Source organism: Corylus avellana, chromosome ca1 (assembly GCF_901000735.1).
Source record: "Corylus avellana chromosome ca1, CavTom2PMs-1.0".
NCBI classification, from domain to species: Eukaryota; Viridiplantae; Streptophyta; class Magnoliopsida; order Fagales; family Betulaceae; genus Corylus; species Corylus avellana.
The window spans coordinates 26905029-26977117 of NC_081541.1; the positions used below are offsets into that span (position 1 = coordinate 26905029).

Genomic DNA, 72089 nt, shown 5'->3' on the forward strand with positions numbered 1-72089 from the left:
TCATTTTTGGATTTATCTTTGTGTAACTTTGTATAAATTTTTCACAACTGTAAATTAATTATTTTTATGTTTGTTTCTCTAGAAAGTTTCATTGTATTAAAATATAATATGTATCACATCAATAAGATTTTATGTTTTAATTCATTTGAATATTTTCTTAGATTTTTTTTTTTTTTTTTTTTTACTCGAATTTTCTAGCATTTTTTGGAAGTATTGAAAGAAATTTATTTGATTGCATTAAATATTGAGTGAAATGTGTGTTTTATTTTGTATTAAAAAGAATACAGAAGATTTTGTTTATTTTACTCTGTATTTTTTCTGAAATTATTAGAACTTTGTGGGTTTTATTTGTGTTACAATTTAATAAGTACCACATCAACAATATCAGAGTTTCCTACTAATTTTCTATTAATATTTTGATCATCAGAATTCAAGTGTCATTCTTGCTATTTTTTTTTTTTTTTCTTTTATAGTTTTCATTAAGTAGATGTTTGGTACATTTCAAAAAAAAAATACATGTTCAGTAATTTACTGGTGTATAACCTTTAGTATGTATTTTCACACACCTATTTTAACTTATAATGAAAAGTAAGATCAGATGCGTTTAAGTTTTGAAATTAAATTATAATGAAGAATCTCGCGCATAGCGCAGGTTATGTGTTAGTTTAGTATAATCAAGGTGAACAATCTAGGAAAATTGAAGATAATATGCAAAAGAATGAGGCGAATGTCGTCCCAATTTTTTTTACCTCGTTTTGGCTTTCTTTTATAGCTGATTTTGTCCTAGCTGCTAGCCATGTGGCATACGTTTATATGAGGCTCTTTTGTGATTGTGTTCCTTAGGCCAGGTGACTCCTATAAATGATCACATCAGAATGGGATCTTGTGCTGAAAGGGGGGATCTAGTGTAGTGCTTAGCGGCTGTACTCGGGTTAATTGGTCATAGGGTCGGGTTTCGGGCTACCACTACTAGGCCTAATACTTAAGTTAGGATAACCGAGTTGAATAATCCAGGAAAATAGAAGATAATATACAAGAGAATGACACAAAATTTCCTATTTTTACGTAGTGTTTGTTGCTTTTTATAGTTGATTTGTCATAGCCGTCAAGCATGTGGTATAGGTTTATCGGAGGCTTTTCTATTGCTGCAGCCCCATGATTGCTTCAAACGGTTACATCATATTGGAATCACGAGGACCAATGTTGATTCTGAAAGAGGGGATCCAATGTGACACTTTGTGGCTATACTTGGCTTGATTGATCATAAGTTGGGTATCGGGACTAATAGTTAAGTCAGTATAACCGAGATATATAATCTAGAAAAATAGAAGATAACGTGCAAGATAAGATGACGAACTTGGTGTTTGCTATCGTAGTTTATATTCTTTTTCCTCTCTTCTTTATTAAATCTTTATTTTTTATTTTTTATATTTTATTTTTTGGTGAAAATAGATTTGATTTGCTTACGAGTGGAATTTTATCAATGAAACACAATATCACTCACTAACACAAATTATCAAAGATTCCTTCAATTGTTGAAAAAAACAGATGTGTTTATAGGATGGCAATAGCATTCAGCTAAAGGAGCTCAATCCACAATGAAACTTCCTTCACTTCAAATGAAATTTAAGCATTTCCAAAGACAAACTCTCTAGCTAATGGGTCTGACAGTGTGCAGAAATGGATTTGAGTACCAAAACAAAGAAAATGATTGACACTACTTTCTGTGCTTAAGGGGTCCAGTTTTGTACCCAGACTAACAAGGCTTGCCCCAAGGAATGCGCAAACACTTTCCATGACTCCCACTACTCCTGCTCTTACCCTCGCCTCCACCATGTGGATGATCTACTCAATTCATAGCCACTCCTTGAACTTTTCGTCTTATACCCAACCAATGGCTCTGCACAGCTTATTAAAGTAATAATTAAGTGATTAAATTTACCTCTTCTTATCAGTTTAAGCTTTAGGGACAACTGATGATTTAACATAGTATCAGATCCAAATGTCCTGAAAAAAACGTAAAAATAAAAATTATGCCCTTGACTTGTAGTAAGAAGAGAGATGGTATTACTGACTTAAGTCAATACATCATGGCCTCCTCTAACAACATTCCACTACATGAGGGTTCCTTTGAATCAAGAACTATTTCAAAGATTTTGGAACAGTTGAGGGAATTAATGGAATATTTGGTTAAAAGAATAGTCAAACGAGCCTTAGATAGACGAGCAATGAACCCTAGGTTAAACAAAAATTGAGAGTCACCGAAAGCTCAATTATGAATGGAGCCAGAGTATAAAGGTCTACATATGAAATTCGAATTCTCACACTAAGACGATGGAGACCTATCGTGATGGATATCAAGAACGGAGCATTTCTTCAAATATCACCACACACCTACTAATTCAAATATGGAAATAGCATCAATCAGTCTTGACAGAGATGTCATATAGTGGTTTGATTGGTTGGTGGCTTGTAACGGAGAACGAACATGGGATGATTTTGTGAAATGACTCCTTCTCCGATTTGGTTCTTCATCATATGACAATGTGGACGGAGAACTAGTGAAGATTCAACAAACATCTAATATGAGTGAATATCAAAGCCGCTTTCTCATGCACTACAACACCCAAGTGGACTCTTTTACTCATTTTTACTAGTTTTACTCTCTCAACTAGGGCTTTTACTAACTTGGGTGTTGGAGTGCCTCCGTTCACCAGACCGACACCTTCTAACAACGCCTCCCTTTTTTTGTTGGTGGAACTCCTCCCTACATGGTGGCCTGAAGTTACTATAGATGTTATTCACATAAACAAATGTTATTTAATAAATTGTTATACGATTATCATACAACTAAGGTAACATGCCAGTGAAGATCAGCCTTTAGATCAACACTTGTTAAAAAACAAATTCACTATCACGACATCCAAAATGTGTGGCAGTTGTATATTTTCCAAAGTTTTTTTTAGCAACCAAACATCAAATACACTTTAAAAAAATACTATAAAAAAAAATGATAAAGGTGTGAAGAAGAAAAAGTAGCTATTGAGAGATTACAATGAGCAACGTAGTTAAGATTGGTATTAAGATTGAGCTTGAGCTCATTGAAGAAGCTCAATGAAGTTCACCGAAGAGCCATTGACCCAAAGTCTTCCAAATGATCATTTCTAAGGGCCTGTTTAGTTCGCGGAATAGACCCTTGGAATAAAATGGCTATTCCTGTGAAATAGTCATTCTTTTGTTTGGTAAGGGTCTATTCCTTCGAATAGTGATTTTCATGTGAATCATTAATCTCTTACACACAGGAATAACCATTTCTCCCAAAAAAATAAAAGGAATGGTTATTCCTGAGGGCAAGGACAAGATTTCTAAAAAAACCATTTTTTTTTCCTTCTCTCAAACTTTAAAAAATAATAATAATAATAACAATAATAATAAAATAAAAATCAATGGGTGGTCGGCCACCCACAAAAGGCCCCGGGGGCGGCGCGGCCACCCCCGATGGCCCTGGAGGTGGCCAAGACCACCCCCGGTGAGATTCTAGGGTTCCATAGTCATGGTTTAACAAACAAGCTCAGGTTAGGCCACCTTTTAAACAAGCTCAGGTTAGGCCACCTTTTAATGCCCCGGCCCATCAAGCCGGCATGAAATTTTTTCTTAATGTTATTTATGTTTTCTTGTGAAAAAATATGTTGCATTAACTTAATTTATTAACTTTTAGGGAAAAATACAAAAATCCCTCCAAACTGACAACTGTTTTTTAAAAAGTCTCACGATGTTCAAAATGTGTTAAAGTAGCCTATCAAATTACCAAAGTGTGTCAAAAAAGCCATATAATACCGTTATTCTTTTAAAAACTAAAATATAAAATAAATAACTAAAAAATTAATTTGTCAAAATAAAAAAGGAAGGGGGTGGCTGCCAATTGAGTCAACCACAATGTTTGATTTTGCATTTATCCATATTTTTTTATACCGCACAAGCTCTTTGTAATTTAAGCCAACAATAATAACTAATTTTTTATTCATTCCAAAAAAAAAAAAAATTATTTATTCACCCCTTGTTTTTTTTTTTCTTCTTTTTTCTTTAATCTATTTTTCGTTTAAAAAATAGTTTAGTTTATTTTTTATTTTATTAATTTTTTTTTTTTTTTAGTTTTTAAAAGATTATAGGTACTATAGGAATATAAAAAAAGATGTGGCCTTTTTGACACACTTTAGTATTTTGATAGGCTACTTTAATACCTTTTGAACATTATAGGGCTATCGCAAACGGCTGTTGTGACGACTCGCTTGATAAAAATATGACTAAAATTTTAGTTTTTTTAAAAAGTATTACCCACAACAAAACAGATTGTCACAGTGGCATGACGATAACGCAGTATGCTATGAAGCATTACTCTGATTGACAGTATAATATGCCACACAGAGCTACATGCATCATCAATGATTCATCAGAGTTCATATCTTTGCAGCGAAAATATAAATAACATTAGACATACATAACACATTAGAGCTGACTAATACATCTAAGTGATTAACGCTTACATACAAAAGGATGGCTATACAAAAGTGTTACATGCGACATGAGCCATATACAAAATATCAACATCAAGCATATCCATGAATGCTTATACAAAAGGGGACTATCATTTAGTCCAACAAAATAACATCTGACGCATCTATGCCTCAGACCTCATAGTAACCCAGATAGGGTCATCACCAAAAGTCCCTGCACCTACATCAACATTAACCACATCGTCTGCACCATGGGAATCACCACCACCCATGATACATGCAGAATTGTGAGCCTGCCGTCTTTATAAAATAGAGACGCTCAGCAATATAGTACTCACTAGTTTTATCCAAATTAAATTATCTAACTTTATTGACACTTACATTTCATATAGCTTAACAATAAAACATATTGAAAGTCATCATGTATCATCTAGCCATAATGGTATACATATATGTCTGTCCCATACTAGTCACATATGCATACTGATACGTCTAGCGTAAAAACCATCATACAATCATATGCTATGTATGCTCATGCTCATTATTTTGTGCCATTTCCATTGTGAGGCCAACCTTGCGGTAGGAAACTTGTCATCACTACCAGGAGCTGTCATCCTGTTTTTCTTATACATATGAGGCCAACCTTGCAGTAGGAGACTTGTCATCACTACCAGGAGCTGTCAACCAGTTTCTATTTGTACATATGAGGCCAGCCCTGCGGTAGGGGATTTGTCATCACTACCGGGAGTCGTTACCCGGTTTCTCGTTATACATAGGACAGTTCTACGGTAGGAGACTTGTCATCACTATCAGAGTTGAACCCCATTCCCGTTACATTGCTTATGACATGTTCATACTCATGTTAACAAACCTTGAACTCATATACTATCATAACTCATATCATAGAATCATGTCATAAACCTTGTGAACCATCCAATGCTCAAAACAACATAATCATTACATTATCTTGCAAACCTATAAAAGCTCATAGAAACATTATATCAAACATTTATCTAACAAATCTCATGAAACATCATTATATAGACATAGTATCACAAAACACCTTACATCAATCATTCCACCAAAACATCTTTTATACTTTAAAAATAATATTTTTTTGTCCAGTAAGTAAAATACTTACATCGATCTGCTTAGGTTCTCTTAGCAACCTTGACCCACTTGCGAATACCTATGCATTTACATGATAAACATATAATTAAACTCTATTACAGGCTCTAACAACTCAACTTCACTAAGATACTTGAATCCCACCAGCATTTCTCACAACAAGGGAACCCATAGAATTCTAGGGTTTCCATTTGACATCATTTTCTAACACTAACCTATAGAGAATCTAAAGGGTTAGACACTTCTAAAATACTCAAATCAACACTTAGCAAAAACTAGGGTTTTGGGTCTTACCTTAATCTTTGATGAAGTTCGAAGTTCCAAGCCATGAAACTCCGACCCAACACTCAAGGAATGTTTAGAAGTCTTCTAAACACAAGAACCCCAAAGAAATTCGAGAGATTGAGCAAAACCCCCCAAAATCCAAGTCAAACTAAGAAAACTAAGGATTTATGAATTTACCTCAAATCAATCGGTGGAAACAACGATCTAACCTCAAGGAACACATTCCCGAGGTTGGATTAGTCTTAGGAGACTTCAAATAATCACTACCTAAGGTTTGGGTACAAACTCTAGGAGAGAGAACATAGAAAATCGTGTGGAAGAGGAAGACAGGGGAAGAAAATGAGCTGAAATCGCGATTTAGTCCCTTTTATAGTTATGAGGTTCACCGGTTGACCGGCGGTTGAACGAAGGTCGAACGTTAAGTGGAGCGGTCGACCAACAGTCGAACAGACAACACTGTCCTGACAAGTCGAAACAACTTTACATTTTTATATGTCCATTTACTTTAAGTTTACATTGTAAATAAGGAAATACCTCACATTTGAACTCAAATAAAAATACTAGAAAATCAAAATCCCACTAGATCAAAATTTAAAAATCTAGTTTTTGTACAAAATGTGATTTTCGGTAGCTCATGACAAATGGTCCATCGATGTTCATCAATGTAAACCCTTTCGTAAAATCCCATAAAATCACAATTGACTATATAGTGTATGAGGAGTAAAAAAGGGTAAAAATTATCATGAAAATATCCATAAATGAAAATTTTCAAACTTAGCCAAATTTAGAGTGGACAGTTTTTCCATCTAATTTTCCTTGGCGTTACAACTGTTAGTTTGGAGGGCTTGTTTATAGTTTTCCCTAACTTTTACAATTTAATTTTCTATTTGAAAAGTAGGTATGAAGTTCAAATTTTGCCTACCTGCTTCTTCCCCCAAAAAATAAAAGAACAACTTCATTAAGGTTATGGCACAAACCCACCCCTTTGTGCCCACCAATCAAGAAGTGATACCTAAGCATGAAACACATTAAGAAAAACAAACACAACCGCCTGATTATATTAGCGGCGGCAAGCCACCCCCACCTCCCTTTGGAGTGGCTTGCTGACCACCCCCTCTCCCACTTGGGGTGGCCGCCAGCCACCCCTTCTATTTTTTATTTTTTGTTAAAAAAAAATTAATTAGTTTTTTAAGTTTTTTTTTTGCTCATATTTGGTATGATGAGGTTGTGTTTTTATGATAAGCTTAGGTTTAGTATGATGGGCTTTGGTGTCACCTCATGATTGGTGAGCACAAAGGGGAGGGCTCGTGCCACAACAGTATAGAAGTTGCTCTCCTCCCCCATATCATTTGACATTTAGAGGCTAGTAAGAAATTAATAGCTTTACAGCTCACTTAATTAATATATATATATATATATATATATATATATATTGGGTTTGTATGTTTAAATATTATATGTTTATGTTTATTAGGTTTGTTATTTTGGGGGCACCCGACACTCGACATTGTTTATGATCTTGGTTTTGTTTATGATTTGATTATGTTTATGATCTTGGGTTTGTTTATGATCTTGGGGGCACTTGGCCTATGACCTTGTATCCTAAAATGAAATTGACATGTCTACTCCCAATAGAAAACCAAGATATAATTTTGGAGGCAATTTCTTTTAAAAATATAAGTTGATAATTAATATTTGTAGTGAATAAGAGAGTATGTGTGATTATGTTTAATCATTAAATTCATGATTTGTGCATGCACAATGCAATGGGACTTCATTTGATCCACCATGAGACTCCTGTTGTTGCTTCATCTGCTCCTGCGGTTGCCTCATCACCAAACATGAACATTCTTGGAGGTTCTTTTCATGCTTGTGTTGCTCAATCCAATTTCATGGCCTTAACTGATGTATGCATTTCTTTTAGTTTAATTATGTCAACTTTCCCTTGCTTTGTATTATGTATATTGTATGTGTGTTTTTGTTCGTGCTTGTGATGTTTGCCTTTTTAAGGTTTCAAGTCTAAGCATGTTGTGTCTTGTCTTCAAAGTGGCACATCCACATTGTCAATTGTCATATTATGTCAGTCACATCATCAAACAACAATCGTATAATAGTTTAATAAATTATTTATTCAGAACCTTTGTCGTTCTTTTAATCGCTTCTCTAGTTTAATTATGTCAACTTTCCCTTGCTTTGTATCCTTTTTTTTGTTCCTGCTTTGATGTTTGCCTTTTAAGGTTTAAGTCTAAGCATGTCGTGTATTGTCTTCAAAGTGGCGCATCAACATCGTCATATTATGTGGCTAATCTTCATGGTCACATCATCAAACAACAGTCGTATAAATTATTTATTCAGAACCTTGGTCAGTCGTGGTATCTAGTGGTCATATTTCTTACCAAAATAAATACTAAATTATAAATTATTTTGCAGTGAAGTGACATCAACAGGTGCCAAATGCCAGCTCTACATGGAGGGATTGCCTTGAAGTCTTGAAGTTGATTATGCCAGAATCTAATTTTATGTATGTATATATGTATTTATGTATTGCTTTATCTTTTTAGTTATTCTTTATGTTCCTCTAAATGGTTGGTCCTCAATATTCTCAGGTCCAACTTTTACTAAGTGATGTTCTCAAAAATAATTTCCAAGTTGTTTGGTGGACATTACTTGCAATTTCTTTTTGGGATTCTATGAATTCTGGTAAATATTATATGTTTAAATGTTTTTTTATTTTTTTCTCTCTATAGTTGTTGAGCTTAATCAACTTGGTTATACAAGATGGTGTGTTAAATTCTAATTGTCGAAACTAAGATGTCGAAATCCAACCATCAAGTTGAATCGAGCGCGGGTCTTTTTCATTTCAGTTGGTCGGGTCGGGTTTCCAGGTTTTTTTATTCCTGAGCACACACATTACATAAAGGGGCTTGTTTTCCGTATATTTGAGCCTTAATCTCAGCTATTCGGCCTTTTTTGTGTCCAAATTTGACGAGCTATTGGGCCGTTATTTGATTGGCTTTTGTTTTCCTTTCTTTTGGGAACCCTTCAATCTGTGCTCTAGCCTCTTCCAGTAAAATTATGGCCTATTTGGTCATTTTCCCATAAATTTGGTTTTTTTTTAAAAAAAAAAAAAAAAAATTGTTTCCTTGTCCTTTTTTGAACTTTTTGAATTTGTTTAGGCCAATTATGGCTCGATCAAATAAACATGTATGTTCCTCTCTTTTTACCCCTATATTTGGCAGGCTATTTGGCCAATCTCTACTTGCTTAGTTGCTAAACAATCAATTCTGAACATTTTGACCTATTACTCTCTTTTTTTCATTATTATACGTTCCACTTGGCTCAATTCACTTTTGGGACCTCCCTAAGGAAGGTTGTGTAAACTACCACCTCGCCTGACTCGACTAAAGGTTCCGACAAAACTGACGAAATATTAGGTGTTTGGGCACTTTAAAGAAGTTTGGTATTTCCACAATCAATCGCCTCCAAATATGGCGACAGTGCGAGATATCACACCTCTATGCCCAATTGAAGCCATGTTTGGTTGCGAGGATGTAAAATCTGACACCTCCAATTCTAATGGCCACTAGATCTTTTGGAGATCTGGACGCGAGTGCAATATCTTGTACCTCTGCCGCTACACTACTAACACCAACCAATAGACCCGAAACTAAATTGACAATTGACAGTCTCAGCTCAATTTATCACCCCTTGAAGCATCTATTTGGTTTTTGATACAAAATCTCTTTTCTAATTTTATTCAGTTAAAAGTTGGATGGGTGGAATTTTTGACTTGTTTAGGCCAACGCCCACACCTACTCTCAAGTTTTGCTTTTAAAAAAAAATTAGACATATCGTTTTAATTTAAACATGTAATTGTTACAACTCTAAGCACCTTGTAATCTTTTTTCCTTCTCTAGTACTCTCTTTTAACCAAACTAAGAGAGTAGACTCTCTTTTCCTTGTTTGTTTTTCTGTATTTTTTTATTCTTTCATATTCATATTGATGATTTTTTTATGAACACATCAAACGGTTTTTATAATTTTTATTTTCTTCCGACACATTTTATATTTTTGTACAAATACTTTTATTTATTTTTTTCATTATTCTTTTAATGGTGGCCAAGTTGCCAGCAAATCCTTATAATAGGACTAGAGAAGGGAGCTACATAAGATATAAAATGCTCGCTGTACTAGGACAGTAATGATCAATTTATATATATATATATAAAATTTATTGTTAAATCAAATAAACTAACACATTATAGTTATGTCTACTAATTTATTAGGATTGAGTCTTTGCAATTTGTAAATGTGACAAATATATTCATATGACAATATTTTGAAGAACTGCCATGCTTTTCAATTGTGATATATTCATGACTTAGTTATTACGTTTGTGGTTTAGATCTTATATGCTTGATTCATGTTGAACTTATTTCTCTTCTATATTAACACTTGTAATATAATTGTGTGTGCATGTGTTTCGAACAATATTTGTAGTTTTTTTTTTTTTTGCTCTATATTACCTTATCTCACAAGTAATAATTTGAAAGTGTAAGTTTTAAGTGTTGGCTAAATGTTCGGTGAGCAAAATGGATTCAAAGTTCCAAATCACTATGGGCGTCCGAACGAGATTCATAGCCGTCCGGACGAGATTTAAAAGCTGCACAGTTAATTTTATCCCGAGAGCCTCGTCTGCAAGCCCGTCTGCAACGGCGTCCGAACGACCACTTACGAGAACAATATTTCCCGTGTTTTAATAGCCCCGTCCGGACAAGCCCATTTACCGTCCGGACGGCCCGTAGTCTGCTAGGTTTAATTTAAATGTAATTGAGTCCTAATTAGACTAGGGGTCTTTGTATTATATATATAGATCTTTACAGATCTGTATTACTACGAATTTCTGCATCTAGAATTCGCCGTCGTGTGCTAAGAGAGTCTATGACATAGAGAGTTTGTTCTCTCTCTTAGAGTGATCGTTTGTTGATTGTTGAAGTGAAGTCAACCGAAGTTCCGGTAAAGGGAGATTACGTAGAAGGATTGTGCCAGCTATCTCTGGAAAGGGCTAATGCGGTAGAAGGCAAGTGGGTCGCTTGTCTTATACAAGATTGTGTCAATTGCAAAGGTTTTGTAAGTGTGAACGTCTTGTAATCCTTTATTCTTTTACTGAGTTAATTGATTTCCTGGGTTTGGCTGCGTTGGAGAGGTTTTACTTTTAGGGAGTTCTCTAATTGGTTTCCTCTTCGTAACCAAAATATTTGTGTTGTTTATTGTTTATTGTTTCATATATTTTTGGTTGTTTATTAATTGTTAGGTCATATCTATTTTCGCATAACATTGTGTGAAACACCTATACATTCAGAATAGGTGTCGTTTGGAGTCGTATATAGAATTTTCAGAAAGGTTTCAAGCTGAATAATGAGAAAAAATAAGATGAATCATGCCTATTTTATTTTTATTTTTAGGAAACATTTGAGCCCAATTATGACAACACTGCTTGGCCAACTATCCCAAAGAAAGTTCAAGAGTGGAGCTACCTCCAAAGGAAGACGCACCATGCTAAGAAAGAAGACCAAAGAAATGGGAAATTATTGAAAAATTCATGCAAGTCTTCTCCGGCGCTCAAGAGAACCAATAAGAGGGTTTTTCCCCTAAATCTTAACCAAGAACAAGGAAGTGGCCATCTTACTCCACTTGGATCCAAGTGCAAATGGAAAAAGCCAGATTTTGGATGGACAAAATTAAACATTGATGGATCTATAACTCCGAAAAGATCCGGGTTTGGTGGATTGCTTCAAGATCATATGGGTGACCCGATATGTGCTTTTGCCTCTAATGCACATGGAGATGACATATTCTTAGTCGAATTATGTGCTATAGAAAGTGGTCTTCATCTTGCTTTGGATATGAGTATTAAGGTAATATGGGCCAAGTCTGATTCGCTGAGTGCTGTGAAGACCACTAACAACGACCAACCGTTTAGTCAAAAGGCTGCTAGTTGTTTGGGGAGCTTTTAAATAAGTTTGAAAAGTACAAGGTTTCTCATGCATGGCGTGAAACGAATAGAGCAGCTGATCATCTTGCAAAGATGGTTCTTTTCGAAAGTGATTATAAGGTTTTATTTCCTCGTGATTTTCCCAATTGCCTTTGCAAGATCATCAAGGACGATACAGAAGGTAAAATTTTGTAGAGGATCCAATGATGTTTTGTGGTGGAAACCAAAGTTTTGATTGCTCAAAACACTCGGTTTGGACACAGGTAATCTTCTTGACTTATAGTAATTGTTTATGATTTAACTTTTTTGGGGTTTTTTTTTTTATTAAAAAAAAAGGTTTATTTTTTGATTTTTTTTGTGAAAAATGACTTTTAGATGTTTTTTTTAATTTTTAGAAAACCCATTTATATTTTTATCAAATTTTGGATGGGACACAAAATTTTTTTATATTTTTCTTCATACTTTTAGAGATTAAAAATGATTTTTCGATTTTTAATGGGGTTGTTGGGGACCCACTCAATTTGCCTTTACATGGAAGCTAACTAGGTAATCAAAGGAAAATAATGTGAAATTCTTTTCCCATGGAAACTACATACACATAGCTATTTGTGTGATACACTAGGTAAATTGCACTCTACAAGAAAATTCGCACCTTATTGGGATCCATGCTTCTTACTACATTGGGCAAGGAACCTCTCGCATAAAAATGAATATATCCCTCAGGTACAAATCATATACTTATTCTCTGCTTTTCATGATCTTTATATAGTTTTTTAATAAAAACTTTTACTGACTTAAGCATCGGAGTGTCCTTGGTCCTCCCAAGGACCGGTGGACTTCAGGTGACTATTTTCTCTATTTTGCAAGTGACCCATCACCAGTCTGGCCATCCAAAAATCTACATCAACAAGGGTCATGGGGTTTTACTTAAATTTTGGGATAAACAAATTTATTATTATTATTATTATTTTTTTTTTTTTTTTTTTGTGTGTAAGTAGATAGTTGTAAATAGTAGCACTTCATATTGTAAATTCTTATCACTTCACTTGTCTCCAATATTTATAACTGTATAGTAGCATTTTGTGTTGGAATGTAAAGTGATAAATTTGTTTCCTAAATAAAATTTATTAGTCTTTTTACGCCAAAAAAGTAGGCTTTTATAGCATATCAAATAGGGTATGGATGGTGTAAATAAATGTTATCAAATCTTATTTGTATATATTTACTGCTTTAGAGCAATGCTCATTTACTAGTACTTCGGTTTTTTATTTGTACATGTACACCAAGCTCTTGAGAAGCTGGCCTTGTTGAAGTTGGCATATATCTTTTTCCATTGTAAACCTATTTTTTGGGCCCAAAATTATAGAAGAATTGTAATAAAATGAGGAATATTGATCTTATTGTTTTTTTAAAAAAATGTTTTAATCTATATAAAGATCGCCTCTACCACAAGTTATAATTCTTCAGCAACTAATTAAATCAATTTATTTTCTCCAAAAGGTCTTAAAAGGGAGAGAGCTACCCATTTTATCTTTCTTTCTGTTTTTTATGGTGCTGCGTTTGCTATGGTTCATGCACTGGTTCATTTTGAAATTGGGTTTAAGGTAAATTACCTGATGAGTAATCAGTAATGCTTGAGTTTCATGTCACATACCAAGACTACTAAGAAAACCCAAAGAGACCTAAAATGATACATATATGTCTAAGCCCACACTAGACCCAAGACCAACAGCTGGGTGCACCCTCTTTTCCCCAGGATGAGCTAGAGGCAATCCCCTTTCCTGGTCTAGAATTCCAGGCACTCTCCTATATATATCTCACTTACTACCACGCCCAATGAACTCTCTTACCCCTTTTTACTAGATTTATTCTCTCAACTAGGGTTTTCTCTGGCTTGGGCACCGAAGGGCCCTTAGCCTCTGAACAGGCGACATTCTGACAACCCCCTCCCTTCTTTTATAAGTGGAGCTCCTCCCTGCAAGGCGAACTGAGGTAACTATAGATGTTCCTTACGTCAATAAACACTATTTAATAAACTGTTATACTATTATCATACAACTGAAGTGGTGTGACTATGAAGATCAACCATTGAATCAACACTAGTAAAAAAAATAATTAACTGCCATGACATCCCAAATATATAACAATCGTATAACAGTCTATTAAATAACTTTTTTTTTTTTTTTGATAAGAATTAAATAACATTATTTTTACGTGATACTCTATCTTCCCCGCATCCCTCGTATGTACAAGTACTACATCCACACAATATCTATGCAAAATGGGGAAGGGTACAGGGGCGCAGGTTAATGGGAAAAGGGCTTCAATTGAAAGTTGGAGGGTGGGCAAATACATTGTGATATCTATCTATCTTCTGATTCTTGCCTAATAACGTTTGCTTTCATAATAGCAACTGGGAAAAGAACTTAAAGATTAAAAAAATTATTCCAAAACTATAGAGCATAGTATATATATATGACAACTATTTTTTTTTTTTTTATAACATTTCATATGCATACAGATAATCAACCTTATAACTTTTTCTCTTTTTTTTTTCTAATAAGTTACATGTTGCCAAAAGAAAAGAAAAAAAAAGGGCTCTATAGATCAGATAAACTATTTTTGTCTTAAAATTTCTCACTATTACACAATATGCCAACTCATACTTGGAAGCTATAATGGCAATGTTTGGCAGATACGAACTGGAATTATACTAATAACATAAGTACCTCAAAAGTGGATACAAGCAACACACTGTAACTTCAAGGCTTCCCGATGACCATCATACATGGCGGCGTCTTTTGACATTGTCCTCTGAGAACCCCTCCCAATAATTATGATTAAGGGAGCTAAGGTCCTCAAGTTCTGCAATGGCCAGCAAGTATTGGGTAAGCTTCACAAGCTCCTGATCGTTGTCTCGATTTGAATGAGCCTTCCTGAATGGCTTGATTGTCAAACCATTTTGTGGGTTCATCACAAAATTTCTTCGCAAATCATCAAACATTATAGTGTTCTTTGAACTGTAGAACTGAAATGGAACAGAAACAACCAATTTGTCAACTAGGTCATAATTGGAACCCACAGAAAAAGCAACTACTCCACATTCAACATAGTATTTAATACAAAGCAGTGGTTTTATGTTCTATTATTATTGATTATAAGTGAATGCTTTTTTTTCCCAATTACATTTGGTAGCATGCATAAAATATTTTAAGGATTTCATAAAGATTAAAATGTTATATCAGTTCTCTTTTCCCTGCTATATCGTGAATATCAATCTCCTAGGGTTTGGTTTGATAAGTTCAATCCAGTGGTAACAGGTTATGGGATAGAGAAGGACAGTTTCCAATCATTCATAGGTGCTTCTAGGGTGTTTTGTTCTTGTTGTTATCTTTGTAGATAACTTTGTAATTTTTTTTTTAAATAAGTAATTCAATCTTATTAGAGAGCGCAAAGAGCACAACTCAAGTACACAAAGAGCATACAAGAAAGACACCTGCTTAGGAGAGGAGAAAGAAAACAAATCTAAAAATTCCAAAAATTTAGAAAACTGAGAACTACTTGTAGCAATTATCCACCCATAAAAGGGTTTTGAAAGTAAAATCTTTTAACTTTGCCACTGTTCTCACACAATCTTCAAAGTTTCGGGAGTTATGTTTTTTCTAGATGCATCACATCACACAAAGGGGTTCCAGGCTTCTAAATTGTGGTGACTACCAAACTACCCTCTCCAACTCACCAAAAACTTCACCACCCGTTGTGGGATTACCCACTCTATCCCAAAAAAAGGAAAAAATCAAAGTGCACAAGTCCTTAGGTATTTCGCAATGGAACAACAGATGATCAATGGATTCCCCACTTTTCTTACACATGCAATACCAGTCTATTACTATGACTTGTCTTTTTCTTAGATTATCCAGGGCCAAGATTCTCCTTAACGCAGCTGTCAAAACAAAGAAAGCCACCCTTGAAGGTGCCTTGCTTCTCCAAGGAAAAGAAAAGCCAACGGGGTAACTAAACGCCTGATAAAAAGATCTAACCTTGAATATCCGCACTTTGGAGGGGGTCCAACAAATCCTATCGTCGTCTTATCGTCTTAGCCTAATAGAGTACAAAAGGTCAAAGAAAGAGGTAACCAACTCCATCTCCCAATCATGCACGGCTTTGATGAATGTAACGTTCCACTAACAAGTGTCATTCGAAAACTACAAATGGATTAAAACCAAGGCCTCCTTAGAGCATGCTATGCTAAGCAACACTAGGAAGGCTTCCTTCAAGGTCTTATCTCCAATCCACACGTCATGCCAAAATTGAACCCTAAACCGGTCTCCCACCTCAAATCTCACTAATTTGGAGAAATCCCCTCTCCTCCCTCCTAATGTTTTTCCATACCCCCACCCTATGGGACCCATGCATTGCGTTGGAGCACCACCCACCACACAAGCTCTCATATTTCGCTTCCACCACTGCTCTCCACAATGCCTCCCTCTCTCCCCATAAAGATTGAGCTTAGGTACCCTTTCCCTCATCTGCTATTCTCACCCTAAGGGAGTTACCCCAAGCTTGATGATGAATCCAAAGGATTTCGCTTCTACTAAGAAGAACCTCCCCATGCACCTTCAACACACTCCCAGACCCAATAAAGTCTAACCCACGCAAACACTACAGACCTCACCAACAACCTCAACCCATGCCATCCAATCAACCATACAAAACCAGGAACGAGGATTTCCCAAAACGTGTTTGACAAAGTGAAGAAAAATAAAAAAATGGTGCCATCCTTCACAATGATGAAACTGAAATTATTTAAGGAGACAAACAACATCGTTACTCCTTTGACTCCACTAAAAAGCCTGATAAGGGCCCCCATACATCATGGCAGCCAACATTCTACACAATCCCTCAATGACAACAGCAAACAAGAAACTGGGCATAATGGATCCTCTTGTTTCAGTTCCATAGGAACTATTCAAGAAGCCAGATGAAGTACCAGTAATCAATACAGAGAAGCGCACCATAGATATGCACTGAGCTGTCCAAACTCGCAATCTAGTGCAGAAGTAGAGTACTTTGGAACATGACCCATACAATAGGTGATATCTTTCTTGGAGGCTTTTCTAATAACAAGCCCATGAAGATGTTTTGTGATAATAAAGCAGCAATTAATATAGTAACCAAGAGAGATCCAAACATTGAAATTGATCATCATTTTGTATGATACATAATAATGAGAAAGCAATTGCTACACCCTATATTATGTCATTTGATCGGTTGAGAGAGGTTCCACAAAAGTATTAAGCAAGAATCATTTTTCAAATCTCGACAACAAGCTGGGCATGATGGACATCTGCGCTCCAGTTTCAGAGGCAGTGTTAAGAGAGTTGAGTATTTTTCAGGGGTAATTTCCTAGTGTGTATGTATGCAAGCAACTTTCCATGGAAACTCTTCTCATTCTCTTCATCTTTCTCTTGTGATACAATTTTATGAAAGTCCCAATAACCTTTAAATGATATAGAAAAGGACGCAAATGCGAATAATTAAAAGTATTATCTGATGCCTATACCTCAGGGAATTGAGCCCAAATCAAGCCCAGTGGCTTGCAATCAAAGATTCCGCGGGTATCTGATTGCACTGTGATCATTGCTAAGTGGTCCAGAAGAGCTGTGATTTTGTAGTTAGGATTGCTGAGTACCCCGAGCTGTCCCATTTTTAATTCAACCCACTTGATGCTGTAGAAAGGATATATATATATATATATTTAGCAATAGTTTCATCTACCAAATTGCCTAAGAAAATAACTCAATACATTTAATTTCACGTATAATCATGACAACTTTCAAAAATTTAATAAGAAAGCCTCCTAATCTTAGGCACTTTCAGCAGTAATATCTTTCTACATTAAGGCCAGGAAAAAGACAATTCCAGATACCAAATCCTTTAAGTAGAAAGAGATTGCAAAAATCAGTTATGAGAGATTGATCTTTGCTCCTTCGATGGCATTATCTTAATACAAGAATTTTGGGGGCCAGGGGGGTGCCAAGTGAAAGTCTGACCTGGTTGCTGACCATATCATGATATCGTACTCTGCATAAACAGCTGTAAGAAACTCATGCAGATCTGTACACAAAAATGTCAGAATTAACTTGCAGTTAAAGACGCAAATAAAAATTAAAAACATGCAAAGAACAGACCACTTACAAGGCCGCATAAGTTCAAGTGGGTTCTCTGCTGTTGATCGGTGATCAAATAAAGTATAATCAATATCTAGAACAAGCAGCTTTTTTCCTTCACGACATGGATTCTTTAGTTCAATCTACAATAGAATGCATGAGCAAGTAACATCATCAACGAGGTTTGCCAAAGAAGTGTCAAGCAGGCCTGTCTTCTCTACATGTCTTTTACTATGTTTAAATATGCATGCAATGTAGAGTATCAACAATAGTCAGTTATAAACATGCCTCCCTCTCTACCAACACAAAAAATGCATGTAGTCCATTACATGCTACAGTATCCTATGAGAGGACTACTACAGGTGGTAAAATATGGATATGAGAATTGCTCGTGAAAACGTTGTTAATGACAATGCATAATAGTCAACAAAAGAAATCACATCGTTTCAATTTTTCATATGGAAACACTCGGAGCAATATGCCAATACTCAAATTACTCAGTATCATTCTTCTTTTATTCAATCTTACTTGCATACTCTTTGGCTGGGGCTTATGTCTTTTGTAATTAACCTATTTATGGAATAATTAAACGAGGAAGAGCAAGGCATCCTTAAACAACGCAAAAGATCATCCCTACTTCATAATGACCCAGAGATGAGTAAATGCTCTCTCATTCATCATGCAGCTTATTTCCCCAGTAATACCTTCAAAATACAGGATCTAAGATACATGATTGAAGAGGAGAATTTTGAGTCTCTTCCCAAGGAACCAATAAAGCCAAGCCATTTGCAACCTACTGTGGTTCCAGCTTGCTCTCGAATTGAATGAACTGAGTTCGAAACTAGAGTTCAGGCTCATTTGTTGACTAAGCAAAGCCCAAAAAATTTTAGCTTGAGCCTAGAGTTCAGGTCCATCTTGTGATACCAGGCACCTCTGGTTTCTCTGATTTCTGCCTAACTTTTGAAAGTCTAAAACTTAGGGGGAAAAAAAAAAGAGCTTTTTAGTTAGAGTGGAGTTCATGACCCAGGGTTAAGCTGCTAATGAGCTTGTCATCCAGCTGCAAGCCAAGCTGGAACAGTGATTCCTTGCTAAGTCAAACTCATGGCAAAGCTAGAGCACACCTCTAGATCGCCTACCTAAGCTTAAGTATCCTGATATTTGGCTAGGCCTGTTTGCAGTCCTAATCTACACCTTTGCTTAACTCTCCCCTCCAATTATTTTTGCATTTTTTTCCTCTTCAAAAATTACATAAAGTAGCAAAATAAAATCTAACAATTTGTTATAATAGGTTCCCTAGATGAGATTTAACTAATAAAAATGATTAGTTTGATACATTTTCGGATAAGTAATTCAATCTCATTAAAAAAGCGCAAAGAGGAGTAACCCTAGTAAAGTATACAAGAGAAACTCCTATTAAGGAAAAAAAGAACAAAAGTCCTAAAAATATGAAATCTGGAAAAAAAAAAAAAAAAAGGAAATTATCATGCCCTGCTATCCACATGTAAAAGAAACGGAACATAACAATCTTTTTCAGTTCTACCACCGAAGTACCTCAATCTTCAAAGCTCCTTGCATGCCACTCTCTCAGAATACACCACATTAAACACAATGGGGCCAACCGCCAAACTTCCAAAATGTTACGATGTCCCACCTGCCCTCCCCAACTCACTGATAGGCGACAACTCACTCACCCTTCTAGGAATAACCCAAACACCAAACAAATTTAAAAGCAAATTCCATAAATTTCTTGCTACTTCACAATGAAGAAAAAGGTGATCAATGAACTCCTCACTCTTCTTGCACATACAACAACACTCTACCACAATAACATTCATCTTCCTCAGGTTATTCAAAGTCAATATTTTTCCTAATGCTGGCGACCATATAAAGAACGCCACTCTCGAATGAGCCTTAACTCTCCAAATATCTCTAAATGGAAAAGGAAAACCAATAGGTATGGTTAACACTTGATAATATGACCTCACTTCAAACTTGCTCTTCTTAGAAGGGATCCAACATATTTTGTCTACATCTCCTTGTCTTACTTTGAGAGAATACATCTCAAAGAAAGAGGAGACCAAATCCACCTCCCAATCAAGTATGGGTCTGGTAAAAAACATATTCCATTGAATATTCCCATTTCTAAGCAGCATATGCTCAGCTACCCACACATCCTCAGAACGTGCAATGCTAAACAATTCCAGATAAGATATCTTCAAAGGTTGTTCCCCATACCAAAACCTGACTTTTGACCCATCACCCACCTTGTATCCAACAAATATTGAAAACAATTCCCACATTGAATCCCCGTCTCAATCCACAAGAATTACTAAAGAATCCAAACAGTGAACTATTAATAACTATGGAAAGCCACAACATAGAAATACAATGCCCTATCCAATCCCTCAATTTCTCCACAAAACCACACCTGATTAGTTTGATATATATATATATATATATATATATATAAAGAATTTGGAAAAATTTGTAGAGAACTTTGCTAGGCACTCACCATAAACAACTGAATGATCTTGAAAATTTTAGATTACCCTCTATATGTTACCCAAACAAAGAGAAGAAATACACAGAGTACCAGAGGCAATGGGCCCCAAGCAACCTGATGTGGTTGTCTACCTAACCAGTTAAGGCTAAAGAAAATAAAAGACAACAAGTCACAATATCCAGTAATAGAATTGGCAGTCTAGGCATGATGGTGCGTAAGAGGCTTATCTCGGTAGTTAGGATGAGTGGCTATAAAGCATTAGTGATGCCAGCAGTTTAAGGCTGGTTGAAAACTAACAACCAAAACTTGATTACCAATTCCATCTATGGCCCAATAGTTTCTGTTAATGGTTAATGTAAATGCGGGATGGCACCTTTAAGCTCTTAGTAATAGCAACACTGTCAGCATATACATCATGGCTCCCCTCCAAGCACGTACTTGGTTGATCAATGAAAGGATCCCAGTGAGAAATGTTCTTAGTTAACCAAGAAAGACAAGATGCCTACAGCTGATCAATAGAGTGAGGGAGGCTCATTTACAAATGGTAGGGAACTTCAGAAGAGAGCTGTATAGGATATAAAAACAGAACTATTTGAAACCCAGTTCAGCTCAATGACAGGGGGTATAACATAGAGCCTTTTTTTTCATATTTCATACCGCACTCTTAGAAGGTTATTTAAGAAAAATTTACTTAATAATACAGCATAATTCAAGGGTACAAGGAATCAAAGATGGCTACAGAATTAGATGACATGTTCCCAATGTCATCTGTTTTGCCTACTCAATGTCTTTTATATCATTCGTTCTTTAGGTGTTGTTTGGGGGGACATAAGTCAACTATTAGATGATTCTTTACACAAGAAGCACCACTGCCACACCCCCAGGAGGTACATATGTCAACAACGACTGTTTACACAAGAAGCTCCATTGCCTCAAACACCCCCCCTCCCCCCCAAAAAAACAGAAAAGAAAACAATACAACCCAATAGAAAAAAAGAAGGTAATTAAACCACCAATCATGCATGGTAAAGGACAGAAGTCAATAATGACTCTTTAGCAGCAAGTATCTCCGATTAAACTATTGGTCCAGGAATGATCCTTTATCATGGAAGTCTTGATTCTTCTTTGATAAATAATGCACAAACATTAATGAGCCCTTGTCAATATGATGTTACAACTGCACACTGTGATAGCAAATGCATGCAAGGGAACTAGTTTTATCCTCGTATTTGCTAAAAGCTAACAATCAAATTCTACATTTCAACTCAAGCATCATGATATGTCATATAGAAAAGCATGTAAGCAAAGTCAATTGTTCAAAGTAGCACTTATTCCTTCGGTTTCAGGATTTTGTTGCATGTGGCCTACAAGTTCGAATAGCTCAAAAAAATTCTAAAACTTCCACAATTACATAAAAGACCAAAAAAATAAGTAAAAATAACTGACCTTGTATTGATCTATACGTCTCCTCAATTTTTGCTTATTCACTTCTTTATCTTTAATGTGAATGCTAACAGCTTCATCATTCCTAAGTTCAAAATCATCAATAACCTCAGGAGAGTCCGTTTCCTCTACAATTAGATCATCTTCAACAGTACTGGAGATTCAATTGAGCTCAGTATCAATTCAAAGTAATAAGTTCAAAAATTCAAAAGACACGGTAAATCTCAGTATCCAGCACTTGAATGAACAGCTCATCAACAACAATTATACATGTTATTACTTTATTTCCCATTTCAAATTTAGTGGCACCTTAATTTTGAACTACTATTCAGGAAATCAACAAGGAGAAATTTTGACAGACGAAAAAAAAAATGTTATCTTCTAATATAGTGTCGGAAACAAAAACAAAAAATATGCACCAATCAAGCATCACAGCCCCACCACTTTCATGAAGTCTACCAAATTCATCTGCACATGACATGAGTCTACAAGAACATTACCTGAGGCAGAAGATGTAGCACCCTTGAGTTAGTAGCTCTCGCATAAAAACTTGAACGGGTGTTATATTCACAACCATTAAACATAAAAATACCTAGAAAACAAAACGCTTTTAGTCAAATTTCCTTGAGTTGCACCCCTTTATCCACTAAAAGCCTCTTGCAACGGAGATTCAATTTTGACAGAAAACAATTTTAAGTATGAGTGCGTGTGAGAATATGGTCGGCTTAAATCTTCCTGCAGAAACGTACTTCAACTTTCATTTTTTAGGAAGTGTTACAAAAAGGGTGAAATTCCTCAGTCCAATGAAGAGAAAAACCTAAATCAAAGTGTGATGACTATAATCATATCCCGAATACCATAACAAAGTACAAATTTTAGTAACCCATATAATGGTCCTCCACTTCCCCTTAACATAAAACTGTAAGTTGCCCAATTCTAATAGCAAACAAATCCCATTAAAAATGCCAGCTAAATTAACCATGAGTGTGCTTGAAGAGGGCCAGTAAAAGAAACCCATTATCAAACACTTTTCTGTTTTCAATTTTTGTTCAGCATCTACAAAATTTCGACTTGAAATTTATCAACAACAACAAAATAGAGTAAACAAACCAAATTAACAAGAACACAAACAAAACGCACACAAATAGAGATTGTAATACCCAATCATGGTCATCTTGAGGGAGGCCTTGAGCGGGAGTTGAGAGAGCAAGACGGAGTCATCGGCGAGTTTGGATCCAAGGACTTTGGGGTACAGAAGCTTCTGCCGCTTTGGCAACACGGTGGTGACCTCGCAGATTCGACGCTTCAACTCACCCACCGAGTCGTCCCCACACAGTCGCACCGTGTACTCCTTCCCGCTCCACTTCACTATGAGCGTCAGCTCCTCCTCTGACAGAGACGATGTTGTGGAAGCCGACGCAGCCATTGATAGAGCCTAACCTCTCCCTCTGTCTCCCTCTCACTTCTCTCTCTGGCCGAAGCTCTCACTAGCTTCGCCTCTGTTTCTGTAGGGATTATTTTATTAACAATATATATATTTCTTTCTTTTCTTCGTTTCTATTTTGAAGATATTCGATTTTTATTACCTTTTTTTCTTTTAGGTCTGTTTGGTTATGAGATTTCAAAAAATGTAATTTAAAAACGTAATTTTTAAAGACTCGGTTAAGCATTTGACAAAATAATAATTTGGTATTTAAAATTGTAGTTTAGTATTAAAAATTATGCATTTAATTCTTTTTTTTTTAATAAGAGATTATTCATTCTGATACTGATTAGAATTCCCTACATTTTTTTAAAAAATTATAGATTCTCAAATTTTAAAATTTAGGCGTTTTTAAGCATCAAAACGCTTGAAAAATGCCACATATTAAAAAAGTTGCATGTTATCGAGGCATACGTAAAGAATTTTCCTTCCAAAAAAATTCTTCACTTTTGAAGAAATGCTTATTCTTCTTAAAATCAAAAGTCAGTTTTTTCCTCAAATTTTTTTACAACATAGAGAGTAAGAAGCTAATGAAAATATAGTCAATTATTAACAGTAATATGCCATATTTTTAATAAATAATATTTTTTAAATATTTTGATACTTAAAAATAGCTTAAATTTTATAATTTAGAAATTTACAAGAAATTGTTAGTTCACATTTTAGAAAAGTTTATATATTCATCTCAAACTGCTATCTAATTAATAATATTTTCACAAATTATAAAAAATTATCGATTTCCTAGACAAAAATACCCATGATAAAAAAATCTTTTTAAAAAATTTAAAAAAAAAAATAGTGGCCGGTGAGAGGGGCCGACGAAACCATCCTAATGGCCTTGGGTGTGGTTTGGTTGAAGAGTTGCTTGGGCACCCCTAAGATTTTTTTTTTTAAAAAAAAAAAATATAGTTTTTAATTATAGATTTTATTTCTCTTCTTTTTTTTCTTTTTTTTTTTTGTACTTTTTCCAAATGTATTGGGTGCTTTTGTCTTATTGAAAATTTTGTAAGGTTATTTTTGTTTTTTCGTTGGTTTTAGGGAGAAATTAACAAGTTTATAGAGACATTATCATAATTTAAAATTTAAAAGAGGATATTGTCAGTTAAATGATTAGGGATATTAGACTTTTCTCCTTTTTTTTTTTCTTTTTTTTTTTTATGTTAACTATACATGTAGATTTTTTTTTTTTTTTTTCTTACCGGTAGATCCAATCTTGGTGTGCAATTTGGATTTTAGAATTCCTTGGCTTTATGATGCTATAAGATTTTGAAGAATTTTCATGTATTTTTTAAATAGTTACTATAGTGTGTGTGCGCACGCCTTCGATTATGTATATGCAGCGTAATTGAGTAATGTTAGAAGTTACTCTTATATTTTTTCTTGTGTCACTTAGAAAATGATGTGACTTTTATAATTATTATTAAGTTTGTGACTAGTCACTATTTTTTTTTTTTTTTTTGACATGTCCGCATAAGAGGGGGAAGGGGATTCGAACTAGTGACCTCCACTTCATTATGTGTGGTCCCAACCGATTGGGCTACCTCTTGGGGACGTGACTAATCACTATTAAATTTTAATCAAATGATGATTTTAAAAGTCACATTTTTTTTTTGTCTCCAAAAAGTAGTTCAATCGGCTAGGACCACACTTAATGAAGTGGAGATTACTAGTTCGAATCTTCCTCCCCCCTCTTGTACGGACATGTCAAAAAAAAAAAAAAAAAAAAAAAGTTACCTTATTTTTTTAGGAACATTTAAAAAAAAAAAAAAAAAAAAGAACTGAGTAATTACTCAGTGTAATGATCCTATTGAAATTCTCGCGGGCATTTTTATGGGTATGTCGTGAAAGAGAAAGGAAGAGGGAGAGGGAGACAGAAAACATTTTTATGAATAAAAAAAGGCAAGAGAGACATAAAGAGATTTTGGTGTTAAAAACTATTAAAAAAAAAAAAAAAAAAATCTTAGGAATGTGGGGAGAGAATGCTCTCGTGGCATATAAGATTTGGCAGCCCCATGGTCCCTTTGCAGGAGGAGGAATGATACCGCCTTAACTTGAGGTTAACTTTTTTATTTTATTTTTTAATTTAAAAAAATAACAAAATTTAAAATTTAAAAAGTTTTTGAAGCAATAATTTTTATTTTGGTCCTTCTTTTATTTGGTATTTTTTTAAAAAAAAAAAATACCAAATAAAAGAAGGACCAAAATAAAAACTATTGCTTCTGAAACTTTTTTTATTTTTTAAATTAAAAAATAAGGAAAAGGTTTCTGAAGCAAAATAAATTTTTATTTTTTAAAAAATACCAAAAAAAAAATTAACAAAAATAAAAACTATTACTTCAGAAACTTTTTTTATTTTTTATTTTGTTATTTTTTAAAGTAAAAAATAAGGCAAAAGTTGGCCCTAAGATGAGCAAAATAATTAGGCCTTTGGCATTTTCCTTGCATGAGATTGCCTTGTTGGAGAATAGAGATGGTACTTTTTCTTTAGAGTGCTCCCACCAATTTGTTTTATGCGTCCAATTGTAGTTCAAAAATCCATAGAACACTAACTACTACATTAGCCTCCTTCCAAAGTTGCAATTTTTTTATCTGTTTTTTTTTTTTTTTTTAATCCAACAATGTTGAATTGGCATCAAATAGACCTTAACTATACATAATATTTGAAAGGTTAAGAGGGGGAAAGGGGGTACAAAGAAATGGCAAATAATTCAATTACTATAAAACTACCCAGTTTGAACGGTACAAGTTTGCTTCAAATTTAATTTATAAAAATGACATTTGTCCTTTGAGCGTTTGAAAAACACATGATTTTTTTAATAATAAAGACAAAATTATTATTTTTTTTTTACTAAAAACACGTGTACTTCTTACATGTTAAGAAACGTGTGTCAATTTTTTAGATTGAGTTGAACGAAGTTCCTTCAACCCAAGTTCCGAGGAAATCTTTGTCCAAAAAAAGTGTTGTTCAAAAGCAAAAGCAAATGCAAATGTAAATCCCTGTTGTTTACAGGCAGAAGTGACACACCTCGACTGAAATTAGACTTGATTCCAATATCAAAGAGTTTCATGTATAACCAGCGATCAAACATAAGCGAATTTGAGAGAAAGGGGAATAGGGAGAAAGAAGGGCTGGGAACTTCTACGTAATATAAACTTACCATTAAACTATTGACAATTTCAATCGGAATTGCTATTTTCTTTATATGCTTGGAATACAAAATGGGTAATTAAGCCCATCGACAATTCAAACATTAATGGGATATGTAGAAAAGAAAAAGAAGGTGAAAAGGTGGGTTACATTCAGAGTGCCATGATTAAGATCTAGTCTTCAAACTCTGTCTCTTCGTCATCGTCGTCATTGTTTTCCCCATACCTCCAACCATCCTCAACATTGTCACGATCTTCCTCTGTTTCTTCACTATCTTCTTCCTCGTAAGCTTCTTCTTTGCTCGGCCATGGTTTTTTCGATACACTCACAGGGATAGAAGATGGAATCGACCCTTTACGCTGCGCGACTTTCGGAGTAGGCAATTTCAAGTTTGGTTTGGGCCTGCTTTGTTTCTGATTTTTGCCATTCCCACGTTTTCCACCATAGGCATCTTGGTCACTGGCTTCATCCATCTCATTATCAGCATTAGCAGCGGCATTCTCTGCATTCTCATCAGACACGTGGCCACGATGCCTATCCCTCAAATGGAGTTTAAGCTTGTATTCATGGATGTAGGCCTTTTCACACCCTTCGTAAGGACAAGCATAAGGGCGGTCAGATGATGCAGAGCCATAAGCCCCAGAAGAAGGCTTGGGAGTTTTGTTCGGCTTATCTGAAGGGGGGGTGTATTTTGTCACCTCCACGCTCACACTCTGCAAATTAATGGTGAAATGAGCAATCAAGTCTCAGTTTTTTAGATGAGAAAATAACATGGGAAGATGCAGAAGATGTCATCTATAAAATGTTATTGTCCATATGAAATGCAGAAGATTTTCCTTCCCTTTGGCCATTCCTCTAAAGTTCCTAAACTTTTTCAAATGTTCTATGGAAAGTCAAATAACTGTTAAGTAAAGAATGAAGTCATCCATTTAGAAGTAGGAGTGGTTTCTATAGAGAAGAAGATGAGAAAGTGATTTAATTCAATTTGAGGAATGAAATGAGGGAAAGGAAATGTTAAAAATGACAGGTAGATATATTAAAGAACAAAACATGTTAGTAACTAGTAAGGAAGGGAGGTGACAGAGTGCAATTTTAGACAGCAAAATGAAGGGAAAATACATGTGGTCGGCCCAAATTAGTTACAGAGGATCCATGAAGCGGACTTAATTGAAATCAAAACATGGTTGAATGATTTGAGATAGTATCCACGTCAATAACAAATATAGAAGATTATTAGCAATGAAAAGCTGAGGTTTATTTGACGAGACAAAAAAATTGTATACCCTAAAAAACCAAATATGCTTTATGTTTAGATCAAATGAAGCAATTGCAAAACCAAGTAGCACAAAAATTATGTCAGAAACAGCAATAGTTAGGGAGTGGAACCAACCTTTTCATGGTGAGATGCAATGTGGTTCTTTAGCTTGTACTCATGAGCATATCGCTTTCCACAATCTGGGTAAGGGCATATATGATAGTTTTCTTGTGAATGTGTTTTCATGTGCGACCTTAGGTTGAAATCCAGAGAAAATGCCTGCATTTCATGAATAAACATGTCATGTGCACGTGCACATGGGAGCACACTCACTCGCACACGCAAATTGCACACAAACACAAACATAGAGGAAGCCCTTTTTCTCTTCTAAATAAGTGCATAAAGAAAGCTTTCTGAAGCAGAAACGTAGAAATGACTATAATCTGAGCTGGTCCCACAATACGAAAAGGTACAGAGCATTTCATAACAAAATCATATCTTCCATGATGAAAAGGCTAAGAACAATACAGGCGATAATTGGTTGACTGTGGCCCTTACAATTCTTTCTTCATTGAATAATATTATTTTGCATCAAAGAATCATATCTGGTCTTAGTTTTCACACGCAACTTGAACCAGAGACATTTATTTATGCAGGTGCTACAACTGCAATTTTCTTTGTAAGTACTCATAAATCCGTGCACTGGCACATGCACAACAGACGCACTAGAGTAGAGAGGAGGAAGAAATAAACTACAATATACAATACATGGTCTTACATCAACTTAAGTCCTGAATCTTGATATATAATCCAGATTTCATCTTTTGTTAAAAATAAATAAAAAGATGTACAAATCTGGTTGTGGAAAATGAATTTCAACAAAACCACCAATAAAGTGAGAATATTTTCAAATTGCCTCCTAAAATCAAAATGCCACAAAGCTGTGACAGATCTTGGCCATAACATGGAACAATCAATGCACAAAATAGCACTTAAAATACACACACACACACACACACACATATGTTTGTGTGTGTGTGTGTGTGTGTATGCATGTATGTGTGTGTGTGTGTGTGTGTGTGTGTGTGTGTGTATATATATATATATATATATGCCCAACAAGAAACATGTAAAATATACAGCCCATCCTGACATACAAACTCAACCATAGACACCAAGAAATAAAAGAAAAAAGAGCCTATCAAAAGCACAAGAAGAATCTAAGTGGACAGATTAGTCACCTTACCACAGCCTTCATGAGGACATACAAAATCTCTTTCTCCAGTATGAATGAGAAAGTGTCTTTTCAATTTCGAACTATCCAAAAATTTCTGGAACATAGACAAATTCTTTAAGATTGTTAAACGATCACGATGGAATGGGAAAAGATAGAATGAAATGTAACAAAGAAAAAAAAAATCAGGTGATGAAGCATGAGGGTGAACAGTCAGACTACATGAAATCAGAACAAAAGTTGTTCTAAAAAAAAAAAAATAGGATACATTACTGAGAAATGCGATGTTAACCAGACTCAATCACATCCTAACAACCCAACCATATCTACATTGGTTTGCAATTTCACCCTACAAGGTTAACTCAGAAAGTGATATCTCCAAACTTACCATGCCTGTGTTTTCTTTTCTTCTTTCTTTCTTTGAGTAATTTGAGTTCGCTTTATTCATGTGTGCTTCAACCATCTCAGGAAATTCCCGTAATTTTACACATCAAAAGATTACCTAATTCTCATTGCATTATTAATAATTCTCTCTTTCCTTTCCAATGAGCTTAATGTTTTCCTTGGGAAGAAAAAAAGGAAAAAGAAAAGTGATTACCTCTTCAATGACTGTATACCTACTGGTTCGCAAATCAATAGTGGAAGTTCATCACATAATTACATCATAGAAAACAAATGGGCATTTTGGGATCAGGCATCTTCTCTTTCCTCTCCTTGTGGGTGTTGCTAACTGTATTGAGAAGCTTCAACGTGATTTCCTATGGGGTAGGCTAGGCAAAGAGTTCAAATATCACCTGCTAAGCTAGTCCCAAGGTTTGTTCGCCGATATTTGAGGGAGGATTGGGGTTCAAAACCACCTGATGATGTTCAATCATACTCTATTAGGTAAGTAAATGGCTTTGACACTATAGGCTTGAGAAAGAGACTTGGTAGAGAGTGGTGCTGGACTTAAAATTTGGCAGTTCATTGGGTGGTTGGTATTCTGATGAGCCTCTCTAGTCGTATGGGATGGGGTTATGAAAGAATATTAGGAGGGGTTGGGAGAAGTTCTTAAGTCATCCTAGATTTGAGATGGGAGATGGCTCCAAAGTTAGATTCTGGCATGACCTATGGTGTGGGAATATGGCCCTTAAGGTAGCATTTCCAAAATTTTATGGTATTGCTTGCGCAAAGGGTACTTATGTTGTGGCTCACTTGGAGCTTTCTAGTGGTCCCATTTAGTGGAATGTAAACTTTGCTAGAGCAGCTTATGATTGAGAGGTGGATGTCTTTACCTCGTTCTTCAAGGTATTGTATTTAGTTAAAGTAAGACAGGAAGTTAAAGACAAGATGTGGTGGGTCCCCTCTAAAAGAGGATTGTTTGATGTTGAATCCTTTTACAATGTCATGAGTTGTAATGATGGCTTTCGTTTCCTTTGAAAGAGTGTTTGGCAGAGTAAGATTCCGCTGAGGGTGGCCTTTTCTGCTTGGTCAACAGCCTAGGAAAGATCCTTACGATGGTCAATCTAAGAAAACGGCACGTTATTATGGTTGATTGGTGTTTCATGTGTAAAAGAAAATGGGGAATCCGTGAACCATCTTCTTCTCCATTGTGAGGTTGCCTGTGCCATATGGAATGTTTTCTTTAGTCGGTTTGGGTTGTCTTTGGTTATGCCAAGACGAGTGGTCAAATTGTTGGTGGACTGCCAATAGCACTAGGAGTGTTGTTGTGTGGAACATGGTGACTTCGTGCCTTCTATAGTATCTATGGAGGGAAATGAACTAAAGAAGTTTTGCAAATCCAATCTTTTCATATACAAACTACAAAACCTAAGCAAATCCTTCTATAATTCCTAGCCCTAGAACCTCAAATTTCAGATTGAAGTCTACTACATAAATTAACATAGAGGTTTAAATAAGCCTGTACTACATCATCAATGATAAAACCCACTTTGCAGTTCCTTTATTCCTAATGCAACTTATCATAGTGTACATAGAATCTGAATTCACTGCTCCATATCATTTCAATTCGAAACAGTAAACCGACGTCCACTTCCCACACTTTTGCTGCATTACTCTGAACAAATATGGACAAAAAACAAAGAAAATACATTGGACACAACAATACCTTTCCACACCCTTCATAGTGACACACATATTGTCTCTCTCCATGGATGTGAGAATGCTTCCTCAAGGCACCAGCATCAATAAAGGTCTTGCCACAGCCTTCATAGCTGCAAAGGAAAAGTACTTCAGTCGTCGGTTCTGGTTCTGGCTCTGGTACCTCTGGCTCTTTTGCCTTCTCTTTCAAGGCGTTCAAGGTTTCCCCTAAGAAGGATAGCAAAGATAAAAATTAGGCCAAACTCACATGACAAAAAATAAGGAACTATTGACATTTAAAAAAATAGAAAAGGGGAAAAAAGAAAAAAGAACTACAACAAAGTCATCCTATTATAATCCAATAAGGATCCCCAGACTCATTTGCTGATCAAAAAGATTACAAACCCTTAGATAAATATTGCACAATAATTGATTTCAGGTTAGACACCAGCCACCATTCATATTCAGCACATGTCAACACGGGGAACAAAAGAATTAGAAACTATGCATAATCTTTTGCGGGGCATACACACATACCAACACAAGATACTATGACGAAGAACAAATATAAAAAGAAAATTTTTATCTATTCTATGCTAATACCAGAACTAACTCCTCAGGATATTTCATGGCATTTGCTGTGACCAACAAGGAACATCTTGATAAGAATTCTTGTGCAACTCAAATCCACAAGCATAAAGTACCTTCTCTCACCAATTAGCAGAATCAACAAAAAAAACTAACTGAAATCAAATATGTGGCATGAATAAAAGGCTACGATCAATATGGCCAGTCACTTTGAATAGTAATGAGGTTAGCAAGTCAATCACATGGTTGAAAACTTGCAGAATTTATTGAACTGTTGACTTTATTCTTCTCTTTTCACTTTTGATTTTGAAAAGGGTATATGAGCCCAGATCAGCCCCAACATCCTTGCTTGGATTAAAATCTTTCTTCCAACGTAAGTTTCTAACCTTATCTCTATGTCTAACTTTTCTCGAATGCTTGCTTTAACGACAAAAAAAGGTGTACATAGTTTTTTGAACTTCCACTTTGGATTAGTTCAATAACTTTCAGGTGAACTGAATTTCTGGAAGCTTATTGTAGTGTTGAGCCATATAATTGAATATAGGGATACAGGTAGATTTTTTTATTTTTTTTTTGGGGGGGGGCAGGCATTAGTAAAATGACAAAAGAAAAACGATAAACCATTAAATATGAACTTCATCTTTGGATTAAAACATGTGCACTTGTGCTTGATCTTCAGACTCGTTTAAATTCATATACCAGCATCATAACCATTTCTTTGTTTTCCCTTCTAATAAATTTTCAAAAAAAAAAAAAAAAAAAGATTCATCTCATTCAGAAATTGTGAATGTTTATCCTGAAATTAAATGTTGAAGCATCTACACCAGAAGTGGCAATTGAGGGGGTGTTTGTTAAACAACACCCCACCACACCGCACTGTTCATGGAAAAAAAATAAAAAAGAAAATAATGATTGATATGGGAAAATGAAAAAGTGGTATTGGAAAGTAGAAAATTTTGTTTTGTAGTGATTTTTTTATTTGAATAATAATAAAAAGTAAATGATTTGATATAAAAGTCAGAATGTTTTTTTTGAAAAAAATGAAGTGAATAGTGTGGTGGAATGTGAGAGAATGTGAGGGGGTTTAACAAACACCCCCTGAAATCCAAATTGCAATGCTTCTTCACTCTTTCAATGTAAACTTATTTAGTTTAAAACAACATAAAAGAAAAAGAAGTGTCTACAACTATAAGTGCATGAAAAATCCTCTGCCAGAAGATAAATTGCAAAATAACTTTAAAAAAAGGCAGACAAGGTAAAAGAAAGTAAGACACACCTGTGACCCATTTCAAGAGAGAGCACTTCCCACCAGTTGCTACAACATCTTGGGGAACCCTAAAAAGAAAACCAGACATATCATTAGTATGCATCACATAAGAAAACAGCAGATGGTACAAACCAATCATGTAAATCTCGAATATATAATAAAATATCTTATTCTTAAGTTATCTTATTGGTTCTCACATATATTCAGAAAGCAGAAATGTGAATCCCTTCTTCAAATCACCCCTTTGCCAAATACCCCTCCACCTACCCATTTCGTGGCTTAGGACATATGATGAGATTTTTTTTTTAAAAGGAAATTTTGTATCTTCAAATTTACAAAAGTCAAATAGATTTCCTGGGCCAATTTTAAGGCTAGTGAATTTACTTCCCTTAAAACACAAACCAAATCACATGAAAAAAAAAGCCAAAAATAAATAAATAAATACTAATCTATCTCTAGAATGTGAAATCTTTCATTGTTTCAAAATTGGAGAAAGGAAAAAAAAAAAAAAAAAAAAAACACAAATCAACAAATCAGACAACTATTAGGCTTTTTGGCTAGGCGTTTATTATTTATTGTCTTTGAATAAACAAGATTCAAGATTTTACTTTATTTTATCTCCCTCATTCCCGCCAATCAATCAACCCACAATTTAACCCCATGAACTGCCATTTTGTATCACTGGAACAACATAAAAACAAAAACATATAGTCAACTTTACTGATACATTTGGCTTTAACTTCCAATACTTTTCCTTCCTTCAAAACACCTGAAATATTCTCCCTTTCTAAGAAACCAAACAAGAACAAAAAACCTACTATACTTTCCTCAATTTTCATGAAAAAACAAAATAACCACAATAATTAAACCAAATAAACATTATTATCACTATTTTAAGCCTAAAAAAATCAACACGACTAAGCCTAACACCTACTGGTAATCACAGTTTTCCATTATCATCAAAATAAAAGGCAACAATACAGTGCCATATTATCCAAAAAAAAAAATCTTTTAATTTCTCTTCTTTCTTTAATGAACATAATTTTCTCAGAAACCAGACAATGGCAGCAATTTAGCCGTAGAAACCCATACAATAGAACAGAGATTTTATTCAAACAAAAACTAAAAATAAACCCAGAAAAGAAAGACGAAGATGCAGAAAATTACCACTCTTTGAACCATTTAACGGCGGGGGTCTTGGACTTGACAATGGGGCGCCTTTCGAATAGATTGTGATTGAACTGCGTCTCCATCACTTTGTCCTTTTCTTCTTCTCCTTAGGCATTCATTCAACGCGAGCGCTGTGAATCGACGAGGCCTTTAGGGTTTGAGTATTGGGTTGGGATTTTTCGACCTCAGAAGAATAGACCGAGAGAGAGAGAGATTAGGACTTAGGAGAGCAAGCCAAGGAAAGCTTGGGGATGACTTGTCCATGTCCGGTAGGATTAAACCTGTTGCCTACTTTACGCATTTACGGACTGAATGCGGGGCATCCGACCCGACCGTATCGTATCATTTACTGGTCCAGACGGACCGGACCACCCGGGCGGCCCAAATATTGGTTTATTGTAATAATATTGTGAAATATAAATATGAAATTAATTTTTAAAAATAATTATAAGAGGGTCTTTTTTATTATCAATGAAAGGTTAAGAGCACTATCAGTGGCGGTTCTGCTTTATCTTTTTATTTTTTAAGGTAAAGTCCGCGTACCCTCCTCAAACTACCACCCAATTAATAATGTTCCCCCCAAACTTTCAATTGCAACAATGTACCACCCAAACTACCAAAATATTGTCAATATCCCCCCTAAAGCTAGCAAAAATATCAAAATGCCCCTTTATATTTATCAATATGACAAAAATACCCCTAAAATTCAAAAAAAAAAATTAAAACGAAAATTTAAATTTTTTTAAAAAAATTATTTTAATTTTTAAACGATTTTTTTTTAACCAAAATTTTTATTCTAAAAAAAATATCAATTTTTTTTAAGATTTTTTTAAAATATGTGTTAAAAAACGAAAATTTTATTTTTTTAAACGAAAATATTTTAATTTTTTTTTTTAAAACGGAAATTTTTATTTAAAAATTATAAAAGAAAACATTCTTTAAAAAAAAAACAAAAAAACAAACGAAAAATTTTCAATTTTCATAAAAAATAAAATTAAAAAAAAAAGAAATTTTATAATTTTTTTTTTAATTTTAGGTTTTTCCAAAAATTTTAGTTTTTTTTTTTAATTTTACTAAGGGTAGTTTCGTCAATGAGGGGGACATTGACAATGACTTGGTAATTTGGGGGGTACATTGTCGCAATTTAAAGTTTGGGGAGGACATTGTCAATTTGGTGGTAGTTTGAGGGGGGTATGTAGACTTTCTCATATTTTTTATTTTAAAAAAAAAATCACATTTTGGATGCAAAATTACTAATTATTTTGGGTAAAGTCCACATACTCCCCTCAAATTACTACACAATTGACAATGTTCCCCCTAAACTTTCAATTGTGACAATGTCTCCTCCCAAACTATCAAAACATTGTCAATGTCCCCCCTAAGACTAGCAAAAAGATAAAAATGCACCTATGTTTTTCCCAATAAGACAAAAATACCCCTATAAATTCAAAAAATAATTTTTTTTTTCAAACAAAAATTTTAATTTAAAAAGAACGATTTAAAAAAAATTATTTTTTGAACGTGAAAATTAAAAAAAAAAAAAAGACGGAAAATTTAAAAGAAATATTTTTTTAAAAAAAAATTTGTTCTAGAAAACAAAAACTTTTATTTTAAAAAGTCATAAGACAAACAAAAAAAAACAAAAAATTTCATTTTTTATAACAAAAAAAAGGTCGAAAATTTTTAATTTTTTTCTTATACAAAGGATTTTTTTTTTAATTTTAAATTTGCCACCCTTCGTATTTTTTTTTTATTTTTAGGTTTTTTCTCTAAGTTTTAGTATTTTTTGTTTTTAATTTACTAAAGGTAGTTTTGTCATTGGGGGGAATATTGGTAATTTTTTATAGTTTTAGGGAGACATTGTCAATTGGGTGGTAGTTTGAGGGGAGTATGTAGATTTTTTTCCTTAAATTTTTTTAATATCTTTTTTTCAATTAATAATATGGCTAATACACTTAAACGTCTTTATGCCGAAGCAACTATAACTAGTATTTTCAATAAAAAATAATAATAATAATAAAATACATATATATATATGAGACATATATATATATATATATATATAATTTAATATGTTATTTGGAGTGCTTTCTTTTATTTTTAAAAATATTAATTCTAGAAATAAATAACAAATATCATGTTTGGAAAAATTTTCAATATTAAGACAATTTAGTTTTTTTTTTTTTTTTGGAAACTGTATATATTATTTTATTATCTTCATTTTTATTTTTTTTACACGTCCGCACAAGAGGGGAAAATGATTCGAATTAGTAACTTCCGCTTCATGAGGTGTGGTTCCAGCCGATTGAACAACCTCTTGGGGTTTTATATATATATATATAAACGGTTGTGTGCCATAATTATGGCCTTAATTGTTTTCTTACAAACCTGCCAATAATTTAAATTAACCATAATTATTTTTTAATCAATACTATTATTATTTATAATGTGGGCCTTAAACAACCGTCAAACAGATTCAAACTGCCCATGGAATCCTCTGTAAACCCCGGCCTCTAGATCTAACTTTTGGGCCCACACACAAATGGGCTTTGAACCTAATAATCAACTAATGGTCAACTAAAAAATACTTAAGCTTTTACTATAATTCTCGTATACAAATTAACGCGACAATTTATAATTGGTAAAATAATTAAGGGTCTACTTGGCATTGTAATTTGAAAATGTGATTTTTAAAAATACAGTTGAACGTTTGGCAAAATCGCGATTTGACATTTAAAATCGCAGTTTTTAGCCTTTAAAATTACGTGTTTTCAAAAAACACCTCCTTACCTACAATTTGAAAACACAAAAAATCTGCGCTTTCAAATTGCAATTTTTAAAAAACACAATCTCAAACAATCAATTTTTTACAAGTTGGTTTAAAATCACACTTTTTATATATGAAACTGTAATGCCAAACGCACCTTAAGAGTGGATAGTTGATTAGTCAACTACAAATTAATTAAGTTTACAGTTATAATGTTTTGTTTTGGGGCATGTTTAAGATTGCGTTTGAAGGGTCTAAAAGTGCTTTTAACACTCAAAAAGTCCGTTTGAAGAAAAAAAACAAAAGTACTTGTTTGGTAAAAAAATTAAAATTAAAAGCGCTTTTAAGGATCTAGAAAGCTTAAAAATTGCTAAGACACACTTTTGGCAAAAGCTTAAAAATAAACATTTTGTCAAAAAGCGTTTTTTGACTTAAAAGCTTTATTTCTCAGACGTAATCCTAAACAGGATCTTAATCATTTTATTAATTATGAATTGTCATATTAATTTATAAAAAAAAAAAAAAAAATTAACAAAAAAAAAAAAAAAAAACAATTATAGTAAAAACGGTAATACTCATTGTTTCAGCAAATAACCTAAAAGTCATCTGAAATGAACTTTACGGTCTTTACCGTTGTCATTTATTATGTGAGATGAATCATTAGGGTACATGACCTTAGGATCTTCAACACTCGAAACAAAACTCAATGATTATTGGACTTAGACATAACTTAGAGCACACGTTTTGATTTAGGAAATTTGCCAACTAACAAAATAATTAACACAAAAAAGAACAAAATAAATAAGATATGGCCAAAAAAGTAAACATCAGGGTGGGGGCAGGCAAACCATTAAATACAAGAAAAGAGAAGTCTCACTCCATCACCCTTGTTATATTATTACTATAATTCTACTCATCAATAATCAAATTTTGTCAATTATAAACCCAGGTTCAAAATTGGCAATTTTTATTTTTTTAACCATCTTGTTTTTGCCATGATACTGGTTGACGCAACGTATTTTAAGTAATTTTTTTTTTTCTTTAAGTGACTGATGTAGAAAGAGAAGCCACTTAAAAATAATCAATTATGCTTTTTTTTTTTTTTTTTTTTTATGTGTCCACACAATGAGAGAGAAAATGAGACAGGGATTCGAACCAGTGACATCTGCTTCATGAAACATGGTCCCTAACTGATTGAATTACCCCTTAAAAAATTTCGAAAACAAATTAATATAATAAATAATTGTGAAAAGTAGTATATTAAGAGGATTGGTTGCCAAAGTTATCTATCCATCATTAGATCCTTTACATTGAACATTAACTATGCTTCAACCTTGGATCTTGGTTAAAAAAATAAAAAAATTATGAAATTACATAAAAGAAATAAACAAACATTAATATAACTTCCCCAAAGCTTTAAATAAAATAAATAAGATTGATTTATGGACTTTGTAGCTCAGTTCAATGCAAATGAAATAAGGTAACATACGATATAAAAAGTTGGTATTTTTGGGTTTTGGGCCACAAATGGGCTCCAATTCAGAAAGCCTAATAAAATGTAAATTAATAAGACACATGTCAATGTGGATGTGGAGTCTGGACTCAAGAAAAAAAGACTTGTCAGGAGGGCCCACGTGACTTAGAAAAGGTAGACCCGGAAGACCTGAGTCCACCCCACGCGCACCAAAGGCGCGTGATTTAATTCAACCACCACCGTCAAAAGAAAAAAAAAAAATGAAAAAACTGTTTTTTTAACAAAGAATTACCGCCGTAATTCGAAAAAGTTTCACGAAGCCGTAGTCAATCCAAAAGAAAAGGAGAGCACGTGAGACGCATGTGCGGTCAAAACCCATTAGTTACAAACAAATCCGTATAATCATTATATCCCACCACCCGCACCACCTCCTACAATGCTGACGTCAGCAGCTATCTGTTTTACTCTGCACCAAATTTCCCGCCATCAAGTACCAGTTAAAACACTGCCCTTCAATAATTCCCCACACGTACACTGATGCGTATGACATTTCATAATAATTACAGTCAATGCTCACTTTTCTTTTCCATTATTTCGCTTTTGCCCACCTCCTTTTCTGCTTTCTACAATTTCACCCTCTGCATTTTGTAGCATACTGCTATCAATAATATATTGTTCATGACTGTTTTTGGCAATGGAATGAAAAAAAAAGGGAGTTAGGCCGGTGTTGTTGTAGATTTAATTGATACGAGAAAAAAAAGTAAAAATATTTTGTATAAAAAGTGAAAAAATTTGTTTTGTTCTAATTTTTTTATTTGAATAGTAATAAAAAGTTATTGATATGATGTAAAAAGTAAGAATATTTAGGTTAATTTTGAGAAGAATTTTTTTTTGATTTTTTGGTTCAGTCCAGTCCGACCCTTTGCCAAACACAGCCCATATGCTTTTGGGAAGCATTCCTTGTGGAGAATAATTATTTTAATACGTATATTTGTATCAATTACTTATCTATAATTAGTCAACAACTTTCTCGGTTTCATTTCCAAAATTTAAAAAGATAATAATAATAATAAAAATAAGTGAAGAAACATAAGATGTTTTCATCCTCTGATGCCACGAAATCATTTCACCTTCATGTTAGAGTATTGAACTACTCTAAGTGAAGGGATTTGTTTTTTTTTATTATTATTATTTATTTATTAGGATCGATGAGATTGGATTAGAATATATTCAAATAATTTGTAAGCTCTATAAATATAGCCTTGTACATAATCATATTGAATAACTCTGGTAATATTTATCTATTGGTGGTTAATTAGTGGTTAACTATCTTGTTTGCTATTTAAGTGAAGTTTCCTACTACATACACTCTCCCTTGTTGTGAGAGAGTTAAATGCCCCCCTATGTTTCTATTTTGTCTGGATGGGATAAGGTGACGCGTCTTAAAATCAATTACCTGTTAATTTTCTTCGGGACGTTCCCATAACACCAGCAAATATAATAATTATGATATCACCAATTCCAATTATTTCACGGTTGTTATCATCACCCATATATATATATATATATATATATATAGACATTACCACTACATGGACTTAGGATGCGTTTGAGATTGTAATTTCATAAGAATAATATGCGTTTTTAAAAGATATTGTAAAACGTAAGGCGTTTGTCATTGCGATTTAAAAAGCACTTAATTTAAAATAGAAAAAAAAAAAGAAAAAAAAAAAACACGAAGATTTTTATAAGCAGGCTAGTGGATGCTTATTTGAAAAAGTGCGAATTTAAACCAAAATCTTGATTTCGCATAGCAAATATTTAATAAAAAAGTATTTTTTTAACATGTTTTATCAAACGCCTTTATGGTTTTAAAATCACATTTATTGAAACCGCAATTCTAAACGAACCCTTATAATCTCTACATGTTGTCATATAAAAAGTCTCATTCCAATAAATTACTATTGGATTTTGAACTATGTGGTACATCTCCTTATTTATATCCTTGAGTTTACTATCTTTACATGAGTGACATTCCTTTTTACCACATTTTCAGGACCTTTCATTTTTTCTTTCCTTTTGCACTTTAACTTGGAATTATTTCTCCCATTGTCACTAGAGTCTTTGTTAGCATATCTTCCTTTAGCTATCATTGCATGATTGCATCATTAAAAAAAAAAAAAAATTACAACTATTTTATGTGTGTGATATTCTTCTGCAAGCAATTGGCTATAATCAAAATTTATGAAACATCAAATTACCTCTAGAATGCAAACCAGGAGTATGTGAGCCTATTGATATGAGTTTTATTTTGTAGCCAACAATATCATTTCTTAATAAAACTAGACAAATAGTGAAAGAATATTGAAAATTCTAATTGAGTCAAATTAACACCTATTTTGATTGTATAGGTGTTTCACAAAATAGTATGCGGAAATAAATCTAACCTAACAAATAATAATCAACCAAATACAGATATGCAATGAATATTAAATAACACGGATATTTGGTTACGAAGAGAAAACCATTTAGAGAACTTTCTAAATGTAAAACTTTTTTCGGAGTAGCAAAACCTAGGAAATCACTCCACCATAAAAGAATAAGTATTACAAGAAGTTCACACTTACAAAACCTTTGAAGCTGACACTCTTGCATAAGGCAAGCGACCTACTTAACTTCTATCGCAATAGCCCTTTGCAGAACATCTGGCACAATCCTTCTACGTGATCTCCCTTCACCGGAATTCTGGTTGACTTCAATTATATACGATTTGTAATACATGCATAACCTTTTACTCTAAGAGAAACTAACTCTAACACTCAATATCTTAAACGCACTCTTAGCACAAACTACCGAACTCTAGATCCAGAATTCGTGTCTCTCCAATTCTATAAAGATGTATTTATAATATCTACAAAACCCTAAACCTTGGCCCACTTAAAAACACGTTGGGCATAAAACCTACGGGGTGTCCAGATAGGTTAAGTCCATGTCCAGACAGGGCCTTGCAAAGGATGGAAAAACCAAGTTGCTTGAATTCCTGTCCGGACAGGCTATCTTGCTACCCGGACAGCCTTGGCAGATGAGAGTTATTGGAACTTCCGTTGGTCCTTGATCAACAGCTTCGATCGATGAGTGTTTGTGGTCCGATTGAGCTAAACCTTTGCATAGACGTTCATGACACATGAATCCATATTATGAACGGTGAATATTAGATTTTGAGCATTCTATATTAGTGTTTGAGCCCGTGGACAGTAGCCTTTGCATTTTTGAACCGAATTAAGCCAACAAAAATACTAACAAACTCCCCCTTTGACAATTTGGTGACAAAAACCAATATGCAGACATCCAATCATCTCCCATCATTACTCCCCTTTTTTTGTCACAGAATGACAAAAGGTCTTCATGTTTCTTAAAACACTTCACAAAACACATTAAGGCATATGTGGAACATGAATAAATAATGACCAATAATATAACATATTTGAATATGATATAATCATGAATAACGCACCAAATCTGTTAGAACACAAAACAAATATCATTCATAGATGCAACAAGTATATCAAAAATCAAAATCATCAATGGTGTTCTATCTATTCCCATCAAGGGCAGTAAAACACCAGTAAGCCTAAGGAAAGTTACAGAAACATAAATATAATCAAAGTTACGAATGCATAATGAATGAAATGCAAGATCATGATAAAAGAATTCTCCCCCTCAAACTGAAACCACAAAAAAAAAAGACCACAAAAAAACTTGTACTGGTGTCCAACACCTGATGCACGTCCTCATGAACACCCTAGCAAAACGGAGTGATCAACAGACTACACAAACACCAGATATTCAACATATGTACGAAGCAACTTGTTTCGCAAATGCAACTAAGTAAGCAAGAACTCAGTAAACTCATGTGAAAAGTGTAGTGTGTAAGAACTTTCATTAAATAAGATTTCATCAGTTGAAAAGAGTATAGACAGAAAACTTGGATAGGAAAGACAAACAGTCTGAATCAATCAATAGTCAAAACTTATCATGCTAGGGCCTAGACTCCCTCGTCCGATACACTCCCCTTGAGACATATCATTTGCTTTTCACCATTTCCTTTAGTGACCATCTGTTTCCGCAATGATTTGGTCACTGATTCGTTCTATAGGAACACACTGAAGCAAACATAAGTCATTGATCACATTTTATGCTTTTAGCATATTGATTTTTTTTTTTTTTGATTGAATGCTTTTAGCACATAGGAGAAAATGTCGGAATGTTTAGGAGCTAGGTTCAACTAATGCATTGGTCAAGTTGATTGAACTGACACTGACTATCTTCCTTAACAAAAAAATGTCTTACCAGAGCTCCCAAAAACATATCAAAAATACAAACTTAATAGGGGCATAGAGTGCACAAATTCAATCATGAGAAGAATGACTCTTACTCCCTCAACAATATCGAGAAGAACAAAGCAGATCATAAACATATGAATTATCAGATGTAAATTGCAGAAGTGTTGACCCCGCACGTATGCAGGATATGCATTTAGAAATAGTACATGAGATAATGAGCATTGAACAATGAAAAAAATTCACACCAAAGACACACAAAAACAATAAAAAAAAAAAATGTCCTGGAATACCAAAGAGAAATGAACTATGCATGAATTCTAGGCATGTCATGTGCCCACCTAATCTAGGTGAGTCCACTAACACTCCCCTTCAATGGGTGAATGGGATTACTCTTCTTGACCTAAACTTTCTTCACATCAGGGGCAAATGTGTGACTCTTGTCCAAGACATCTAACCTTGTTATTACGCCCCTCATCATGTTGAATAATTTCTCATAACTATTTCCATAATGGAAATATTCTCTTTTAGGCTCATGACTGCTCAACTGAAAACATTTAGGACAAATAAGTCCAATTTTACCACATTTATGACAAGTAAGGATAAACCTTTGAGAAGGTTGGTTCCTTAACATATGCATACTTCTCGACTTAGAACGAGCCACATACGAATCAGTTAGAGTTTCGTTACCTTTCCCACCTTTGGAAATTGGAGGAGAAATTACATTTTTTCAGCCAAGTTATCTTCTGCGTTCACTTGTTTCACAAAAATCATCTTTGAAGAAGAAGCAACATTAGTAGAAGACACAATAGATTTCTCAAAACCCAATCAAATTCTATCAAACGAATATTTCTGAGTATGTAGCATTTGATTTAGCTTTTCACTAGAGAATTTTTTTTAAATGATTTCTTGATTCATTCATATCATTCTCTACGGATTTCACTTTGGCAATTAGCATGTGATTTTCAGACATCAAAGTATTATTAGTAGTAAGAGAATCAGTTAAGGTAACAGAAAGTTGATCATTTTCAAAATTAACCTCATTGAGTTTCTTCAAGTGCTGTTTATTCAACTTTTTCAATTTAGTGCATTCCACAAAGAGATTATTATAAGAATTTTGCAGATCATTTTCCTCTTCCGATTCATTATAAGACACACTTTGTTTGTCTTGAGAATTAGACTCACTAGCCCCATGCTCACTCTTATAACTAACCACAAATGCTAAGTAATTAAGTCCCTCTTCAGCATCGTCCTTGTCTGACTCATCACTTTGAGTCACCTTAAATGCTTGGCCATTTGACTTTCTCAAGTTAGCACAGTCATCACGAATGTGTCCATGCTCTCCACATTCATGACACTTGCGACCTCTAGATGACTTATCTTTCTCAACATTCTCAATTTTTGATTTCTCAAAAAATTGTGAATTGCTATTTTTGAAATTTCATTTCTTGGGTCTAAAGAATTTCCTAAACTTCTTAGCAAACATAGTTATTTATTCGTCATTTCCAGAATCCTCATCAGATGAATCACAGAAGTTAACCTTAACATTTTTTGCCTTAAGAGCAATATTTTTGGTGTTCTTGTGTTTGGGTAGAATTAGCTCAAAAGCTTAAAGTGAACTTACAAATTCTTCTACTCTCATTGTATCTAGGTCTTTGCTCTATTGTATGGCAGCAATCTGAGGTATAAACCTCTAGGTAACGGCCTCAATATTTTTTTCCACAACTTTAGCATCATCCATTTTCTTTCATAAATTAATAGTAGAGTTGCTAAAGACACTAAGCTTTGAGTAGACTTCATCAAAAGTTTCATCTTCCTGCATTTTAATCTCTTCAAACTAGGAGACCAACATTTGAACTTTTGAAGGTCTTACAACCTTAGTTCCTTAATGAGTGATTTCTAAAGTTTCCCAAGCTTCCTTAGTTATCTCACATCGAGAAATTCTTGAAAATTCCTCATTTGAGACAGATATGAAAATGACATTTATAGCTTTGTCATTAGCAATAGCAGCGTTCTTTTCCTTCGTTGTCCATTCGGCTATTGCTCTGTTTGGACGACTCCATCCAGCTTCGACAATATGCCAAACGCTAATAGATTTAAGTATGCTCTAATATGAATTTTTCAAAGCGTATAATTCATTCCGTCAAAGACGGGAAGAGAGTTAAAAGCAACAGTATGAGACATTTGATATGGAGTCTCGGATTACACTCAGGAAATAAATCTTTCGCAGAGTGAACCCGCTTTGATATCAATTGAAAATTCTAATTGACTCCAATTAACACCTATTTTGATTGTATATGTGTTTCACAAAATAGTATGCGGAAATAAATATGACCTAACAGATAATAATCAACCAAATACAGATATGCAATGAACATTAAAGAACATAGATATTTGGTTATAAGAGGAAACCATTTAGAGAACTCTCTAAATGTAATACCTTTCTGGGGCAGCCAAACCTAGGAAATTACTCCACTATAAAAGAATAAGGATTACAATAGGGAAAAATCCACTTTACCCCCTGAAGTTTCAGGGGGTTTTCAATTTGAACCTCAAAGTTTAAAAAGTGGCAATGTACCCTCCAATGTTTCAAAAATTTTCAATTTAAACCATCTGTTACAATTTCAGTTAAATTGGACGGAATTTTTTTTAAAAAAAGCCTGAGGGTAATTATGTAATTTTAGAGATTTCCGTCCAATTTAACGAAAATTATTAACAGAAGATTTAAATTGAAAATTTTTGAAACATTGGGGGGGTACATTGCCACTTTTTAAACTTTGGAGTTCAAATTGAAAAACCACTGCAACATCAGGGGGGTAAAGTGGATTTTTCCCATTACAATAAGTTCACACTTATAAAACCTTTGAAGCTGACACTCTTGCATAAGGCAAGCGACCCACTTGACTTCTACCGTAGTAGCCCTTTTGTGGTCCGATTGAGTTGAAACTTTGCAGGGACGTTCATGACACATGAATCCACATTATGAACGATGAAGATTAGATTCTGAGCATTCTATATCAGTGTTTGAACCCGTGGACAATAGTCTTTGCATTTTAGAACCAAATTAAGCCAACAAAAATACTAACAAACATGACTCATAATTCTAAGAGAATATACGATCCCAATAAAAAAAGCATATTTATAATTTCTAATCTAAAACTACTAGAATTTCAATAGACTATAAGTATGTTTGGATTTGTAATTTCAAAAGGTGCGAGTTAAAAATAACGATTTTAAAATGTGGTTTTTAAAGACACATTTAAGAGTTTGGCAAACTCAGAGATTGACCTTTAAAATCTTAGTTTAGTTTTTAAAATTGTATGTTTTAAAAAAAAAAAAAAAAAAGTACATATTCACCTACGATTTGAAAATGCATATTTTTTACATTTTAAAATCGCAATTTTTTTAAAAACACGATCCCAAACAATTCGTTTTCTGCAATTTGGTTTAAAATCACGCATTTTGTCTATAAAACCGTGATGCCAAATGCACCCTATATACAATATTGAAATTTCATTGTCAAAAGGGTTCTGATATCCTTTGAGCCCGATATTTGCTACGATTTTAAGTGTTTTTTTTTTTTTTGCTAAACAAACTTTCAAAAGAAACCAGAGAAACCAACAAACAACAGCAAGAAAGAAAACAGAAAACCAGAAAACATAAAATAAAAGGGATGTGGATCTTTTCCACTACAAATGAGGATGGAAGAAGAGGAAAGAAAATAGGTGGGAATGCAACCAGAATGAACTCTGGCTGCAACCCAATACACTACATTTTAAAAACCGACTTGCAAGAAAATGGTATAATAACTTATATATACCCGATTAAAATTGTGCTTAAGCTATGTAGAACGGTAACAATAGTAGACGTTGTTATTGAACTATCAAAATGCAAATTTTAAAATTAAAGAAGTGTTATACATTCATCTCTCAACTTTTTTCTTGTTCATATTTTTTTATAAATCTATCATTGAATTGTGAGACCTATATTTGGTCTACGAAAATGGACAAAAAAAAAATGAAAACAAAACATTCATGTCAAAATTATATTTGGCAATCAATAGAGTAAAATTTGGATGGAGTGAGCGACCAGAAAAATTGAATTTGAGAGCCGTACATGTACTGCATGTTTAGCTGTTTTGCATGTGGAGCCGCATCAATGCTTGACAATGACACATGAAAGTATGAAACTTTCTACATTAGGGCCAACGTACAAATGTACCAAAATTCAAGGGCAGACGTCCCAAGACTTCCTTCATAATAATAATATTTTTACTCTTACCGTCCGCCTCATAAGGGGACTGAATTTGAGATTACTAAAAAGTCAGGAAAAGTTGCAGCTTTTTTTGGGTATCCTGGGTAAATGTTCATTTTACCTGCAGGCTGCAGCTTTTTTTATTGCTGGTTATATTTTTTTATATATATATATATATATATATATATAATTTCATGCATGAAAAGTTGAAAGGTTAAATGGGTAAAAATCAACGTGGGGGGTGAGGGGGAACTGAAAGAAATGAGGATCAGTACTGAAATATTGTTAATTTCACAGATCTCCACAATTATAGAAATACAAGGACCAGTGATTGACTGGTCTATAATTTGAAGTAGCCCAAATGGGGCTGGGTGTTTTTGACAGCCCTGTGACACCATCATTTCAGAATCTGATTTAATTTTAATTAATTTTGTTGGTTGGGAAAAAGATTTAGGAGAGAGAGAGAAAGATTCAGTAAAGGAAAAAAGAAAGAAAAAAATTTTTTGGTCACTATCAAAAATCTCTTTTTTTTTATACGTGGAGAACCAAACAAAGAGGGTTTGATGTATGAACAGTAATTCCCACTGTGACTACTGTCATAGCCTAGCAGGCACTAGAGTGCAATTAATATAGCAATTACACTTTTTATTACACGTACACATACACCCATCAACATTTATAATTATACCCAAACCAATTGAATAGATTAAGCATGTGGTATCATTTATAAGACAGTTATATAATTGAGAGGACGTATTAATGAAAATTATTATTATTATTATTTTTTTCTAGTTAAAAGGGTAGAAGGGGGTGATCAACTGTGACTATTTTACTTTAGCGTGACTATTGTGACATCTGTCTGCTAAAAATTGATCAAGAGAGGTTTATGAGGCAGAAATTGTAGGTGTTTCTTGGAGGCTAAATGAGTCATAGCCTAACCTAATCTCACCATGACATCAATAGTTCTCAAAGCGACTAATACTCATCGAGCTTGTGTGAGTGATTTTTCATTACAGAAAGTTTAACTCACGTCCTACTACGCTCCTAATCTCAGTACTTATATTATTCTTGTTATAATAAGCGCTTACGAATTTAAAAGTGAATTTTTACTGTTACGTCGTCGTCATACTTGTATGGCTTACTTCATTGGCTATTGTTTAAGTTTTTTAATTATGGTGGGAGATTATATTAATGGATCCGTTAAATGAAAAATAATGTAATATCAAAGAGATAAAGATGGGGGTTGGGTTTGTGTGGCTATTAGAATAAAAATATAAGATGATTATCTGTTTATATATTAATTAATTTATAAAAAGAGAAAGTGGGTCCAGGTGGAACTTCCCTGGCTGATTAGTAATTATATATATATATATATATTTTGTTGGCTTGAAATAGAAGAAAAGTGAAAATGATATGAGCAGCCGCTGCCCTTCAGAAAAAAATTAAAATTTGGCCGCCTTAATGATGAGAGGACTAATGCTTCATGCTTTCTTCAGGCTAAAATAATAACAGGATTATAGCATCCCCAATCATTGTGCTAAGAACACTTTTTAGTTTCTTTTCTTTTTTTTTTTGGAAAAAAGTAGACATACCTCTTCAAATTATCATCCGACTATTACTCTTTTAAATTAAAAATTGTATCAATGTTCTCTTCAAACTATTAAAAATTGTTACTACTATTTTTTGTTCCGCAAAAAGATAAAAATAGCCTTAATAAATTTGAAAGCGTAAAGACCCTCAATAATGTTGTGGATCGCCATTTCTTTTTTCTTTTTCTTTTTTTAAAATAATTTTATTAAGGGTATTTTTGTCATTTAGAGTGGACATTGATAATTTTTGCTATATTATAAGGACATGGACACAATTTTTAGTTTGAATGGGACATTGACACCATATGGTAATTTGAGAGAATTATGTATACTTTTCCCATTAGTTTTTTTTTTTTTTTTAAAAAAAAAAATTATTTTTAAGAATTAATGCCATAAACCACTCTCTTATCTCATCATTATTCTAACATATTGACGTCAATGACGTGTGAGTGCCAATTAGTTGTCGCTATATATATATATATATATAGAGCTAATTCAATAATTGATTAATACTGTCATGTCAGCAAGGTATAATAGTTATGGGATAAAAATATTAATTTTTATAATTACTCTACTTTTTTTGTTTATTTTTTTCTAGGTACGAATTATTCTACTTTTAATGGCTTAAGAAGTGGCAACTTCAACCATAATAAGTGTTACCTAAGTTTTTCGAATACTAACTACAATCTCAATATCCATTTATATATGTAGTCAAATGGAATCTTTCATTTTTTTTTTCTTCTTCCCAAAAAATAGTTCTAAATTTTATCCATTATGGCTATAATAAAAATTTATGATATTTTAAATTTTTTTATGATCAGCAAGTAGAAAAATATAATTTACCAAAAAAAAAAAAAGGGAAGGTACACATATCTTTTCTAATTATCTTCAGTTTATTGAACTGTTTTGGATTATGCTCACTATCATTTCCATTTGGAAAACTACACTTGAAACTTTTTTTTTTATTGTGATTTTTTGAAAAGCTCACCCCCAAAAAAAAAAAATGTAACTAGAAAGTGAATTTTTATGGTTTTAATATTTTGTAAAAAAAATATTTTAATATCTTTTGCATTTTTGATCAAGAACATGTCCTCTCTTTCTCTTCTCAATATGTGATTACCACTTATTGGATTATATGTATATTTGTGTATAGAGTAATGCTAAGTACCATTTTTTTATCCCCCTAAAATCTTCCTAAAGCTGATGTGGCTTTTAAAATCACCATTAAATTTTAGATGAATCATACTTGAATTTTGATCCAATAGTGATTTTAAAAGTCACATCAATTTTAGGAGGATTTTAGAAGAATAAAAATATGGTACCTAGCATTACTCGTGTGTGTATATATATATATATATATATATATATATGTTTGAACTTCTTTGAGAGAGGATATTAATTAAAGCAAGATTTATTAATCTTCTTTGCATTAAAATCTTCTTGATTTCCCAAATGAAGTCCATTGTAAAAAATTTAAAATCCTAATAAATATTTGTAATTAAAAAATTAACTAAAAATAATAATTCAAATCTAAGAACTCCATCATGTCAGGAACTCATATAAAAAAAATCTAAAAATGATTGATCCAATAATTATTTAAATCAACTTATGACATCAAGCATATATATATATATATATCATCCTCCAAAATGCCGATCAACAAGTTCGATCGTTTATTGAGGTTTCCTCAAAAGTCAAAGCTTCCAAGAGTTCCACCAACATATTGATCAAGAAAAAGAGGCAAAGTAAATAGTGGCCTAATTAATATGTAGGATTATGTTAAATTAATTGCATTTTTGCCGCAAAAGTATTGATGAGTATATAAGAAGTTTATTTGTATGAATGGGTGACATATATATAGTTTTATTATTGCTTAAATAATATAATAAACCCAAAAATATAAAAAAATTATTCCATGTACTCTCTCTATTTTCTCAAATTGATATTTGTAGTTGAAATAGATGATTTCGTCTATATTTTTGTTAATTATTTTTCTAATAAAAAATTAATAATAATCTTTCCATGGTCATTGAGGGATTATTTTAGGCTCATGATTTTTATTTTTATTTTTATTTTTTTTATGATTATAATAGAATTCATGAGTTGATATTAATTTTTTTTTTTTTTTTTGACATGTCTACACAAGGGAAGGAAGATGGAGGATTCGAACTAATGATATCCGCTTCATTAGGCTTGGTCCACAGCTGATTGAGTTACCCCTTGTGGACGTATGAGTTGATATTATTGATTTTGAGTGAGAATCATTTAGCATACGACAGCAAATGATTAAATTGATTAGTTTGTATTATTGGATGGGAAGTGAGGTACGTTGACATATTAACTATCACAAGTTTAATTAATAAATATTGGTGCTAAATTTTTGACTAACATGTGTTTCTTTTGTAGGTTGATAAGACATTCTTGTAATAATCTTTCATAAAATTTCCTTCCTTTATTTCACTTTCCTTCATTAATTGGATTAGGTAGGTGCCTAACACCTTTAATCTTGTATCTATCAAAGTGTCATTACATTTATTTTTTATTTTTCTATTCAAAGTGTCAATAGAGTTAACTCTTATAATGAATTGGTGCAAAGCCTTGTAAATTTTTATTATTATTTTGATGTTTTTGTTTATATTTTTTTTTAATTTTCTTCAAAAATTAATATCCAGTCTATTAAATTAACGTGTGTCCAAAATACATGTAATTTTTGAAAAATATACATGAGAATCATATTCATTTTAAACACATGTCAGTTAAATAAATTAGATTTGAGAAGAAAAATTATTTAAAAAAAAAAACAAAAAATTTGTCTGAAAATTATTCTTTATCCCATTCTCTACCATGAGAGTAAACGGACAATATTTTATTGTTTTATGAATAACGCTATTCTTCATAGTTATTTGTATTTTAAGTGATTTTTTTTTTTATGTTAATCACTTAAAATAACAACCCAAAAAAAAAAAAAAACCTAAAATATGTTATATCAGCCGATATTTAAATGTAAATAATGGGATTAGTTTTGTTTTATAATAAGCAAATTGGGATTCTCACACCACATGACAAATATTTTGTCTCACTAGTCAAGTTGATAGCTTTGTGCTTCACTAAGCAAATCTATAATAAGCGAGGGCAATACAGTCATATCAAAGGCAGGGGGTGCCCAAGTTGACTAAAACTCAAAAAAAAAAAAAAAAAAGAAGAAAAAAAAGAAAAGAAAAAGAGAAACAACAAAACACGGTGTGGGGTTGGGTTGGGATGAGCTGTCCTACTGCATGAGATGCTTTTATCTGATGCTTACCTGCGCTGTCTAGCAGCTTGCTGCCTTGGACTTGCATATATTTACCAAAAAACCAGAGCTCCAGCATAAACATTAAACACCAATTCTTTTCTTTACCTAATCGCATCTCTCTGTCGTTTTTCCTTTGCTCATGAGAAAGCTTACTTTAATGTGTAGAATAAATTTAGCCTGTAAAATTGTGAGCTTTCAAGCTTAACCACCACCATGCATATGGATTAGGGCTTCCAAACCAGATGAATAAACAAAGTCCCCATTCTCTGCCAAATATTCTGAATCCCACTGCATGAGAGAGAGAGAGAGAGAGAGAAGCATGGGTAAGTTTCGAAATTTTCTTGACCATTTTTTTGGAGCATGCACCTTTGTTTATAATTTGTTGTCAAAGGGTGTTTATCGTGTATTTAATCTGACCCATTTATTTAAATGAGTCAGACCTTTTAACCAGAACTCACAAATTTCGTTTTAGGTTTGTGTTGAGTTTACGGATCGTATCAAAAATTGACGGCCTTTATGTTACGTGTCAAGTTCGGGTATGGGTAAATAGGTCAACTTTATCCCGACTCAACTTTATCCTTAACCCTAATACATTGATTTCTTATAATTAGGTTGATGTTGGATTTGTCAGTCATGTAAAAAATTGTCAGTCCTATTTAGGACACTTCAACTAATTATTTAAATGACAACGTTGACCTTGGTTTAGACCAGTTTGGTCAAAATAGTGGAGGACAATATTGGATTTTCAGGTCCTAAGGTGGTGTTTGCTAACCCTTTTTAAGAGGTGATTTTGGTTGAAAAATTATTTTAATGCGACATAAAAATGAAATTCGATCGTAATTACTATTTCAACTATTTTAGATAAAACAAAAAAAGAAAAAAAGGAAATTGAGAATGAGTTAACAAACGATTCAAATGATATAAAAAATCACTTAAAATACGTTACGGTTTACCTACTTTAACTAGAGTTAGTGTAGGTAGTAATAAAGGAGAGTTTAACTCTTGTTGTATAGTTAACAAAATTTATATGTTGTGTGTATTTTTAACTTGGATATTTTTGTGTGTAAGCTAACCTTTTACGAGACCCCACGAGTGGGCTTCTGCTACTTTTTTCCCCCCCAAGGTCCCCATCTGCTTTTCTCTCTTCTATCAAACCCCTCTTAACCTACTCTCTCTCTCTCTCTCTCTCTCTCTCTTGCAGCTCAGGGAAGGACAACAGTCAATCACGAAGCAAGAGAGAACCCCACAAACTCTTAGTCCTACTAAACTCCAAACCTGCAAAATTTAACACACTCTCTCTCTCTCTCTTATCTTCTTTCTCTCTGTCTCTCTCTAAACACAATAGGATGATGAGTTAGAGAGGAGAGCAAAGAGATAGATGGGGTTGATGAATCACCTTTGAACCCAGGAAGAGGCCACCCCCACCCACACCGTGGAACTACTGAGTTACCCAGGCCAGCAGAATAGCAAGCAGCAAGCACACCACCACTCACCACCACCACCACCACCACCAACAACAACAACATCATCATCATCATCACCAACAACAACAGCAGAACCAGAACCAGTCGTCCTCGTCTTCCCACCAGCTTGTGGTCCCTTTTGATGGCAGATCAGGAGGACCCTTCATGGGCTCCATCTCCATCCAGGCTGGCCTCTCCACCCATGGCGGGGCAGGTGCAGGTGTACCTTCTTCCTCATCTCCCTCTTCTCTGTCGTCATCCACATCTTCTTCCTCCTCCGCCGCCTCTACATCCGCTGCCCCGCCTCACCTCGTTGACGCCTCACTCGCCATCGCCACCAGATCCGACCGATCCACTCCCCTCCTCGACTCCATCAAAAAGAACCCACATCAACAGCAACAGCAATTGGCTATCGTACCCGCTACAACAGCAGTAACAACCACAGCCGCCGCCACAACAACAACCGCGGTCAAGCGATCCACGAAGGACCGCCACACGAAGGTCGACGGCCGGGGCCGACGAATCCGAATGCCGGCGACCTGCGCCGCCAGGGTCTTTCAATTGACCAGAGAATTGGGTCACAAGTCCGACGGCGAGACCATCGAGTGGCTGCTACAACAGGCCGAACCGGCAATTATTGCCGCCACGGGGACCGGCACCATCCCGGCCAATTTCTCCACTCTCAACGTCTCGCTTCGCAGCAGCGGCTCCACGCTCTCGGCTCCGCCTTCAAAATCCGCTCCTCATTCCTTCCCTGGCGCTCTGGCTCTCGCCCACGCTTACCACGAAGAAGGATTCGCTCACCCGGCTTTCTTAGGCTACCATCAACAGCAGCAGCAGCAGCAGCAACAACACCTTATGACAGCAGATCAAATAGCAGAAGCGCTTCCAAGTGGCGGTGGCGGAGAGAGCGGTGGGGGTGGAGATTCCACAGAGAATTACATGAGAAAACGCTACAGAGAAGATCTATTCAAGGAAGAACAACCACAGAACGAGGGAGGTGGTGGTGGCGGTGGCGGTGGAGAAGGCTCGCCTTCAGGGAACAAGGCTTTCAAGAGCAGCGGCTTACAATTACCGAAATCGCAAGTACAAGAAGGAGGATCTTCTGGGCAGTTTAGGCCCTCCAATATCCTACCCGCCACTGCCATGTGGGCAGTAGCGCCGGCGCCCAGTAGCGGCACAGGCAGCACATTCTGGATGCTGCCAGTAAGCGCCGGCGCCGGAGGTCCGTCGGTCACCACATCAGCCGCCGGCCCATCAGAATCCCACATGTGGACTTTCCCGACAGCGCCAACCGCGAGCGGGAACACATTGCAAGCGCCGCTGCATTTCATGCCGAGGTTCAATCTCAATCCGGGCGGTCTAGAATTCCAAGGGAGCAGAGCAAATCCTCTGCAATTGGGTTCCATGTTAATGCAGCAGCAGCCGTCTCAGCATCTCGGGCTGGGGGTTTCGGAATCCAATCTGGGAATGTTGGCTGCTCTGAATGCTTATTCTAGAGGGGGTCTGAATATGAATTCCGATCACCAGCAGCAAAATCATCCGTTGGATCAGCACCATCAACACCAGCCTCAAGCAACGGATAGTGGAGATGAAGGCCCAGATAGTTCTCAGTGAAAAAATCAGAAGAATATACGAGTTGGTTAGTCGCTCTTATACCATATATTATATGTATATAACAAAAAAAAAAAAAAAACAGCTTGATTAATTTCTTCCATTATTATTTTTCTTTCAAATTTCGTTGTATGGGAGCAGGAGCTAGAGATTGTTGGCTTTGTTTTGCAGATTTGGAAGTTCTTGGAAAATTCATTGAGACATCATCGTCTGAGAAGAGAGGGTCCTAAGTTCTCTCATTTAGTGTTCTTTTGAGGTTTTTTTTTTTTTTTTTCACATGTTTTTTGGGGATTTGTCTAGATTGTCGATGTGGGACTACTTTTGAGATGTATTTGTTAGTTTGGTCCAAAGGGACTGAAAGGAATAGGCAGAGAGAGAGAGAGAGAGACAGAGAGATTTGTATAGGAGGATATTTGTTGGTGTTTAGTATTGTTAATTATTTGCTTTGTTTGTATGAGAAAAATGGAAAACAACCAAAAGGAATTAAGAGTAAAATTTGGAATTTTTTTTTTTTTTTCTTTCTCTCTCTCTCTCTCTCTATAAAGCATCTCTTGTTATCTGTCATAACTTTCACGAAACAGTGAGGAAAATGAGGAGAAAAAAAAAAGGGTCTTTGAATTCTGCTTTTAGTATTTATGAGATGGATTGGAGAAGTTGTCTGATAAATAAGCTTCAATGCCTGTGATTTCTTATAGAAATGGAAAAAAAAGAGCAGATGGGACAAAGAATGGTATGCAGGCTGCAGCAGCCAACCAAAATCCTTTTCATGTATGTTTGTGAAGAGAGAGAGAGAGAGAGAGAGAGAGAGATATCAGATATCCAATAATGGAGTGGAGAGATATTGCTCAACAAAAAAAAGAAAAAACAAGAAAAGAAAAAAGGAGAGTTTATTTACCAACATTTTCTCTGTGGCTTTGAAGACGGATCCAATGGCCATGTCAGGTGGTTTGTTTCCTTGTCATTTCTCTCTATTTTATTATATATATATATATATATATATATATATATGTGTGTGTGTGTGTGTGTGTGTGTTATTAATGAGGTACGATATAGATATAAGAATCTTTCTGGCTGCTTTCCTTTTTAGTATTTTTTGCATGTCTTCCAAGGAGAGCCAACATCTACTGGGTATCTCCCTGGTTTTCAGCCTTCAAGAAGACTATTTTACTTGAATGGTGGATTGTTAAGTACTAGAGATATCGCCAATTTTAACACTTGACATAATTAAAAGGACACAATTATATCAAAGAAAATTAACTTTGCACAATGATAGGATTTGGATTTTCTAGGGAGCAAGGATTGTGAGAGAAGCCTGAATTTTAAAGAAATAATAGATTCTAAAATTACAAAATTTAGGCCGTTAATTACATCGAACGACTTGAAAAATGCAACATATTAAAAATGTGGCATGTTACCGTGGCAGTCAAAAAGAAAATTTTCCTTCTTCACTTTTGCAAACAAACTTCTTTTTTAGAAAACTAAAAAACGAGTTTTAGATCAAAGCTTTTCTACACAATAGAGAGTAAGAGCGTGATAAAAATATATTAAATTCTCGTAGGTAACATATTACATTTTTAATAGATTACATTTTATAAGTCGTTCGATGCAATGAATGGCCTGAAATTTGTTATTTTAGAATCTTCATTTATTTTAAAATGGTAAAATAATCATTATCCAATTATTAGAGTGACTTGTTTGGGTGAGTGGGCTTTTGCTCGACCCGCTCTTGCCCAATAACAAAATCAAAAATGTTAGAAACATAATGACAGAACTCCCAAATTATCGAGAACTCGAATTAGTAATAAATTTACAATCGAGTCGAGACATAAGATTCCGTTTTGATTTGACTTGAACAGTCAATTCAGATGACTTTCTCACATTCATTTTTTTTTTTCCTATTTACATATTTCTAAAAAAAAAAAGAAAAAGAAAAAAAAAGGGGGTCTTCTTCTACTGTCTACGTGTCACTAGAGAGTTGTACTTGTTTGAATTCACTCTTCCTTGGTGACCCTTTTCCATTTTTCTTTACCGTTGTAAAAGCATACATCACATCGGTGGCCAAAAAGACAGCATACATTATTAATAACATGGGTGTAGGTATTCCTGTTCTTTCATTTCTTGAGCATTTGATTTGGTTACCCAAAAAGAGACACCATTTTACATGCCACGTTAAAGTTTGGGTGAAAATCGTTTCTTGTTGCCAAAGTTTCCTTGTTTTATACCCTAATTTGGATGCTAATTTGGTCCTAAACCAAAATCCAATCTAAATTACGATTCATATGATTTTGGATTTGGATTGATCGTGGCCGTTCAATTTCAAAGAGTAGCTAGCTAGCTACCTATATTCTTTTCTACTTTTATATGGAGAGGTTTTGATCATATTCCTTTCGAGGATCAAAGATAAGATAGTATCATAGTAGTATGTTTCCACTTTATCAAAAGTTCTACGAGGATAAATCAGCAAAATTATTTCTTTCTTTCTTTTTTTCTTTTTGGAAAGTATATGGCTTATGATTAGCTAAAATGACCCGTAAAAAGAAATGCTACGATTTTTTATGGTGTTCTCCTCATCCTATATATATATATATATATATATTTTTTTTTTGTACTGAAAAAAATAAAAAATAAAATAGCTTATCCCACCAGTCTCTCAATTTTTTTTTTAAATTTTTTTAAAAAACAATATTCACGTAGGATGAGGAGAACATTGAGAGGAACTGTAGCATTTCTCAACCCGTAAATTCGATACGAATTCAACACAAAATTAGCGGATTAGGATTCAGGAGTTTGACCAATTTAATTAAAAGCAGGTTTCGGATTGCGTTTGAGAAATAGAGTTTTTAAGTCAAAAAATGTTTTTTTTCTACATGTTAGTCAATTTTAAGCTTTTTGAACCCTTAAAATCGATTTCAATTATTTTTACCAAACAAATTTTTTTTTTCTTCCTTTAAACGGGCTTTTTAAGTATTAAACGCACTTTTAGGCCTTTCAAACGCACACCCAAACAAGTCATAAATCAGTTGAGTTAGGATTAACCTATAAAGTCCTATACCTATTTTTCAACCTGACTTGAACTCATCATGAGACATAAGAGTAAAAAAACAAATTACTTGACTCGCAAACATGATACGAATTCAACACGAAATTAGCGAGTTAAAGTTGATAGGTCTAATCCATTTAATTAAATTTATCAAATTCTAATTTTCATACACATGCCTTGATACAACCTGAACTCAATATGCTAAAACGAATTGACACCTCTAATTGGGCCAAAATTATGTACTTCTTACTAATTTTTTTTGTTAGTAGAACAGTGTAGACCACATGAACTTTGGACAGAATCAAAGCTTGAGTCAACCCACATGCCCTGGTTTTGTGTAGTAATGGACAAAACTCAACTTTCACTCTGTTCTCAAGAAATTTTTTTTTTTTTTTTTTTTAAAAATATATATATTATTATGCTAAGCATATTCACTTAATTATAATAATCTTTCCCGCCCTCCTATTTTTTGGACATTGGCAGGTGTTCCGGTAATCCGTAATTTCCGCAACAAAAAGCTAGAATTGGGATTTTTATAATAAAATAATCTTTCTAATTAAAGAAAGTAATTGAATGACAGTACAAATATTGACCTAAAATTAAAAATTAAATAACATAATAAAAGAAAGGTTTGCTGAGATTACTGTTTAAGGAAAGGACAGAAGAGGCGGTCATCATGAGTGATCTGTAAAGTGAATGGACGGCCAGGATGATTCTTTCTGTCTTGGGTTTGCTCATGTTCACGAGGCTATAGTATAGAAATGGATCCAGTGGATTTTGGAATAAATTAAAGTTCCACGCGCTTCACGTGCTCCAATCATAGAGCTCATAAGTGCGGCTCTGATGAAAGTGGAGGGTCATATAGCGCGTGGAACATTCTTTCTTGCCATTTTTTTTAAGCCCTTTTTCTAGATTCCTTTTTATTTTTTAACATTTTTTTTTACTAAAATTTTTCTTGACCAATAAATATTACCATAGGTGAAAAGTTGGAAACGAAGAAGAAAAATTGCTGTAAATAATTTAATTTGCTATATTTATGTTAATAAACGCAAAACAAAGCTACTTTATTAAAGGCTATGTAGTTTGAGAAGACTTTAGAGGAACGATACGGAAAAAAAAAAAAATGACGGATTAGTGGGATAAGTTTTTTTTTTTAAGAAAATAATATTTACGTAGGATGAGAATAACACCGAGAGGAATCGTAACATTTTTACGAGAAATATATGCTCATATTTCACATATGACATTTTCTTTTTAATTTTTTTTTAGTACTATAGTCCTATTGTAATTTTTGTATATAATAGTTCATATTTTATAGAAATGAGTGTCATGTGGACTATCACTTGACAATTTTTATTTTAGTGTCTGACGCAGTAAGTGATATATTAATTGTCACTTGACCGTTTATATTTTAGTATTAAGGTCATAAATATCATATAAACTATTAAGTCATTTTGTAAGGAACTTATAATAAAAGTTATAATATTGTTAACGACGCTCTTTCTTGATTAGTGGTGATAATAGGTCAAATCAATAATTTAGGAGTTTGCTACTTCAACTTGGTACTAGTATAATTTATGTGAATGGAAGTCATCATTAGGAAGATATATATAGTTAAATATTTTATTTAACTTTTAAGATTATATGATAACAATTATAATAAATTTATTCCATATTCTATTTTTATAAAAAAAATTAATTAATTGCCGCGAGGTGGTAGTAATGACTAATGAGTTGGTTTTTTTAATTTATTATTATTTTAGACGAAAGGTAAGCAATTAAGTATATTATCTCCTTTGCTTTTGAGCATGTTGGATACCATACAAGCTGTCAGGGTTCATTATCTTGCCCCATGTCCTTTTGGCAAATCTTCTAATGGATTATTATTATTAGAGAAATGTGTTATTTTTCCATCATCTCACATTTATTTATTATTATTATTATTATTATTTTTAATTTTTTTGTTTGTACTGCTACTAATACTGGTTTCCTACCATTGTTGGCTGGGTATCTAGCCTTTCTAGTGGCGACAGGAGTTGCACCTACCGAGTAGATTCTGAAGAAAGTTCCAAAAAGAGCATACAATGCGAAAAAAGCTTAAAAACAAAAGAAAACCAAACAAAAGGACTAAATCAGGTGGGAAAAGAAGAAGGCATGGGCAAGGGCAACAACCCACGAGACCACAAAAAAAAAAAAAAAAAAAAAAAAAAAAAAAAAAAAAAAAAAAAAAAACGTGTGAATTAAAAATAAATCTAAATTATATATAGGAAAGTGGTCTTTCTCTGTCTCAAAAATATTAGTCAACCTGAAAATATTTTCAGTCTGCCAAGAAAATTAACTCCACAAGATGTAAAATAGTTTACATTCCTCATCTGCGTAGACTGTTTTTCTCGCCTCTCCCACACCGTCAAATAAGCAATTGTTAAAAAGTCCTTCATAGGCCTATTTGCACAAACACCTGCCCGAGCAAGTAAGCCCCAACAAGAGCCCTTTCACGATTGCCTACATAAATTGCACGCAATATGGACACACAATTGCATGACATCTCAATCCTACCTCCAAAGACCTTTTATTACCCCTCTCTTCCTTTGCAACTCCTCAAATTATACGAAAGTATAAAATATATTTTGGAGTTTTTCATATGAGCTAAACGCCAACAAATATTTTTTGCACCATTTTCGAGGTCACAAACAAACAGTGAAAAATAGCCACTTTTTTCCACAAAATATTTTGCACTAAAAAATATTTTGACATAAAATATTTCACATCCGAAGAAACAGGAGACAATAATACCTTCCACTTCTAGGATCCATCTCATAATGTTGGCCCCTTATTATACCTTTAAATTAGAATATTCTTTCTGAGATTGAGTGTAAAAGTTATGAGACTAAAGAAAATAGTGTTCGGATTAGGTCGAATATTTATCTATTTATACAACCACAACCTCCTAACCAACCAGAAAAGTAGATGGGAAAAGAATATTAGTTAAGCCTTTTGCCTAGTATTCAACCTTTAATTCTATTTAAGAAATTATAATCAAACAAAAAATTAACATAATAAACATGCTAAAGAAAGGGATCTGCCATGCCAACAAAACTATGCAAACAGTGCACAAAACTATAATATGTTAAATCCATTCCATTAGTTATAAAGACTTTTTTTTTTTTTTAATTATTATTCTTGCCAGCCAAACACAACTCATTGCATTTAGAAATGAACCTGTGACTTCATCCTCCCATTCATCTATTAAATTATTTAAGCAATAGGCACAATTACACTTCATCTCAGAGAAATTTCTCCCTATCGACAAGTTCACAAAATCTGACCATCAATAGTTAGCAATCAACAAATTACCGTACATATATGAACCCTTATGTACACCAGATACAGAACCAAACCTTTAGGCTGTTCTTATGCTTTATCTCCAACTATTGTGCTTAATGTACACACACATTATGCACAATTTCTTTGATAATCTGCTTGGAGCACGCCTTTTAGTTGTCACATTACAAAATGAAATTAACAATATGAATTGGTAAAGCATTTCAAGGAAAACTGCAAGGCATACACAAAAGAGATATTTGAATGGCAAGTTGAAGCGGAATAAGATCCTCTCCATTTCAATTTTGAAATGTATGGTATCTATTTTAAGGTCAAGATTTAAAGTTGATGTATCTAACGGTGTACATAATGTTAATGTTAGCACGTCTTTTAAATTTTTTAAATAATATGGTATCATGTATATCGTTAGATGCACTAACTTTAAATCCTGACCATAAAAGAAATACTAAGGATCCTTGCCCAGTTGAAGCCTGCATTCTATCAACTGAAAACTTACCGTTGCCATAACTTCTTAATGTGCCTTGTTGTCTTGAATCTGGTCCTGATGTTCCAAGGGCAAGAGAGATAACACCCGCAGTCTGCAGAAGATGGTCCAATCAAGACATACAGAGCATTAGTCTCATAGTATTAAAGTTCAAACAATACCAGTTTTCCTTCTTGAAGTATATGACATCAAAAAGAACCAATCTCTTTGCAGTCCTAAAAAGATGCTAGCATGAATTTGCAGATATATGTTCTTTCAACACGTCCTCAAAAGTCCAAGCCTAGAGTCTTCTGCAACTCAAAAATCATGTTTTACCATATAATTCTATATAATTTCTTAAATTGCATATGCCTATGTCTAAAATGAATTTGTTGTAAGCTTCCAGGAATTATTGGCCCAGGCCAATATCTTCACCCATCTTAGCAAGTACAGAAGTTTCAATCGCATGATAATAGCTACAGAGAAAGAATTGAGCTGCACCATACCTAGTCCATTGTATTCATAGAACAGTTACTGGGGGGACCCCCCTCCCCCAATAAAAACTACATGAAAAATAATTATTTTTACATGTGTGCATATTTCTATTTGTGAGAGCGTGTGTGTGTGGGAGAGAGAGAGAGAGAGAGAGAGTTTCCATAAGATGGACTGAGCCCCTCAAACTTGCAAAAATTGGGCCAATCCACTGGATGATCACTTATCAAAATCTAAGGTCTTTTTCTCTCTCTCTAGCTTGGTTTGATTGAAAGAGATCAAGAAAGATAGAGGTCAATCTAGAGTTGACATGGTGGCTGACCGGTGATTTAAAGGAAGGCATATGCAAGGCTCCAGCCAATTTCTAGGTGTGTTAGAGAGCTTTAGAATTTGGCATCAGGGCAGAAGAGAAGAGAGAAAGTAGTTGGGCTTCTTCCATACCAAAATAATTTATCATTCTTTCTTGGAATTACGGTGCTGTTGGATTATTTCTTGATATCAGTGCCATATTAACAAATGAGTTGTAAACAACAGTTAAAGAAGTCCACTCTATTCCAAGTATGGGAGCACAAATTGCAATGGGAATACTTCAGAAAGTCTTTAAAGCCGAAACGATTTTAAGAACAAAATGTCAAATAGTTTACCAGTGGGCAAGCCCATTGACAAGACTTATCAAAATGGAACTGGTTTCTTCCATCTACAGCACATAAGAGGATGAAGATTTAGTATAGAATTTGTAGTATATTCATGCACCTCTTTCAGAAAGCAAATCATATATCTTTTGCTTCTTTGATGTGGGAACTTTGGCAGCTCCAGAAAAATCATCCACCAAATTTCCTAAGAACCTAACAAAATAATTGTCTAATCTAGTTCCCCTGTTTAAATCATAGGTATATAAATTGAATGTTTACATTTCCAAAACATAAAAAAAGTTGCTAATGACCCACAAAATGGGAAGTGATTTTAATATGCCCAAATAATATCTGAATTGGTCCATTGTATTTTCTGTTATATTTGCAACAAAATCATAGCAATTCAACATGTAAGTTCCTTTGAGAAAAGAGACAATGAGCAAATTGGATAGCTTACGACAAAGTGTCCGCTGCATAGAATATTGGAAGCCTTCCCAATCCAACACCTTTCCATTTTCTTCTTTGGAAAGAAATATCCTGTTCAGCCCCTGAGCCTGTTGCAGTTAGAACAAACTGAAAGGCACAAGGTCAACAGTCACTCACATCAATGAAGAAAATATAAAAGCAAAGTTGAACTTCAGGAAAGAGGAGAATTATCTAAATCCAACAATAATCAACCAAAAAGAGAAAGGTTAAATGTACCAGTGGAAAGAGTATAGCCATAACCCCATAGCTCACAAGAGGTGAGAAAAGAAATATAGCCAGAACACAGGGGCTTCCTGAAAAACCATTAAAGAAAATAATATTGTTGCACAGACCACCAAAATCATGAATATATGAGAGGAAAGCAAATAGAAAGTATGTGTGACCTCTTATGTCTATTCCTATAGCAATATTACGCTGTAAATGATGAAATTTGAGACATCACAAAGATCATAGTTTGTATGCATAAATCTAATTTGCTTCGCATCCATGAAACATTATTTTAAAACTCTAACACTGGAATAGGATCCTCTCCATTTCAAGTTAAATGGAGAGGGGCCATTTAATGACCAAAATTAGATTTTATAGACTTAATGGTGTATATGTTGCCACATGGTGAACATGTTACTATATCATTTAAAGATTTTAAATGGCGTGACAACATGTATACTTTTAGATATAACAAAATAAAATTTTAACTATGAAATGACTCATTTCCATTTAAAGTGAAATGGAGAGGATCCTCGTCTGTAAACACCTACATAAGGCTTGTATTAATGTTTTCAAAAGCCAATGAGAAGTTGGGTAGGTAGAGGCGTATTAAAGCCATGTATTGGGATTTTCAGAAGGCAATTAATGAAGTAAAAACACAAAAGTTTGTTTGATATTGGATCAGGTTTGTGTATTAAAGCCATGTATTGGGATTTTCAGAAGGCAATAATGAAGTAAAAACACAAATGTTTGTTTGATATGTGATCAGCTTTGTCTTAAGTGTGATGCTCAAGAACCTATATACTGATTTCCCAGCCCCAAACACAACTATGAACCTAATCCGTACGGACCTAATCAGAACTGTTAGTTTCCCCTAAACCAGTACCAAAATCCTTAGATTTTCAGTCATTGGGTGCTGAAGATAAGATCCTGCAACAATGACTAAAGGAGGTACTCGTCCTTACAGATCTACATGTTTATTCTTTCTTTCTTTCTTTTTGTTATTTTAATTCTTTAAGATTGAAACATCAAGAAAGTTAATAGATGTTCAAAATGATAGATATCCCATCTGCATCTCAGAAATTACCATATATGATCTAAAAATTTTAGAAAGAACCTCACTGAAACATTCAGTTTCATTGTTATATGTGAAGCAAACATAAGCACAAACAGACAGATTGCTTGTTATGCAATTCATTTTCCATATTTTGATACACTGATAAATCTTTTTGTTAGTAACCAGATATTCTTTATAGATATAAGTATATGGAAAGTCAAAGTTCCATTGCGAGTTACTTTCTAGTATAGACGGCGACTCTAGGAAAGATTCTGACTTTGGACAACTTGCGTAAAAGAGGTATCATTGTAGTGGGATGCTGTTACATGTGCAAACAAAGTGGTGAGTCTATCAACCATCTTTTCCTTCATTGTGAAGTGGCATGAGCGTTATGGAGTGCAGTACTCACTCTTTTTGATGTTACATGGGTTATGTCTGGAGGGGTAGCAGATTTGTTAGTGTATTGGCGTGGTTAGCGTGGTAATATTTCAGCTAAGGAGGTGTGGCGAATAGCACCATTGTGTCTTATGTGGATCATTTGGCGAGAGTGGACTGCAAGATGTTTTGAAGATCAAGAAAGGTCAATGGAAGAGCTCAAAAAGTTGCTTATTCAAACATTGTTCCATTAGACCGAAGCTTGCAGTGTGCCTAAGATTTCCACCATGCCTCAATTTTTATCTTTATGTTCTTCTTTTTGTCTTTAGTGGGGCCTTTCTTTGTATACTTCATGTGTACTAGAGTTGCGCTCCTTTGCGCTTTTCAATGAATCACTTATTTATCAAAAAAAATATAAGTATATCTTACAATAAAAAATAATTAAAGTCTTACAAGATTAATTCGGATTGGCTCTGGTTCATTTATAAAATATGATTAGAGGAACTATAGGTGGAGCAATTAGGCATAAATTGGGTACGAAGAATTCTAGACACCATTCCCTGTTGAAAACAATGAAGTCTTGGGTTTCCTCACACCCACAGCTTGATATTTATGTCATTAGCCAATATAGAATGGTTTTGATTAAAGCACGCCATCATTGCAAAAACTTGACTCAACTAGTTATGTCAAGTACTAAACCTTCCTCTCTCAGCATTGTGGAAACTGGTGGCTACAATTTATCAAGTAGTTAGCTTCAGTTCCTAACCATGAAGCTACATGACTAAGTGCCCTCCAGGTTTGCTACTTAAGATCAGTAATCATGGATTGTCCATATGAGAAACTATAGAGCAAACAACTAAAGGGAAGCCAGGTGTATCTGAACAGAATATTTTGCCATTTGAAAAAACTAACAGGTATGCTTAAGCAAATCCAATTCAGCAATTGACTCCACTGAAAAGTATATTACCAAAACCAGCAAAAAATGCCCAGTTAGATTCAAAGAAGTCCAGCCTTTTCTCGAGAGCCACTTCAGAAATGTTCCATTTGTATCTAATAAGTTCAAAAGCTTAGTATCATCTGGCCAATTGTGAGTATATATAACATGTAGAAAAGCAGATTACAAGCACAACATACTCGAAACAGTAGTAGGCATACATCCAGGATAGTAGTAGGAAATTGAGCACTTTCCCCACATAAGGTACAAATCCTGTAGCAAAAACCTGCACACAATTCTCAGAAAGTATCATGTCTGTCATCCAAAAAGTAAAGAGATAACAAAGTGACGTTAAGTTTGTTGTAGATCATAAGCATATACACTGGTATAATATGCTTAAAGAATTGCAAAACAAGAAGGCCAGTAACAGCTTCGTCAGAATATAATATAAGTATATACACAGACAAACGCACACAACAAAAAAATACAAATATATAATTCACCTCTAAGAAGAAGAAGCTCAAAAGAAGAACTGAATACACCTGCTCTGCTATTCCAACCACGACCCTGTGTGAACAAGAACAAATGAACCTTAAAATTTTATTGTGAAACATTTTAATTGTGAGTAAGTGCCTGCAATCAGCAGTAAAGAATCCATTTAAACACCATCAGTAACCAATAGTAACTTTACCCTCCCAGGCCAGCAAGTCTTTTCGTATGAATCGTACTTTTTGCAGTTATTGACTCACTTGGGCTTGAGGGTTCCACTCCAGAAGGCCCAGATCTCCCCATTGCAGCAAAACCAAACTTGGCAATGTCATTGTACCTGAATGAATACATTCTTTTAAAGCTACAGATCAGATAAACAAATAATTAAGCTCTAGAGGGAATGTATGAGAAACATTGAATTTGAACCCAAACAAAAAAAAAAAGGAAAAATGCAAAATTAGTCTATGTAGTTTCACTAAGTTGCAAATAGCTCCCTGGAGTTTAAAAGTGACTAAAAACTCCCTAAGGTATGCAATAAACACAAATGGATCCCTAGATGTGTTTTCTGTTAGCAAATTGGACAAAATCCGTTAATGTGTTATGTCACCACCAATAATATTGTGACACATGTCTTTTAGAATATAAAAAATATAAAAACCAAAACAAAAAATATAATAGATAAAAACAAAAACAAAAGACAAAGACCAAAAACAAAACCACCTTCTCCTTGAGCTTCTCTTATGCGAGAAATCGGAGAACAAAAAACAGCAATTTTCTGCTCAAACACGACATTTTTGCCCCCGTTGGATGTAGAGGAGCACAATCCTAGTACACAAGATGTATACAACAATCCATCTAATTACTACAACGGGCCTAGCAAGGGTCTTGTAAATTAGTTCATAATCCAGCCTTAGAAGCACTCAGGGCTGGCAAAACGGGTCGGCGGGTCGACCCGTTTACGACCCACCACACATTTAGGGGTAAATCCAAACACGACCCGATAAGCTAACGGGTTGGCCCCACTAAACCCGAACACGACACGACAATTTCACGGGTCACCCAACACGACCCGTTTGACCCGTGAAATAGTCGAAGATGACGGGTTAGGCAAAGATGCAGCTCGGTGCCAAAGATGATGCTTAATGCCTAACAGCGATGATGCAGCTCAACAATGGCAGTTAGGCGAGGAAGGGTCCAAGGGGAGTATGCAACTTGGAGAAGATGCATATCGGCACGGCATTTAACAGTGATGGCAGTTCGGCGATGAGAGGTCCAAGGGGAGTGATAAGGAGATGTGCGGCGTATAGGGGTTGCAGAGTCTTGCAAATTGAGTGGGTTCGGGTTGGGGAAGGAAAAATATGTTTTTATACTCCTAGAATGAACGGCTGTGATGAACTTGCTATAATGGACGGATGTGATGAATTTATTATATATATGTTTTTTTGCTCACATCACATGGCTGGCGACCGAAATCATGGAAAAGATCGTTAAGTACTACTGAAGCACGTGAAGTGCTTTTCATATCAGTTTTTTATTTAGTTTTTTATATCATTTTTTTTATTTAGTTTTTTACATAAACATCATGGTAGCATTCTACTGAAGCACGTGAAGTGCTTTTTAGTTTTTAGTGAAAACTAGACAGGCGTGCAGTAGGCTGGTAGCAGAAAGATCGAGGAAGGGCAGTTGGCATCCAATGATCCATATGAAAAAAAAAAAAAAAAAGGTTAAACGTGTTTGGCGGGCCACCCGCGGGTGACTCATGACACGACCCGCCAGACACGAAATAAACGGGTCAACCCATTTATGACCCAAACCCTATAATTTCGTGTCGTGTTCGTATTGGGTTGTCGGGTCGTGTTAAAATTGCCAGCCCTAGATGCCATACACACATCAATGTACACACAACACAAATCCCAAGAAAATAATATGGCATCCCAAAATTTGTAGCAAAAACTTCAGCCTCCCCTCGACGTGATGTAACAAGAAATGTGATTAGAAGCTGAAAAGAACTCTAAATACCTAGTAATAAGATGGAATGTTTACATGCACTTCATATGACAATGCATGCTAGGATGCTATAAAAGATGAAATGATGAAGGTCTTCCATGATTTTCATGCTGGAGACAAGTTTGAAAGAAGCCTTAATGCCATTTTTACCTCTTTTATTCCAAAAAAGTCAGGCTATTGATATTAAGCATTTTTGCCATATTAGTCTTGTGGGGGAACTTTACAAAATTGTAGCCAAAGTTCTTGCCAAGAGGTAGAAAATGGTTATGGAGATGATCATTTCCAACTCTCAAAATGCATTTATTAGGGGCAAGCAAATTTTAAATTCAGTTTTCATTGCTAATGAATGCCTTGATATTGGGATCAAATATGGGGAGCTAGGTGTGATTGGTAAATTGGAAATTGAAAAAGCTTATGATCAAGTGAAATGGAGTTTTTTGTTGTATATGCTGAGGAGGTGCGGTTTTGGGGAGAAATGGAGTAAGTGGATAACTCAATGTATTTCTTTGGTTCATTTCTTTGTCTTGGTCAATGGAACTCCAGCGGGTTTCTTTAGTAGCTCTTGTGGCACCAACATCTAGGAATGCTGGTGTGCTTACAATCACTCATCTCCTGTTTGTGGATGACACCTTAAATTTTTGTGAAGCCAAGCCCAAATCACCTCCATTATTTGTGATGCCTGTTCTTGTGTTTTGAAGTTGTCTTAGGTTTGAAGATCAACCTAGCTAAAGAGCTGGTCCCTATTGGCAATGTCAGTAATGTAGAACGTTTGGCACGCATTTTGGGCTGTTGGGTTTCTTCCTTGCCTATGAAGTATCTAGGGCTCCTTTTAGGGCCATATCTATTTGGTATGGCATTATTGAGAAGGTAGAGCGTCATTTGCTTTGTTAGAAGAAGTTGTATTTGTCAAAGGGTGATAGGTTATTTCTTGTCACTTTTTCTCATCCTTGCTGGGGTTGCCAGTCACATTGAGAAGTTATAGTGGGACTTTCTATGGGTTGCTATTGGTGAGGAGTTCAAATATTACTTTGTGAGTTGGTCCAAAGTTTGTTCTCTGATTTCCGAGGGTTGGGGGTGAGCAATATACTTCTATTTAATGAAGCTCTCTTGAGAAAATGGTTAAGACACTATGCTTTTGAGAGAGGCGCTTTGTGCAAACGATAGTGGATTGTAAACATAGCAGCTTAGTGGGTGGGTGGTGTTTTGGTGAGGTTAACGGGTTGTATGGGGTTGGTTTATGGAAATTTATCATAAAAGGTTGGGGGGAGTTCTCTAGGTAAACTAGACTTGAGATGGGGGATGGCTCCAAGGTTAGATTTAGACATGGTGTGGTATAGGGAGTAGTCCCTTAAGGCAACATTTTTAGAGTTATTTAGTTTGGCTCATTTCAAAGATGCTTTCATAGCAAATCATTTCTAGCTTACTATTGACTCTCCTTAATGCAATATCGACTTTATTAGTGGCACATGATTGAGAGGTGGATTTTTTCACCACATTTTTTAATATGTTGTATTCCATATGGTTAAGACTGGTCGGTGAAGACAAGTTGTGTTGGGCTCCTTCCAAGAAAGGGTTGTTGGATGTCAGATATTTTTATAATGTCCTTACTCTCCATGACAATGACTCTTTCCCTTGGAAGAGTATTTGACAATCCCTCGAGAGTAACGTTAGCTTGGTCGGCCACTTTAAGGAAGATCCTCACTATGGATAACTTAAGGAAACAACATATCATAGTGGTAGATTGTTGTTGCATGTGCAATAAGGGTGGAGAATCTGTAGATCACCTTCTACTCCATTGTGAGAATGCTTATAACTTATGAAGTTCTATTTTCAACCTTTATGGGTTAAAGTGGGTCATGTCTCGGTGGGCAGTGGATCTCTTACTGCGTTACCAAAATTGTTATGTTTGATCTTTCTATTGCTTTACTTAATTTTGGTGATTGTGTGTGTGGTTGCAAAAGTTTTAATCGGTTTTGTTTGCTGGAAAACACTTATTCACCACCCTCTAGATGTTATTTGGGGTCACCGGGGCAAATTTCAAAGATAACGAAAATGAATGTACAAAGATGTGCATATGTACACACACTCCCCCTCTCTAGATAATTTAAGTTTTTAGAAGTACAAGACACTATGATATGAACTTTGTAAAAGGTTAAAATAGTTTAATCATTAATCAAATGGTACTGGCATTTTCAAAAGAAATGTGCAGACAACCTTCCTGTAAAAGAGTAAGCAACAGACTTTATTAAAAGCGTAAGGCGCCCCAAAGTACACTGGAAGTATACAAAGAGGATCACCTAACTAGAAGGGGAAAAACGTACAAGGAAATCATCATAGCTAATCGAAACCGGAAAAACAAACTCCCCCTCTCGAAGACCACCAATAGGCTAGCAACTCGAAAACCCGTCCAGGCATCACCCACGATAACCCAAAACGACCAAAAAAGGCACTCCACAAAGCGACGCCACCTCACAATGAATAAGAAGATGATCCACCGTCTTCTCACTCTTCTTGCACATACATCTGTTCACCACAATCACATTTCACTTTATGAGGTTATCTAAGGTCAGAATTTTGCCCCAAGCGGCCGACCACACAAAGAAAGCTGCCCTTGGAGGAGCCTGTGTCCGCCACACACTTTTCCAGGAAAACCTCCTCCCTTCCAAACACGCCAAGGAGAAAAAGAGAGACTTGACCTTGAAAGTTCCTCTTTTGGAGGAATTCCACCATAATCTATCTTCAAACCCTTGTCTCACTCTAGTAGCATGTAACACCTAGAAGAAAGAGGCAAAGGCATCCACCTCCCAATCATGAGCCTCTCTCGAAAAACTCACATTCCACTGATTGGACCCACCTAGCATCTCCACGTTATACGCAACTGAGGCATCCTTTGCACAAGCAATACTAAAAAGAATCGGGAAAGCTATCTTGAGAGCGGAATCTCCACACCACCAATCATGCCAAAAGCTAATCCTAGACCCATCCCCCACTGCAAATCTCGTAAAGCCTTTGAAAGTTTCCCATTCTTTTCTAATATTTTTCCATAACCCCACCCCAAACGTTCCTCCAGGCTCAACATAACACCACCCTCCCCATAAGCTTCCAAACTTTGCATCTACCACAACTCTCCACCAAGCATCTCTTTTCGACCCATAACGCCACAACCATTTCCCTAAAAGAGCGCGGTTGAAGACCAATAAATTCCTAATACCCAACCCTCCTTCCTTGATCGGAGTGCAAACCTACGACCACTTCACCAAGTGGTACTTGAACTCTTCGCCTATCCCTCCCCATAGGAAATTGTGTTGAAGCTTCTTGATGCGCTTAGCAACACTCACCGGAATAGGGAATAAAGACAAGTAATAAGTGGGCAGGTTAGCAAGAGTGCTCTTGATAAGGGTGACCCTACCCCCCTTCGACAAATACAACATTTTCCAGCTGGCCAACCGATGTTCAATCTTCTCGATAACTCCATCCCAAATATGCTTGGACTTATACGAGCCTCCCAAC

General features: G+C 34.6%; 4 protein-coding genes across 5 annotated transcripts in view; 1 reads left to right on the forward strand and 3 right to left on the reverse strand.

Moving 5' to 3' along the window:
• Positions 1 to 14507: 14507 nt before the first annotated feature.
• LOC132189148 (ubiquitin-like domain-containing CTD phosphatase) lies at positions 14508 to 23558 on the reverse strand. The gene is made up of 6 exons (XM_059603711.1): positions 23199 to 23558; positions 22042 to 22192; positions 18121 to 18235; positions 17976 to 18039; positions 17486 to 17651; positions 14508 to 14950 (listed from the first exon to the last, which is right to left on the reverse strand). Exons 1-6 carry the CDS (start codon positions 23462 to 23464, stop codon positions 14705 to 14707), a joined length of 1008 nt encoding a protein of 335 aa, XP_059459694.1. The 5' UTR covers positions 23465 to 23558; the 3' UTR covers positions 14508 to 14704.
• A 3129-nt stretch (positions 23559 to 26687) lies between these two features.
• Positions 26688 to 34519, reverse strand: LOC132167185 (zinc finger transcription factor YY1). Of its 2 annotated transcripts, XM_059578091.1 has the most exons (6): positions 34260 to 34519; positions 33102 to 33160; positions 31266 to 31465; positions 29166 to 29255; positions 28060 to 28203; positions 26688 to 27382 (listed from the first exon to the last, which is right to left on the reverse strand). In XM_059578091.1, exons 1-6 carry the CDS (start codon positions 34343 to 34345, stop codon positions 26843 to 26845), a joined length of 1119 nt encoding a protein of 372 aa, XP_059434074.1. In that variant the 5' UTR covers positions 34346 to 34519; the 3' UTR covers positions 26688 to 26842. The 2 variants fall into 2 exon arrangements, with proteins under 2 accessions (XP_059434074.1, XP_059434075.1); XM_059578092.1 differs by lacking the exon at positions 29166 to 29255.
• A 16479-nt stretch (positions 34520 to 50998) lies between these two features.
• On the forward strand, positions 50999 to 55572 carry LOC132168412 (transcription factor TCP8-like). The gene is made up of 4 exons (XM_059579397.1): positions 50999 to 51010; positions 51093 to 51109; positions 53441 to 55083; positions 55227 to 55572. The coding sequence occupies exons 1-3, from the start codon at positions 50999 to 51001 to the stop codon at positions 55056 to 55058; spliced, it is 1647 nt and encodes a 548-aa protein (XP_059435380.1). The 3' UTR covers positions 55059 to 55083; positions 55227 to 55572.
• A 5807-nt stretch (positions 55573 to 61379) lies between these two features.
• LOC132179131 (protein EI24 homolog) overlaps positions 61380 to 72089 on the reverse strand; it is a gene marked incomplete at its 5' end in the record, with an annotated part of 16741 nt that continues 6031 nt past the window's right edge. Inside the window, 8 exon segments of the mRNA XM_059591779.1 lie at positions 61380 to 61586; positions 61934 to 62015; positions 63482 to 63597; positions 63727 to 63803; positions 66117 to 66199; positions 66284 to 66369; positions 66587 to 66650; positions 66775 to 66909. Coding sequence (XP_059447762.1) covers positions 61949 to 62015; positions 63482 to 63597; positions 63727 to 63803; positions 66117 to 66199; positions 66284 to 66369; positions 66587 to 66650; positions 66775 to 66909 — 628 coding nt within the window. The 3' untranslated portion in view covers positions 61380 to 61586; positions 61934 to 61948.

Bases quoted from the DNA above. Each gene is read 5' to 3' on its own strand.
- LOC132189148 (XM_059603711.1), bottom strand. From the start codon at position 23,464: ATGGCTGCGTCGGCTTCCACAACATCGTCTCTGTCAGAGGAGGAGCTG. The intron at 18,236-22,041 runs GTCAGTTATTTT...ATTCTATTGTAG, and splicing joins GACGTATAGATCAATACAAG to ATTGAACTAAAGAATCCATG. The intron at 14,951-17,485 runs GTATAGGCATCA...GTTCCATTTCAG, and splicing joins TTTGGGCTCAATTCCCTGAG to TTCTACAGTTCAAAGAACAC.
- LOC132167185 (XM_059578091.1), bottom strand. From the start codon at position 34,345: ATGGAGACGCAGTTCAATCACAATCTATTCGAAAGGCGCCCCATTGTC. The intron at 33,161-34,259 runs GTAATTTTCTGC...TTTTCTTTTTAG, and splicing joins GTTAAATGGTTCAAAGAGTG to GGTTCCCCAAGATGTTGTAG. The intron at 31,466-33,101 runs GTGTGTCTTACT...TATCCTTCTTAG, and splicing joins TCTCTTGAAATGGGTCACAG to GGGAAACCTTGAACGCCTTG.